Source organism: Ziziphus jujuba, chromosome 3, assembly GCF_031755915.1.
Source record: "Ziziphus jujuba cultivar Dongzao chromosome 3, ASM3175591v1".
NCBI lineage: Eukaryota > Viridiplantae > Streptophyta > Magnoliopsida > Rosales > Rhamnaceae > Ziziphus > Ziziphus jujuba.
Window position 1 is genome coordinate 20,726,211 of NC_083381.1, and position 72,089 is coordinate 20,798,299.

At 33.0% G+C, this 72,089-nt stretch overlaps 5 protein-coding genes and 1 pseudogene across 6 annotated transcripts; all 6 read right to left on the minus strand.

The window, feature by feature from the left end:
- Nucleotides 1–17,113: 17,113 nt before the first annotated feature.
- LOC107435390 (uncharacterized) lies at nt 17,114–18,599 on the minus strand. Its single transcript, XM_016046997.2, has 3 exons — nt 18,225–18,599; nt 17,975–18,067; nt 17,114–17,212 (listed from the first exon to the last, which is right to left on the minus strand). The coding sequence occupies exons 1-3, from the start codon at nt 18,597–18,599 to the stop codon at nt 17,114–17,116; spliced, it is 567 nt and encodes a 188-aa protein (XP_015902483.2).
- A 1,564-nt stretch (nt 18,600–20,163) lies between these two features.
- On the minus strand, nt 20,164–21,336 carry LOC107435389 (uncharacterized). The gene is made up of 3 exons (XM_016046995.2): nt 20,875–21,336; nt 20,604–20,711; nt 20,164–20,262 (listed from the first exon to the last, which is right to left on the minus strand). Exons 1-3 carry the CDS (start codon nt 21,334–21,336, stop codon nt 20,164–20,166), a joined length of 669 nt encoding a protein of 222 aa, XP_015902481.2.
- A 1,959-nt stretch (nt 21,337–23,295) lies between these two features.
- LOC107435394 (uncharacterized) lies at nt 23,296–25,180 on the minus strand. The gene is made up of 3 exons (XM_048478006.2): nt 24,618–25,180; nt 23,950–24,048; nt 23,296–23,507 (listed from the first exon to the last, which is right to left on the minus strand). Exons 1-3 carry the CDS (start codon nt 25,122–25,124, stop codon nt 23,415–23,417), a joined length of 699 nt encoding a protein of 232 aa, XP_048333963.1. The 5' UTR covers nt 25,125–25,180; the 3' UTR covers nt 23,296–23,414.
- Nucleotides 25,181–26,182: 1,002 nt separating this feature from the next.
- LOC107435395 (3-isopropylmalate dehydratase large subunit, chloroplastic-like) lies at nt 26,183–30,181 on the minus strand (annotated as a pseudogene).
- Nucleotides 30,182–51,308: 21,127 nt separating this feature from the next.
- Nucleotides 51,309–52,993, minus strand: LOC107435393 (uncharacterized). 2 transcript variants are annotated; one of them, XM_016047000.4, is made up of 4 exons: nt 52,406–52,992; nt 52,246–52,302; nt 52,089–52,145; nt 51,309–51,695 (listed from the first exon to the last, which is right to left on the minus strand). In XM_016047000.4, exons 1-4 carry the CDS (start codon nt 52,859–52,861, stop codon nt 51,591–51,593), a joined length of 675 nt encoding a protein of 224 aa, XP_015902486.2. In that variant the 5' UTR covers nt 52,862–52,992; the 3' UTR covers nt 51,309–51,590. The 2 variants fall into 2 exon arrangements, with proteins under 2 accessions (XP_015902486.2, XP_024923696.2); XM_025067928.3 differs by lacking the exon at nt 52,089–52,145 and having other exon boundaries at nt 52,406–52,993.
- An 11,728-nt stretch (nt 52,994–64,721) lies between these two features.
- LOC132803221 (uncharacterized) lies at nt 64,722–68,109 on the minus strand. Its single transcript, XM_060815556.1, has one exon. The coding sequence runs from the start codon at nt 67,563–67,565 to the stop codon at nt 64,722–64,724; it is 2,844 nt and encodes a 947-aa protein (XP_060671539.1). The 5' UTR covers nt 67,566–68,109.
- Nucleotides 68,110–72,089: the final 3,980 nt, after the last annotated feature.

A 72,089-nucleotide genomic window follows, 5' to 3' on the forward strand; every position in this document is an offset into this window, starting at 1 on the left:
AATTGAGTTTAAGAGTTGTTTCATGTGCAATTCACATAATTAGTATTAAATTACATTAAATCTCAAACTAGAAATGTTAAAGTATAAAAAATTTGACACTTAAGATTACTAAAATCTATTAAAATTGTTAGTCAAAAGTCAAATACAAATTAAATTGTAATAAAATTTCAAAAATTAAAAATATTAAAATGTAATTATCTTTATATTAAAATGCACCAACTACAACATAATAATGCTGATTGAATATGTTTGTTTTGTACATTGAAAATTACTACATAATGCTACATCCATATCAATTGACAATTGATTCTCCAATGGTATATCCCTTATCAAATGCTTCAACTACTCCCTGAACTGTTTTCTGAAACTCATCAAATATATCACATATAGCCAAAAAATCATGTCATACACTAACAATTTTAGGCAACCTTCTTTAATTTAATATTGACCAAATTATTTAATTTATTGCATGAATATTTTTATCTAAATTAAGTTAAAAACCATGAATATTTTTTGTCTAAATTAAATCAAAAACCATCTTTTTTATCTGAATTTTGTTCGCATTACTAAAGCATTCTTTCACAAAATCATAACTAATCCTCTATATCAACCTGTTATATATACAGGATGCTTGTTGTTTTTTCAAAAATATATATAATATATAAAAAAAGTATAATAGTAAGTGCTATGTGTCATCATAATATTCTTTCAAAATTTTTACAAATCATCGATAAAAAAAAAAAAATCTCTTTTTTTATTGTTATTTAAGATCCTATCAAAATCTTAATAAGGATCAAATTGAGCAATTATTTAAAAATATGATATTTTTTAAACCTATTATTTATAGTATTCAAAAATATATATTTTTATTATTATAATATTATATGATTGACTAAAAGAGTATGAAATTTTTTCACTTTTATGGTTGTATCCAAAAATATATAAAATCTATTACTAAAAAAATAATAACAAATATATATTATTATTTATTAATAATAAATAAATATTTATTTATTATTATAATATTATAAGTATAATTACTACTGTTGCGTTTAAGTTATTAATTTATACCTTTATAAATAAAAATAAATACATGTATATTTATTATTATAATATTATATATAATATTATAATATAATATTACAATATTTTTATAATATTTTATATGTTTTTTTTTTATCTATAATAGATTTGGATGTAAAATAAAAGAATAAAATATATATTTTTATTATTATAATATTATATATGAAATAAGTTGTATTTGCATATATATGTTTTCATTAATCATACGTATTTTAAATATTTTTATATATGCAAATGTGATTATAATTAATAAAGATATTTTTTATTTGGACATAAAAATAATAATCGTTAAATATGATAAAATGAGATTTATATTCAAACAAATTACCAAATAAGTGACCTTTTGATTATTTAAAATTTTGTTGTTTAATATTTTATTGATTTTTATTTTCTTGTATTTCTGTTTTAGTTATTAAAGATTTTTTTTGTTTTTATTGTTTAATTTCAATTTATTCTTTTTGGATGGATCCTATTCATGAGCATGGACATGAATCATGTTATGGATTTTTGGTCGAAGTTGATAATGCTAAATTAAGATATGCTGTGAAACTAATCGAAAAGAAGAAAATATTTCTAACAAAGATTTCTCATTCATTATTAATTCATATTTATGTATCAACTTTTTCAGGATGATAGAGGACAAAAATATCAAAAGGAGAATGTCAGGACCTGTTCAAAATTCGTCACCGGAACCCTAAACAAGCCCTGATTTCAGGGAAACACCACTGAATCTTCCAACAAAAAATCCGGCAACATCTCCCCTAAGGGTAGAACTTACCATAAAATTTCCTGCACAGAAAATACACTTATATATACACCACCTTATTCCTCTCATCTTACTACAAAGTATTACCATAATTTGCATCACTTCAATAATTAACAGGGAACCAATGCATAATTAAATAGATAATCGTCCAAATAATATACAGAGCGTTATCAAATACAATTGAATATGAAATTTAATATAATACAAGGTACAAAGAAATAATATAAGATAGAAAGGAAAGGAAAAGCCTCTTGGACTTTTGGCAATGAACCAAGATGTCGAGCTTGCTCCCGGACGATCAACGTCGACTAATTTGGGCCTAAGGGAACGGAATTTAAAAACGTGAGATGCTAATTATCTAAGTGAATGACCCAATCTACTATACAATAATAATAATAAAAGGGTAAATAACTTAATTAATTGATTAATAAGAAATAAGTAATTAAGTAATAGGTAGTTAAAAAAAATATTTTCCCTGAAAACCCTCACACTCAGTTGGAAAAGTTTTCTTTTTAAAACATTTTCGCAAAACCCAACATTTTATGCCTTAAAAATCCAAAAAAAAAATATTTAATTAATAATTTGCAAATAAAAGACAATAAATTAATAATCCAAAAATTTTAGTGAGAAATAATTATAAAAAATAAGACTAATGACAAATATTAAATTGGGAATAAAGTATTGTAAACAATTAATTTGAAAACACAATAAAATTTACATTAACAAAAATGATCCAAGAAATGTTTAAATAAATAAAATCAAATCAAATAATTAACAATAGAACTCAATTTAAAATACCAAAACAATTTAATTTATAAAATATTATTAAAAACATTTTAATTTAAATAAAATTCTAAAATATTGTATAACTAAAATCATGTCGTGAAAACCATATGATGCATCCACTATATACTAGTGGCGCCAACGGTACCTATCGTCCCAAGTACCGTCAGACAGGAGGTTAAAGAGAAAAACCGGCATACGGTCACGTGATGTCCCACCGCGCCGCTGCAAACAGGAGTCCTAACCATGGAAGGGCGGCCTACCTTTGTCCGATGGCAACCACAGGACAACCGTATAAATCATTTGTGCGCTACTCACACCCACCTGCGCACTAACCACATCTATCTACGCGCTAATCATATCCATGTATACAGAACACCAGTACGTGTATGGTGCATCTAAAAATCATAAAATCAATATATTTTTTTTTAAATCTCAAAATTTTCATAAATATGTTAGGATTCGTCCAAAATCCCTTCCCGGAACCCTAGACAAATCCTGATCCTAGAGAGACCCTACCGAACCGTCCTATGAAAAATCCAGCAATATCTCCCCTAAGAATAAAACATGCCCAAAATTTACCTGTACAAAAATGCACTCTTATATACTACCATCTTATTCCTCCCACTTTACTACAAATAAATTCCACAAATGGTAGCACTTCGATAACAAATTAGATATAAAATATATATATACAACGGAAATAATTTACTAAGTAAGCAACCAAAATATACCATCACAGGTTCATGCCCGCTCACACCATCCACTTAGTGCTGCAAATTTCAAATACATTTTGCATCGTTTTAAAAATATACCAATGTGTAATATAGAAAGAAAGATAAATTAACTGTTATATCAACAATAATAACAATTCCAACCATTTAATGCTAATAATGATATAAATATAACTCATTCGAGGCTATCAACAGTTATCCTACATGCCCAAAGGCTATCATGTAACCATACCTGTCCAAGGGCTGTCATACTCGCCCAATGGCTGTCACTTGCCCAAGGACTATCATACTTGCCTAATGGCCATATTTCTCACCCGTTGGTTGTGATACTTGTTCCACGCTACAATATGAAAATCACAATAATAATAATAAAATAAAAATAAGTAACGACAATAATAATAATAATAATAATAATAATCATGATGATAATGATGATGATAATATTAGTAATCATGAAAATAATTGTAAACATAATTCTGATAAATAATAATTGTACTATTAATAACGAGAATAATATTAATAATAGTAATGACAATAAAAGCAATTAAGTATAATGTTAGAAAATCAGGTTATGAATAAATAGAATAGTACGAGATCAAATAATATTTTAAATTCAAAATATATTATGAAATATGTACTCGTATCAGGGGTACAAACGATACCCTCCAACATGCTGTGCAATCCATGCTTCTGACTGTCGCCGGCACCCTGCTACCAATACAGTCCGGGATGGTTGCCTAGATTGGCCGTCCAATCTCCTGAACTCGTAGACAACATAGTTATGAGGCTAGCTCTTCATAGACCACATCGGATCGCTGTCCCCGTATGGTGTGATCCATAAAAATATAAAATATATATATATATATATATATATACAAAAGACACTTGATGCATATACTATATATCAGTGGTGTCCTACGGTGCCCAGCGTCTCAAGGCACCATTTGACGGGGAGGTTAAAGAGAGAAACCAAGGCACCATTTGACGGGGAGGTTAAAGAGATAAACCAGCATACGGTCACGTAGCGTCCCACCGCACCACTTCTTAAACCGTCATCTCGGAGGGGGGCGGCTATGGCCAATATCAAATTTGCCTGCCCTCGCTCCGATGGTAACTCACGGGAGACATTACAACCTATGCGCTAATCACATCCACATCCACATGCACGCTAATCACATCCACAATTACAAAACACCTGTACGTGTATGATGCATCAAAAACCGATAAAAATATTTTATAATATTATAAAATATAGAATTTTGATAAAATATAATCAAATCGTACACCCTTACCAATTTCATAAAATTTCATGCTCTCTTGTAATCCATCATCAAATACATCATATTAAATATTTCAATTCCTATCACCAGAATACCAAGTCCTAGCATACATAATTATTAAACACATAAATACATTTTAAATATCTTTTAATTAAATATTTCCTTCAAATCCATAAAATTGATTTACACCAAATTAATAATAAAAGATGCATAAAAATTCATATGGAATTTAGATCACATAATGCATTATTTACATATTAAAATCTCAACATTTAAATCAACAATAGGTTTAGTAAATATTAAACCATAATCTCATAAAATTAATTTCTTCCACAACAATTCAATTTCATAAATAATTAAATAATTAAACACATACATATATATATATATATATTATCCCAATAATTTAATATAATTAATTCCTCAACCTACAAATCAATTCATACTAAATATGGTTCAAACCACATTTATTCAATTCAGCACAATTTAACATCTACAATATAAATAATAATTATTTAAATATTAAATAGACATTTTTCAAACTATCCTTTTAAAATAATAATATTTTATTCAAAAATGGCATCTTTCAAAATACTCAACCATAATTTGTAAATGAGATACCAATAGAAAGCTAAAGAGGTGAGAAATACATTATCAACTTCCGTTGGACTCAAATCGATCGGCGGTGATCGGAAAATGGATGGAAAGTTTCGGTCAAAGTTCAACATCTCATATCTCTCAAACAACAAAGAATTAAGCTGAATGGACCTCAAAATGGAGTCAAGAGGGTCCAAAAATATTAGAAAGGAGTATCAATTTGGCCGAATGATGATCGGATTGCCGGAAAAACCAAATTTATCATCGCCGATGACGGAGGCCCGATCTAGGCCCGTCACCAGCTGACTGGCTACCAAATTTGGTGGCCGAGCTCACTAGCGACTGGGATTCACCGATGCCGGCTCGTGTCTCTTAATGGTGGCTGGAAGAATTTAAATAGATAGTGACAGAGAGGTTTGGCGAAGAGGAAGAAAGGAGAGGAAGAAGGAAGAAGAAGAAAGAAGGAGGGCCCCCGTGGTGTTTTTCCCATGTGGGGGAAAAAAAAGAAAATAAAGAAAAAGAAAGAAAAAGAGAATTAAAAATAAATAAGTAAATAATATTAAAATAATAAAATTTTATCATAATAATATAATATATAAAATAATAACAAAAATAATATAATATAACATATACTTGTGGCTGACAGGTCATATTTTCTCATTGTGACACACGGCACCATTAACTAAGTTACACGTGGTATATATTGTTTACATGTTTAAAAATAATATGGTATTTGAAAAAATTTGCAGGTCCATAACTTTAAAATTACATGTCCGAATCGGGCGTGCCGCTAGTCTACAAATTTGTATCGATGAGTACTTCACAACTATGTATGAGTCAGAACTCAATTTCACAAAAATAAAAAGTCAACTCCGGCACCCTCGAACAGTTTGGACATCAACTTGTTTTGCTCATAACTTTCAAACCGTAGCTCCGTTTTCGACGTGCTACTAGTCTACGGACTCGTGTTAATATGTACTTCATAATCGTACCTTGATCAACCTAGAATTTTTACCGAGTCAAAAAGTCAAAGTTTGACCCTTCTCGGTCAATGAGGTCAAACCCAATCAACTTTAGTCAACATGAGAAAATTCCAGTGTATTTCGGGACGGGATGTTACAAATACTACCGGGTTTATTCCATCCAATTAAACCTGTAAATTTTTTCACAATTTCTTTATAAATCATCGTCATAAATCCATCACATAAATTTTATCAATTTCAAATCCATCAATGAAATTAACAATAATTTAAATAAATATTCCTTCAATTCTTCAAAATTCAAAATATAATTAAATCCCACAATTCATCAATAGATAAATACATTTTTATTAAACACAAATAAATTCATAATTAAATTCAACAACAATTCAAATTCACAATTTCTTTAAAATTGAATTTCATAAAAATAAAATCTCCATAATTTGTCAAAATCAAAATATGCTTTGGTGCACATATACATCTCAATTTATTCAAATTGTGCCATCAAAATTTCAAATATAATTTACTAAATATTTAACACATAAATATTAAATCCAAACATTTAATTATCACAAAATAAATATAATTTAACACCCGAAAATTAAGTTTGAAGGTGGGTCACTCACCTTGAGCACGCAATCCAATCAAAATCCTCCATATGATCAATTACATGACTCATATGTGCTCCTAGAACAATAATATTACACAAATAAATTAATATTTTATTTGGAATAATAATACCTGATACCTAGGGGAGCTAACACAAATGGTATCCAAAATTCGTAAATGAGGTGTCTATGGAAAGCTAAGGGGATGAGGATCACATTACCGACCTCCGTTGGACTTAACTCGACCGGAGGTGGCCGGAAAGTGGATGGAAGGTTTCGGCCGAATATCCCCTTCTTCTATCTCACAAACGACTCGGAATTTGGGCAAATGGAGGTTATTTTTGGAACTAGGGGGTTGAAATCTAGGGGGAAGGACCAACCACGAGACCGGTGGTCATCGAAAAACCGACCAACCACCACCTCACCGACCGTCGGCTTTGGGCGCCAATCCCGATGCGTCCACCGGCCGGCGACTTGGCACCCAGACTCATCCATTCCCGGGCCACCACGCCGTCGAGCGCGTGTAGCCGTGCAGCAGCCGGAAGAGATGTAGCAGGGAGAGAGAGAGATTGATGGGAAGGAGAAATGAAGAGAGAAGGAAAAGAAGGAAGAAGAAGAAGCCCGTGGGGGCATTTTCCCATGTGGGGGAAAAGGAAAAATAAAAATAATAATAATAAATAAATAAATATATATATATATATATAAAATAATATAGTATTAAAAAAAATTTTGCAGATCCATAACTTGCAAACCATATATTCGTTTTGGGTGTGCCATTAGTTTATGAACTCATATCGACAAGTACTTCACAATAGTGCATGAGTCAAAGCTCAACTTTGCACAAACAAAATGTCAACTTTAACACCCTTTGGACAGTTTAGACCTTAACTTGTTTTACCCATATCTTTCAAACTGTAGCTCCGTTTTCGATGTGCTACTAATCTATGGACTCAGATTGATGCATACTTTGTAATGGTACCCCGATCAAAAAGAAATTCTATCTGAATCAAAAAGTCAAATTTTTAACCCCTTTCTGTCAATGGTGGTCAAACCTGATCAACCTCGATCAACGTGAATAAAATTATGATATTCTTCGGGACGGGATGTTATAGAGAAGGCGTAAGAGATTATTCAAGCCAAGGGCATATAAGAAAGAACAATATGATCATTTTAGCAATCAGGCGATATCGAAATTCCTAGACTTTGCGACAACTTCATTGAACAAGAAACAACTTAGGGAGATCAAGCGTTTATCCTAAACAATATAGTTGTTTTTTTTTTTTTCTTATTATGTTTCTTTTTTTTCTTATTGGAATATGTTGTGTTTGAAAAATAATATTTAATTTTTATTTGGATTGAAAGATAATATATTATTTTTCAAACACAATAGATTTCAATAAAAAAATAAAACATAATAAGAAAAAAAAAACTATATTGTTTAGGATAAATGGTTAATCTCCGTAAGTTATTTTTTGTTCAATGAAGTTGTAGTAAAGTTCAAGATTTCGGTACTACATGATTGCCAGAATGATTTATTGTTCTTTCTTACATGCTCTCGGCCTGAATAACCTCTTACTTCTTATCCTTTTGATATTTTTGGCCTCCATCATCCTAAAAAAGGTTGATATATATAGATGAATTGATAATTAATGACGAATCTTCATCAGAAATATTTTCTTTTTTTGATCAATTTCATAGCATATCTTAATTCAGCATTGTCAACTTTAACCAAAAATCCATAATATAGTTCACGTCCATAATTAAGATGATCATGATTAGGATCAGAAAAAAAAAAAAAGGAAATTAAACAATAAAAACAGAATCTCTTACTGCTTATCCTTTTGATATTTTTGGCCTCCATCATCCTAAAAAAGGTTGATATATATAGATGAATTAATAATTAATGACGAATCTTCGGCCTGAATAATCTCTTACTTCTTATCCTTTTGATATTTTTGGCCTCCATCATCCTTAAAAAGGTTGATATATATAGATGAATTAAAAATTAATGACGAATCTTCGTCAGAAATAATTTCTTTTTTTCAATCAATTTCATGGCATATCTTGATTCAGCATTGTCAACTTCAACCAAAAATCCATAATATAGTTCACATCCATAATTAAGATGATCATGATTAGGATCATATAAAAAAAAAAAAAGGAAATTAAACAATAGAAATAGAAAAAAAAAATTCTTTAACAACTAAAACAGAAATATGAGAGAATAAAAACCAAGATAATATTAAACAACAAAATTTTAAATAACCAAAAGGTATCACTTATTCATTTATAATCAAATGTATTTGACTTATTTGGTAAATAAAATAAAATAAAATAATTTATTTTGAATATACATCTTATTTTGCCATGTTTAACAATTATTATTTATGATATTATATTTTTTATATCCATATAAAAAAATATCTTTATTAATTTTCATATAATCATAATTGTATATGTAAAAATATTTAAAATAAGTTTGATTAAGGGAACCATATATATATATATATATATATATGCAAAAACAATATGTCATTTATAATATTATAATAATAAAACTTATAGGCTTTCACGTCCAAATCTATTATATATAAAGTTAAAAAAACATATATAATATTAAAAATATTATAATGATAATATCATAAAAATCTAATATTATATAATATTATAATAATAAATATTTATTTATTTATTTTTATTTATAAAGATATAAATTAATAACTTAAACGCAACATATATTTATTTATTATTAATAAATAATAACATATATTTATTTTTATTTTATAATGATATATTTTATATATTTTTAGATACAACCATAAAAGGCAAAAAATTATATGCTTTTAAATAGCTATTTTATTTAGTACTGATTAATAATTTAATAGGATTTTAAATAATAAAAAAAAGAAAGATGATTTTTTTTTATTGATAATTTTGAAAGGAATTTAGAAGAATATTATGATGACACATTGCATTAACTATTCTCATTTTATATATTATATAAATTTGGATTGAAATAAAAAAAATAATTTTATTTTAGTTATTATAAATCACAATATTGTAGTCTAATAAAATGAAATCTTATTAATGCCTAAAAAACCATCCTGTTCCTTGGCGCATCCCCTAATCTTTTGAGTTATAACGCATGTTTGTTATTATGTTAAATATATATATATATATATATATAAAATATAATATAACATATGACATTTTTCTTCTTATTATTAAATTATTATTTATGTTATTATATATATATATATATATACTATCTATATTATATATAAAATTAAACTAGTAAAAAAAATTTCCACATATCATCATTAGATTTGTATGTAATTAATTATTATAGATTATTTTTAAAATTATTTAGTATGATTACACATACCATGCATCGCACGGGAATTAATATTAATAATAAATAAATAACAGTAATGTTATAGGTATCAAAATATTCACTAAATTTTTTTATCATATAATAAGTGTTAAATTATTATTGGTTGACATATTTATATAACATAAATGAATTCTTAAATGGATAAATAAATTGAAAAAATGAATTCATTAAATATTGTCGCATCAACTACCATGTCACTTGATAAATGAATTTAGTAAATATTTTGATAAGTGTAATATTACTGAATAAATAAATAAAAGAGAGAGCACCGTTTTGATTGATAATATATTTACAAATATGGTCTTTTTTGGGAACTTTCTTAAAATTTATATGGAATATATATATATATATATATATGAAACAGATGTAAGAATAGAACAATTATTTCATTGATTTAATTTTTTCTATATTTGATAAGTTTTTAAATTTGGAAAAGTGTTTTATAGGAATAGATATGTCTTTCTTAAAACAAATATTAACTCCTTTTAAAAACCTTAAAATTCATATTTTATATTTTAATCTAAATAAATTTTATTATATCACTACCATCTTTTTGATAAATTTAAATTTAAATTGATTATCACATATTAAAAATATGAAATATAACTTCTAATTAATTTTTATCAAATTTGAATATTTTTGGGAAAAAATGTTAATAAAGTTAAACCTTAATTCTAATTCAATATATTTATCAAATGTATAAATATGAATTTACCTTTTTTTTTTTTCAATTTTCATGAATAACTATTCTTATTTTCTAAGAAATAATTAATTTATATACCAAACAATGCCCGATTTGTTGTCACTTATCCAACTATGCTTTTAGTTTTAAATCATTAATTAAAAAAAAAAACCACTAATAAAGGTCTCATTCATAAAACATATATGTCACATTATATAATTTCAAAAATAATTTCCACTACAACAAGACTACATATATGTCATCTTAATTTGATATTAAATTAGATCTATTCAGATCCTTCACAAAGATTGAAAATTCAAGTTTAGCAAGAGAATATATTACAAAGATTGAAAATTCAAGTTTAGCAATAGAATATATTAACTTACCAGTGTAGAACCATTAGAGCCTCCATGAGTAATAAATGTGCTAGAGCTAATTCCTCTATTAAATTGCTGCCATTCTGACTTAGACCTCGCAAAATTCTATATGGCACGAACCATAAAACATTATCAATTTTCGAATTTGACCGAATAGTGTCGAGTCCATAATAACGCCAACGTAATAAAGCATAATATATAGTTAATAGGTTTCTAACAATCAAATACAACAGCAACTTGTTAACACATTTGAAAAATATATATATATATTGGTATCATATATTATATTTAAAAATATTTTCATAATATATATTATATTTATCAAATATTTATTATTTGTTGATAGTACTAAATATTGTTTATTATATGTAATGTTTTAGTTCATTTATGTAATATTTAATTTTCTAAATATAATAATTTTATTATTATTTTATGTACTAAATTTTAATTACATGAAATTTTGTATTGATTATTTTGATTTTAATATTTTTGATATAATTGTTTTTTCATTTTATTTAAAAATGAATTTTATGATTGAGCTTTACATATTGTTAATTAGTTACACAATAATTTTATAAATAGATTTGAATTTATATAACGCAAAAATTTAATAAGCCATATTTGAATAAAAAAAATTTGATATGAACAAAATACCAATATGACATAACATGAAATATTGACAGTTTTACACTCAATCCCAGCTCGGCATTACCGGATTGCCAAGTGTATAATTTTTTCCCAAACATTATTGACCAAGTCTTGGCGTTAGCAAGTGAATGAGCTTACTATTTCTTATCTTACATTGATGACATAATCAAACACAATATATATGTTTTCTTTTTCTACTTTATCTTTTTCCATTTTATTTTGCTATGTATTCAAAGTGTAACCAACATAGAAAAGTTATAGTATTATATATGCATTATACGATTTTAATTATCATAAAAATATTATTATTAAGTGAACATCATGGAAAACAGTCTAATGGCAAACGTAGAAAATTTAAATCATTCAACCAAAAAAATAATAAATGATAAATTCTAATAGTGGATATATATATATATATATATACACATTCACATAGATCAATCCGGATTGAAAACTCATATTTATTGAGAGAATAAAACTTTAACTTACCAGTTTAGAAACTCTGGAGCCTCCTTGATTTAATTTTCGACTAGACTGCTCCAACTGAGAGTACCAGTTCGGCTTTATCTGCTGTGCATTCCCTCCATTAAAATAACTCCAATATCAATTGATACATTCACATATAAAAAATATGACTAATCAAAACTTAATTGGGATTTACGATTATTATATCGATCTATGATAAAGTATGTCAAAAAGGAGAATGATTTGTACAATTGGACTATTTAGTAAGATTGATTTATATTGCTCTTACTTTGTAGCTCGCCATGCAACGGAGTAATGTAAAATTATCCACAAATATAGCATGGTCATGGCGACAATTGTGCTCGTTGAAGCATGAAGAGCAAAGATCGAAAGTAATTTTTTTGTGACGAAAGTAGGCATGGCAAGTGAAATAGAGACCCTTGAGGAAAACTCCACATCCATGGCCGTCACAAAAGATAAGTCTCTCACTCTTGACAAGATAGTATAAACTCACAAGCTCATCAAAATAGTATAAACTCACAAGCTCATCAAAATCCAATATTCCATCTCCATTTCTGTCAAGCTCCATGAGAAACTTTGTGCTGTTGCATGATTTAAAGCCAACCTTATTCAGGATCTCCATGCATGCACTTATGCTTACATTCCCATCCCCATTCAAATCCACTGATACGAAAAAAATTTTGGCATTGTTTTTTTGCTCTTCTGTCAGATTGTTGTAACAAGCTTTAGCAGCTTGATATATTTCTTCCATGGATATTATCTCTGTTTAATTTCCTCTGTTAGCTTTGGATGGGTATTTAATATTTATAACATGGTGCTCTGTTAGTTTAGGCATGGGCAATATTATTTAATTTTTTATTTTGTTTGTATTTCATAATTTTTATCAATAAAGCCAACTCATGAGTCATAAATAACAGGTTAAAACAATTTTAATTATGTGTATATACACACACATTCATATATGTGATTTTTACTGGAAATTAACGTATAATCAAGTATGACATAATTGTCTTTGTCCTGTATCCCCTCATTGAATTTAACATTTATACATATATTTTAATCCAGCAATCTTCAAAAATACAAGTACTAGAGGACACACACACACACACACACACACATATATATATATATATATATACACACGCATATATGATGAATAAAATGGCATTTATGGACCAACCAACTTCCATTCTGACAATCTCCACCTCTGCATCGTAGTCGTTTCCCACTTTATTCTATTTCTACGACAGTATGTATTTGTCATTACATGGATATTCTAAAGTATATACTATTACACTCACAACAAATTATGCACTTCTTGTTTTTTCCGGCTTTTTTGCCGTTTAACCTTTGGTCATTTTCCTTTTTTTTTTTTTTCTTTTTATAAACACTTTTTATGTTTTATAATTTAATTTGAATAGTATATATAATAATGTATTGTATTGGTTGGACATAAGGCGACAGGATTTCTTAATTATGAGGCCTAATCCAATTAGAATTTAATCAATTGATATAATCTAAGCTATTCCGATGAGACAATTTTAAATATATTTATTGAGTTTTAGTTTTGTATTAAAAATACGATATTCTTCTAAATCAAGAGTATAAATGTTAAGACTACAAATATATTCGTCAATCATCGATCGGTATGAAATCAATTTTTCAATAGCATACATTAGTTATATAAGTAAATAATAATTTGAAAACTTAATTAATCTATGAACTTATTAGGCATATGTGACATAAGATGATATATAAACGGCAAGCGAGCGAAGCCATGGACTACTCAGCCCAATTCCAGTTGCCAAATTCAATGTCGAAATTCTAGGAGGACGGAGAAGAAATAACAATATGAGGGTTTGCAAGATGCCATGAACACAAGGATCGAAGGGTTCAAGTAAAGCAATATATTTTAGACCGGCTTCTTTATCAACTGAGGTAGATATATCTATATACAAGGGCTATATATATATATAATTAATTAATGTTTCTAATTAAATTGTATACGTAGAAATAGAAGGATAACACACGCAGGTTTTCACTTTATGTGGTTTTCCATGCCCAACTTTCAAAATCCGTCCAATATACATCATAAAGGAGGTCTTTGATCAGGTAAGTTTAAATGTGTACTTACATATATGTAGAAATAAGTAGTATCACCAACAGCCTATACTTATAGCAGTTTATTAATTATGGATAAATTAATAATCCCTTACAATCATAGAAGATATAATCCAATAAAATAATTCCATATCATCTGATATAAAAAATTTGGTTAATAAATTTGGTATGTTTATAATTAATTTTCGACTTTGTTTAGATATAAGCGGCTAGGAGATTTTTTTAAGCGTCCTTGTTTCTCTCTCTTTTAATACATATATACTTGCTGCCCAATTACGTGTCTCAAATAGTCCGGTATAACTTTTATTTATTATTATTATTACTTTTTCCTAAGTGAGCATGAGAAGGAAGAGAGCGGAAGGAATTGGTTGATGAAGGTTTACAATTTCCCACCGTTTGCATGTAAGTCAAGTGTTTGCGGCGACTTTTATAGTGAAGAATATGTGATTGAGAAGGGCGCGGTGGAACTTTTTGCCCCGCTGACGGATTAAGTTTTGGGGTCACATATATATATATATATATTTTTCTAACACTTTGCTAAAAGATTATCACTTTCATTGAGACGGAGAAAGTATTGTTGAATTAAAAGAGTATTACTTTCGTTGAGACGGAGAAGCTATTGTTGAATTGGAGTTTTGGTTCTTTTAATCTTTCTGGCCATTGAATTTGACACATTAATTGACATTTTTACTCCTTTATTTCTTCTTTAGTTATCGTGGAAAATTTTTATTTTCTTTCTAATTTCTTTTTCTTTTACTCTTTTATCATGGACTTGTTGAATTGCTTTCATGATATCTTTATTATTATTATTATTATTATTATACAGTTATTTGGTATACGATAACATGCATGCTTTTCACTTGTCCATTAATCGAATGTTTTATGCAAGAACCAAACATATTGAAATAGATTATTATTTTGTTGGAGAAAAAATAGCACAGGATTCATCAGTAAGTTTTATTATGCCATATCTACAGGTCTCCTACCACTTAGTGGGCTACCTCTTTTATCTTAAAAAAGCTGTTCTCTCTAGATATATTGAATGTATATATTCATTTTTCATAATTAAAATGTTGATATATTCATCGGATTTTGAATTTTTATTCAATAAGATTTTTGGGGTTATAAATACAGGTTTTATGTAAAGCATTTTAAAACAGGAAACCTTTCAAAGAGTAAAAATATGATGTTTGAGAGAAAGAATTTCAAAAATTAATTAATAATTTTCTTATATAATTTAGTCCACTTATTGAGATATATCTATATGACATTTCAATATTTTAACTTATTTTCTTAAATCCTGACTGTTAGCTTGCAGCTTCCCTAGCATATTACTTCTCTTATGATTATCCATATTTGTATCATTTATTCTGCTTGTATTGATTTAAATTTTATAAAATCTCTTAGTATATTTTCATATACATTGATCATGAGTGTTGTAACGTTTGGATACTGATAATACTACAATTGTGTTCTGGTTGTGGATTAATGGTGGATGTCAATTGATAAAATGTAGTTTGAAGATTAGGTTGCTGTTCTGGATATATTGAAATGTATTTTTATTTACATAAAAATTTTGGTATAGGCCATATTCTAAGCGAGGTTTTGCCTAATTTTTCTTAAAAAATTGTTCAGTAAGACTTTCTCTATGGACTACGTTCCTACTACAAGTCTTGTCAAAAAGTAAAATTTTGAGATAGAAAAATGATTTTAAGTTATATGATTATTTTCTTATATAAAATATTCACTTACTACCAACTCACCATTTTTGTTTTTAATCTATTCTAGCTGATAGTTGGAGATTCTACAAAGGGAATTGCATTTCCTGCATTGATTTCCATCCTAGCAGCTTATAATAATTTTTTGCTCTTCCTAGTACTTTTTTGTATTATTTTTCCTTCCATTTTACTTCAAAAATTTTATTCTTAGAATTGCTATGGACTGGAGAGTGATATTGTGTTTGATCATGGATATGAGGTCCTTAATATTGATGTTGTTGATGATTCTGCTGCTGCTCTAAAAATATATATTATGTTTTTTCTAGGATCAAATTTTGCGTTTGTCAATATTTTAAAAAGAGGTTGTCCTCAATTTCTATAGAATTTTCAATGAAATTTTCAAAAATATGGCCACTTTTGAGAATTCTAAACGAATTTCAAGGCAAGTCCCGTCAATAGCAACCCATCTCACGCAAAACTTATTTGATAGGAGGGTTAGTACAAGAATATACGTACATGGTTACATTGTTCAAAAGAATTACGATTATACTCTCTACTGCAAGAAAAGAGCTCTCTTCGATTTGTTATAAGTACAATTGTTATGTTAATTAAGAATTCGGATACATGATCTATATATAGATATAGAATCGGAGAAAGCTATAGCTCCCTTTGAGTCAATCAATATTTAAGCTAATCTTGATTGCTTTTCAAATTATACATTGAAGTATATTCTTTTGATAATCCAAAAATATATATATATATATATATATATATTTTAGTTTATTCTTGTGATTGGAAATGAATACAATATTACAGAAGGAAAACAAAATAAAAAAGTCTTTATCCAATACAAGTACTACATCACGCTACATGCATTATTGCTAATCTCGACAATGGATTTTGCAACGCTAACTGCAAACTCAACTGCTAAAATTGCTTCCTCCGTTTGCTTCACCTGAATGTAGCAACAAATCCAAAACTCACATATAATACTATATATATATATATATATATATATAAATGCATCTCAATCATATGTTACCTTGAATTAAAAAAACTCACTAAGTTTTATTTCATTAATATTCATTCTCATTCACCACTACGCGGCTGAATTTTTGCAGGTTCGAATTACAAAAATATCCCATACTAAAATTATCTCATATGTAATTAATTTGATAAGATTTATGTTTTCAGTTTTCTTCTTTTTTGTTTAAAAGCTTATATTTACATATGTGATAAATAACTACTATATCTTAGGGTCATTTATAATGGCAAAATGAAAAAGTTTAGTGTAATTGTTTTTTAAAATCTTATATTCAGTTTAGATTGTATATTGAATTTTCGAATTTAAAATGTTTCATATTGATTTTTAATGTACAATTTCTTTTCCACATCAATCCAATTTACAAATTGACTGATAAAAAGGTTAAATTTTTTTTTTTTAAAAATGACTAATTTTATCAATTTATAAATAAAATGAAGGAAAAATAAATAAATAATTAATTAATTAATGAAAAAACTAATTAATTTTTTTTAATTTTAAAATTTTTGTTAGTTAATTTAGAAATTGAACTAATATGAAATAATTTATTAATTGAAGGTCTAATATGAAACGTTTTAAATTTAAAAATCTAAAATAAAATCTAACTAAGAACAGGATATACTTAAGTACAATTTACCCTTATTATGAAAACATTACCGACAAAAACTTAGTTACCTCATCAAAACTTGTAGAGCCGCTTCCTTGACTGGGTAGTCTAGAAGTACCACTAGATTGCTCCAACTGAGAGTACCCTCTTAGTTTTGCATGCTGCATGTTTAAAATACCTCCAACATGATTAAATCATAAATTCATATACAAGAGAAATAATTAATTACTTAATTTATTAATAATTAAAAATCAATCAGATTGAGACAATTATATTAGTTTTTGCCTGCTAAAGATTTGTGTTATAATATGCTCTTACAGTGCAGCTTACAGCCATGCAACGCAGCAAGGCGAAATTATCCAAAAAAGTTGCATGGTTATGGCGGAAATTCTTGCCATTGAAGCACGACGAGCAGAGATCGAAAGTATGTTTCTTTTCTCGGTAGAAGCAGTGGAGGCAAGTGAAGTAGACTCCTTTGAGAAAAGCTCCACATCCATGGCCGTCGCAGAAGACCAGCCTATCACTCTTGATCAGATAGTATAAGCTCATAAACTCCTCGAAATCCAGGTTTCCATCTCCGTCTCTGTCAAGCTCCATGAAGAAGTTCGGATTGTTGCAGAATTTGAAGCCCATCTTCCCAGACATCTCCACGTACTCGCTGATGCTTATTCTCCCATCTCCATCCAAATCCATTGATAGAAACATTTGATTGGCTTTTTGTTTTCGATTTTCTGTAAGATTGTTGTAATAGGCTTTTGCAGTTTCATGTATTTCTTCCATATATGGATCTCTCTCTTTCTCTTCCACTCCTTGTTTATTTTTAAATCCTCTGTCAAATATATATACATATATATATATATGGATGACAGGATGAGTATATTTATAATATAATTTCTTATTTTGTTTGCATATTCTTATCAATAAAGCCGAACCATGCATGAATCGTTAATACCTATAACTTTAAGCACAATTTTTATATAATATGATCATTTTATAATATGATCTTTGTGAGAGGAAATTAACGCGGTATCATTAAGTATATCATGTAATGGTCTTTTCATCGCCGGCTAGCATTTAATTGACGGAGAATTAAATACTTCCAATACTGATTGGCCAATATGCAAGAGCTTTAGTGATACAAATTGTAGACAACAACTATATTATATATGATGGAGCCAATTAATTTTCACCAATCTATCGTAGTCGTTTCCCTGATCTTTACTGAGTCCGTGAAATCTCTTTTTGATCTTTTCTTTTTCCTTTCATTTAGTGTTTTGAGTTTTTTTTTTTTTTTTTTTTTTTTTTCAAACACACCCTTCTAAGATCGGAAGTCATTAGGATCCCCTCCCCCTTGTTGATGCTTTGAGGTTGAGGACAAAGTTATTGGGGAAATTATGATTCATCTAATGATTAACTTATATCTATATTTAGTTTAAAATTTTTTTTCAATCAACCCTTATTTTTTATATCACCTGCCATATCATTATTAAATAAATATGGTAAAAAATTTGATATTTGCAGTACTGCTGTAACGCCATTGCCAATTATACGTTGTCTATGCTTAATAAGTGAACCCAAGTACCATGTTCTTCATTTGCTTCTCGATTTCATTGTAGTGCTTTGAAAGCTCCATGGTAGCTTCTATCTCACACAAAGGTTATATGACACTTATAACCTTATCCCAGTAGAACTCATGGGCTAGCTGTTTATGACAAGCCCACCATCATTTTCAGCTCACTATCCACTATAGCATTTTTATATGGTAAAAGTCCACTATAGCTGCTTTTGCTGTCATTTTAGTACACCAACAGTACTCCATCGTAAAAGTTGAATAATATTATTTCTAAAAAGCTTAAATTATTAGTGGTGGATCATCATTATATTTAAATTTTATTTAAATCCCATCAATTTTGTTTTAATTACATTTATTCTATATTTTTAAAAAATTATCACTAACTCTTCATTTTTTATTAAAACATATCCATCTATTAGTTTTTTACCATAGAAATTTAATAATTAAACAATTAAATGCTAAAATTATATTTTCATAATATTATTTAATTATAAAATATTGATTTTTAATCTTTTTTGGCGTTAACAGTTAAAGTTAATCAATGAATACTTATATGCACATCCATTTTATATAGAAAGTTAATGATAATTTTTAAAAGCATATAAAATATAAATGTAATTACGAAAAAACTAAAGAAGATATGTATTAGAACGTTAATTTTTCATAATACTACACATACAAGGACTACATAATGCTACACCCATTGTTGCTAATCTCGACAATGGTTTCTGCAATGCTAAATCGCATCTCAAATGCTGCACTTGCTTTCTCCATTTTCTTCATCTGAAGGTGGCCACAAAACCAAAACTCACATATATATCAATCATATGCAACCGTGAATTAATAAAATTCACAATTTTTTTTTCCATTTATTGCATTGTATTCATTCTCATTCACTACTCATGTGAATTTTTTATGCCTATGAATTACTAAAATATCCCATAGTGAAAGATAGCTCATGAATATTTGGTAACATTTATATTTTTGGTTTTCTTTTTATTTTATTATTATTATTTTTGTTTAAAAGCTTAAATGATAAATACAACCATATTAGCATCATTTATAATGGAAAAATGAAAAAAAGTTTATCAATCATCATCCAACGAAACACTTAATTAACTTGCCTGATTAGAACTTGTAGAGCCACTTCCTTGACTAGGTAGCGTAGAAGTACTAGATCTTAATCTTCTACTAGAATGCTCCAACTGAGAATACCCGCTTGGCTTTACATGCTGCACACAAATTTAAAATACCGTAAACATAATTAAATTCACAAATTCATCAAAGAGAAAATAATTAATTAACTAACTAATTAAAAATCAATCAGATAGAGAACTATTATATTAGTTGTTGCACTGATATAATTAAGAAAGATTTGTGTTAATATGCTGTTACGGTGCAGCTTGCAGCCATGCAACGCAGCAAAGCAAAATTATCCAAAAAGTTTGCATGGTTATGGCGAAAATTCTTGCCGTTGAAGCACGACGAGCAAAGATCGAAAGTATTTTTCATTTCGCGATAGAAGCAGTGGAGGCAAGCGAAGTACACTCCTTTAAGAAAAGCTCCACATCCATGGCCGTCGCAGAATACCAGCCTATCACCCTTGATAAGATAGTATAAGGTTAGAAACTCCTCGAAATCAAGGTTTCCATCTCCATTTCTGTCAAGCTCCATGAAGAATTTGGGGTTGTTGCAGGATTTGAAGCCCATCTTCCCCAGTTTCTCAACGTACTCGCTGATGCTTACACTCCCATCTCCATTCAAATCCATTGATAGAAACATTTTATTGGCATTTTGTTTTTGATTTTCAGCCAAATTGTTGTAATAGGCTTTTGCAGTTTCATGTATTTCTTCCATATGGATCTCTCTTTCTCTCTCTCTGTCTTCCACTCTGTTTTTCCTCTGTTAAACATGAACAGAGTATATATATCCATAATATATAATTTCTTATTATGTTTTATATTACTCTTATTGTTGTAACAGGCTTTTGTAGTTTCATGTATTTCTTCCATATGGATCTCTCTCTCTCTCTCTCTCTCTCTCTCTCTCACTGCGTTTTTCCTCTGTTAAATATGGACAGATTATATAAATCCATGATATGATTTCTTATTTTGTTTGTATTACACTTATTTTTATCAATAAGGCCAAATCATGAGTCGTGTTAATTACAAATTTAATCACAATTTTTTTTGTATTATATGATCATATAATATAGGATTATGGCTGGAAATTAACACGGTATAATTAAGTATATATCACATAATTGTCATATCATATAATTGTCTTTGTCATCAGCTCATCATCACCAGCTCGCATTGAATTGACCGAGAATTAATTAATTACTTCCTATATTTATTGACCAGAGCTTCAATAATACAAATAATAGATGACAATTAATTATATATGATGAAGCCAATTAAATTTCACTAATTTATTAGTTCATTGTTTCCCTGATCTTTACCAATTTTTAAGCCAGTATATTATTTTTCAAAAACAAGAAAAAAGAAAAACCCAGTAGTATTTATTTAAAAAAAAAAAAAAAAAACTAGCCACATGAATAATACGGGAAAAAAAAAAAAAGAAAAGAAAAAAAGAAAAGGAAAGGAAAATAATGGGAGACTCAAATTACTTGTTGATTTTTAATTTTTTTTTTCTTTTTTAGCATTTTGACCCCTTGGTTGGTCTCTCAATTTTATTTTTGGCATAACAGTTTTTATATTATAATTATTTTATTGTATGCATATATTTTCCTTCTTTTTTATTTTTTTATTATTTTTATTTGTTTTGGTTTGTGGGGAAAGACATATATAACTGCATTCAAAACCCGACATTGTTATCGTGTCAAAAAAAAAAAATATATTATTGAAACTCTAAGGACGTATTATAAATACAAGATTAGACCACATTTCTGATCTATTTTAAGCTTGGTGCAATTAAGTTAGATTGTATTTGCATTTTGTTTAAAAAATAAGAAAGATTGTATTATGCTTGATTTGATAATAAAATCATTAAAAATACATTTTTAAATTAAATGTAGTATAATCAAATTGGATTATTTTATGCTCCTTTGATTGGATTTGGATTGGACTTGGAAAAAAAAAAATTAATTGGTTTGGATTGAAAATAGTCCAATTATATTTGGGTCAGTCCTTCATTTAAAACGGGCCTATCATTTTGACAACTAAAAGAACTATTTTTGAATCCCACATGCATTATTGGTTTTAGTTTTTTGTTTAAAAAAAAAAAAAATGTATTCTTTTAGATACTATTTTAAGCTGTATCGTTGAACATGTACCAAAAGAAGGGATCGCATTGTGACCAATTTTGTAGAAATTGTGTCGATACATCCTTTTGTCATTTTTCTTTAAATTAATTGTTTTTTCCAAATTAAAAATGCATTGGCCTCTCAAGGAATAGTTTAAAGGCAATGACCACATCTTCAATGATAAGAAATTTCATGTTCAATGAAGCTAAATAAAAAGTGCATTTTATCTTTTTATTAAATATATATTAGTCAATCGAGTAAAGGACAATAATATATACATGAAAAATTTTACTTTCATTTTCTAATTAGTCCTTGCTCAAATGTTCCAAATCTCGATAGTAATTTAATTGGTCCTTGCTTATTAACCGGAGAAGGGAAATGACGAGCAGAAAATTAATTGTCTAGCTTCTTTACAACATCAATTTGCTCATATAGTAATTTTGTAGCTAAAGACATAGCCCGAGAGCTTTTTTCCAACAAGAAATATAAAACGTTACCAAATAAGAAAATAGCAAACAGGCCCTTGATTAATTAGTATTAACGCAAAACAATAACATAAGAACATAACAATAGATTATAGAAATTCTTTCAAGAACCAAAACAATATAAGTCTCTGTCTTTATCCATATTATATATGCAATCTAAATTAATACAAAAAGAAAAAATGGCTTTACATTATGCTGCATATATCAATGATGTTTTGAGCGAAATTTACGAGTTGCTTTATGTCACCCACTACTTCAGTAACTTCCTTGATTGTGCCCTGAAATTATTATAATTACAGACCCAAACTTATCAGCATGCAAAACAGCCTTATATTATTATATATTTCCATTTTAACAAGATTAGAGCAACCTTCACAATTTTTCTAATCTGATTTTTCTTTTTTTTCTTTTTTTACCAATTATCAAATTCCACATCACAAAATTAATTATATTTGCCTTGTCTACAAAATTACTAAAATAATAAAAACCAACTCATGAATATGAAAAAATAAAATGTCATTATTTTATTATTTTATATTTAATTTCGTTTATGCCTTCGAAAATGTAAATTTATAGTTTATATTACTTCTCAACTAATAAAATAATAACAGTCGTTTTTATCACATCTTATAAAACAACTTGGTATATGTAGCACTACTGAAATTTTATTAACTTTTTTTTTTTTTTTTGGGTTCGTAAAAATAAATTTTATTAACTTACAGATGCAGAGCGGCTAGATCCTCCTGGAGCAGAGAGTGCAGAAATACTACCTTGAGTAGTAGAACATTGTCCCATCTGAGACGGTCCAGCTGGCTGCACCTGTTGCATGCCCCAATTTAAAGTAGCCCAAGTAATTAAATCCATATGATGCTTGATAAAATAATTAACTGCTTAGTTACAGATTAAAAATGAAGGGAAAAAAAAAAAAGTACTTAAGCTTATTTTTAAAATGTTGCAATTTTGTTATTTTATTATTATTACTATTATTATTATTATTATTATTATTTTTGAAAGTGAGAGGATTAGGATTTGAATTCATTATCCTAGAAGAATGTGCGACTTTACTGTTATAAAATAGGCTAAATATTGCAATTAATTAAAAGTTCTCAATTTACAATTTGTTAAGGAGAGTGGAGGGTTTGACCGTGTCTAGATCCAAAAAATCTCCCCCTCCTCTAGCTAACTTATCATATATATGACCCCCCCCCCCCCCCCCCCCCCCCCCAAAAAAAAAAAAAAAAAAAGAAAGAAAAAAAGAAAAATTGCCTAACTAAGACTAGAATCTTCATCCAAACCAAATTGGAGTACTCAAAGTGCAATTATCCAAAAGAGGAAACAAAAAAAAAAAAAAAAAAAGTTTGAGTAGTTTTTATCTTCTTAGAAAATACCTGATGATATGTTTGTGTTTGCCATTGCGTTTGTGCTTGTGCTACCCTTGTGCGGTACCCAGCCATACACCGAAACAAAGTAAAATTATCGAAAATGGTGTCATGGTGGTGATAGTAATTCCTAGTATTGAAGCAAGAAGAGCATAGATCGAAAGTATTCTGTGAGATAGAGAAGCAGTCAGAGCAAGTGAAATAAAGTCCTTTAAGAAAAGCTCCACATCCATGGCCGTCACAAAAAACAAACCTCCCACTCCTAATAAGATAGTACAAACTCAGAAATTCTTCAAAATCCAAAATACCATCTCCATTTCTATCAAGCTCCATGAAGAATCTTGGATTGGCATTCAATTTGAGACCCAATTGACTGAAATTCTGCATATATTCATCCATGCTTATCTTATCATCTCCATTCGAATCCATTGCTAAGAACATATTATAGGCTTTGCATTTTAGATCGTGTGATAGATTGTTGTAGTAAGCTATAGCTGCTTCACGAATCTCTTCCATATATTTATGATCTCTCTCTCTCTCTCTCTCTTTTCCTATTCGTGTGATAGATTATGTCAATTTCTATCTTATATTTATATTATTTTAGAACCAAAAATGATAAAATAATTGTACGTTTTTTTCAGTTGACTTGAAGTCAATCGTGTCGATTACTTTTGACGTTTAATAAGTCGTTGGAAGTTGCCGTGTGGTTATAGAACAGTGAGACTATCCAATTACACAATGACATCTGTAATGATGACATGTTTTTGCACCTACAGACCTAAATTTAATATATATATATATATATATTTTTTATTTTTCTTTTCCCGCGGACTCACGTAGGACCAGAGGGGGCACGTCCCCGCAGATTTTGTCTTTTAAATATTTTATTATTTGTATTATCAGATTACCATTTTATCCTTATACAAATAAAGAGTGCCATCTGTGCTTCTTTTATCTCTTCTGCAGTTAGAATTTTTTCTTTTTTCTATTACTTTTTATTTATTTATTTATTTTTTTAATTTTTCGTTTATGTCTTAGTCCCTTTTTCTTAGTCACGTCTATATATAAAATGAGGTCCCTTTAGAAAGGCTCCACATCCATGGCCGTCACAAGAGACCAGTCTCCCCACTCTTCAAAAGAAAGTACAAGCAAAGAAGCTTTTCAAAATCAAGAATTCCATCTCCATTTCTGTCAAGCTCCATGAAGAGGCTTGGCTTGGAATTACATGATAAGAAGCCGAGCAGACCAAAAATCTGAATGTATTCATCTATGCTTACCCTTCCATCTCCATTCGGATCCATTGATAGGAACATTTTATAGGCATTATACTTCTGCTCTTCCGTCAAATTGTTGTAATATGCTATGGCAATTCTACGTATTTCTTCCATATCATATATCTATATATATATATATTTGTAAATCTCTCTTTCTTCCTCTTCCTCTATGTCACCCTTAATTAGTTTCTCTTATAATGAGCGAGTATACATCAGTTGGTGAAGTACTTATAGTAGTGCTGCTGGAGTTTATAACCAATTTCCATGCATAATCCTATCATACATAATGTACGTTGTCTCTGCCTAAATACCCAACTTATTCTTTATTTCCTTCTTGTGCATTATAAAACTCAAAAACTCAACCTTAATCTATCTTACACAGCTTATTTGATACCAACCTCCTAATGGAATTTTTGGGCTATGTATGACAAACGCCACTATCATTTTCAGCTCGATGTTGCAGTACTTTCACTTACAGATAAAAAGTACAAGCCAGATTTACAATATTATGAGGAACTGCGAGTTTTTATTGTCTACTGCAAGAAAACTCTTGGATCAGTGACATAACCAGTCAAAGCACACGCTGCTGCTGTGTATGGGGAAGCCAGATATATTTGGCCTTCCTTGTGTCCCATCCGGCCAGGAAAGTTCGTGTTTGTTGTTGAAACACATACCTGCAAATACTACATAATTTTTAATTCGTTTTTAAAAAAGAAACTAGTCCCCAACTCAAGCTAGTTTACTGCCGTGTTTTCTGAAAATGTTCTGTAAATTAAACAAAAATAAAACGAAATAACATCTTGCCTGAGGTATGTTCATGCGTGCATAATCGTCTTTAGGGCCACCTAGACAACCACCACAACTAGGACTTGCAGGTGTATCACAACCAGCTTCATCAAATATCTGAGAACAAGTCTTGCCACCAGACCCTGAAACTGGAAGGCTATATATGTCCATCCAAACCTGTAAATGGTAGGATGCAAAAAAGCTTATATATGATAAATACATTAACTCCAATCATAATATCCTAATGATTTGTAACTTTAACATCTGACAGTTCAATACTTGATTATACTACATGACAAACCTTTTTTGTGGCAGGTACAAGGAAGGTGGGAACTTTAACCTTTTTACCCTGCATTTAACAAAAACACATCTTTCAATCTAATAAGACGAAAGATATGCAAACTAGTTCAAAGAGCTCGCACACAGAATACAAATTATCCTATTGTGCAAAGTGCACCAGCAGATGTATACCACACTCTTTCTCTTTCTATAATAAAGTTAAAATATAGGTACATCAAGGGGGGGAAATGGCTAATAAGAGACTGATACAAATATCCACTAAAGCGATGTGTATGTGGAAGAGCATGAATTGCCTCAGTCAGATTCTTTATGGAAGGGACAATCTATATCAGGCAGTGGCAATCACAAATCAGAAAAGTAGTGTATGTGTAAATATATATATATATATATATATAGAGAGAGAGAGAGATAACCTTCATATGTACAGCTAACTCACAATATAAATATTAACCAAAATTACATTAACTTTACATTCTTCCCAATTTTATAGAAGTTAACTTGGCTAAGCATAGCTTTACATCAACTCATCATCAACTTCCATATCATCAAGCTTGAACTCTCCATCTATTATTTAAGCATAGCATAGATATTGGATCTATTCCAACCTCCATAAGAATTGGAGGATCTACAGGATTGGCGAGAGCTAGCCTCCCTTTATAGTTCATAGGTTCAAAGGACCTCAATGAGACCAGAAAGAAGAAATTAATAAATAAATAAATATTCACTTACATGATCATGTTGAAACAGTATTCCATTACCTATATAAAAAAACTTAATAGAGATAAAAACCACTTACTGAAGCTAGAAAAACTTTGGCTGCAGAAAGAAATCCTCTGTTTTACTACCGGTACAGGATCCAATATCTACTCTGTCAATTTTTATATCTTTGCACTCCCTAGCTAAAGCACGATTATCAGGAGAATGAGGCTACAAAAATGAATTAGCCAAATTAGTCCTTTAAAAACAATAATAATAATAAGAAACAAAAGAATAGCAATCTGTTGAAATATAAAGATAGACTAAGGGCAGTCCATATGAAAACACTCTCTGTAACATGCAGCAGATAAACAAATATATCCCTTAGATTAAATTGATGATTACATGTGTATGTTGTTATGTTAGTACCCAGTTTTCCAGTTCAAAGAGGATGATACAACGTATCACCTTTGCCACCAAAGGCTCAAGTTTTGAGATGTCAAATCTATACGTGGTCAGAAATCTATGTGCAAGCAAAATAGGTTAGTCAATACAATTGATTCTAAAACCTAACAGCTAAAAGGAAAACATATGAAATAGGTAATAGAAGCATGTCAAACAGAGTAGCATATTAATACTTCACAAGGGACCTTTTGTATGACTCCTGCAAGTATAAAACAATCACTAAAAGCCATAAAAAACTTAACTGCAATTTTACAAACCTTGAGCAGAAGCTTCCCATTACCCAATGCAAAACATGCATCAGTGTGACCAATTCCAGAGGCAAATTGTCCAACTGCTCCAGCAGTACAGGTGTGAGAATCTGTACCTAAAAAAAAACCATAAAAGGGCTCAACAGCTCTTCTGAAACATAAGATATGAACTGCAAGGAAAAATTGGAAATCAATGACTATAAGAAGAAAATGCACCTCTCCAGGTGCAGTGACCTTCTCGAGCAAGCGCAACATGGCAAACACCTTCGTAGTCTGGGTTAGCCTGCCAATATAGTGAACCACCAAACTTATATTTAGCATCAGTAGCCAGGAAATATAGCTTGACTAGAATTAGATTATATAACCGACAGCACACCTTAAAATTCCCCAGGTTTTTAATATCATAAAAGTAGTTGATGTTTTGTTTTATGCAGAAACTCCTCAAGATATCCACAGTGCGATTTGCACGGTTATCAGTTGTGAATATATAATGGTCAGGTATGATTACAATCTTTTCCTGGTCCCAAACCTTGGGGTAAAATCAATTAAGCATTCATTAAATATCAGAGCTACTAAATTGACATTCTTAAACAATAACACAGGCATGGACACATAGAGCACCTGAAAATAGAGCATTTCATTAACTAAAAAGTCCACAATAAGAAAAAGTGGATGAACAAAACAAAAGCATATTATGAAGACTTTTTGTACAGTCAATAAAGACTCCATCTTATTAAGATGTGGCATACATGAAAATGCATATAAATCGACTAAATTCTTGGGGTTTTTGGGCAAAACCATCCACAACTGTCAAAGCCACACCAATCATGAAAATAAACCAAAATTTCTCATAATCCATTTCAGGGTACAAAGTTTCTTTTTGTGGGTTCCTATAATACTGTTAGTCTAGTCTAATACTTCTAAAACGCTTAGAAGATTGCAAGAATTTACTATCAATACAACAGTTCGGCTTCATAATCAGGAAATCAGTACAAGCATCATTCAACAGTTAAATCTACATAAACATTTCCCACAATGTAAAATAAAAAGTACTATAAAAAATTAAGGACCTTGGCCTGATCTCCAAACTCTTTCTTGAAGATTCCTATGGAGCTGGGGCCACCAACATCATGAGTCATCAAAAGATCAACATTAACCCAAACGTTCTCACCTGGGCTCAACTGCGTTTTCTCAGAGGCCCTTGCCAAAATCTTCTCAGTCATCGTCATCCCCCCCATCTTGACCTTAAACCAATCAAAAACTGATCACCAAAACCACAAAACAAAGACACCCAATTAACACTCAAAGTCAAATCAGTAAACAACAAACAAGTTTGTTCAAACCGAGCCAGTGGTGGCAGGCTTGCATTCTGACCGTTGCAGGGCCATAATGGAATGAATTTCCTTGGAGATTGTCTTCCTGTAGAATGGAGAGAGACCCAACTCGTTCTGAGGTTCAATATAATAGTCTCAGTGAGTATCAGAAACCAAAAAGACTTTGTTCAGAGAAAATCGTAGCAGACAATTAAAAGGGTTGTGAGGTGAACAAGAATGACAACAAGTATTTGGAGGTTGGACCAATAGCAATAAAAGCCATGACCCTGTCTCTGTGTCTTTGACTGTCTTGTCGGAAGGAAATAGTTGATCTCTTGAGTGAGTGGAAATCTGCAGTTATAAACATTTTTATTTTTTCTATTTATTAATTTGGACTTTCAAACTCTCACATAGGGGAATTTCAAATCCAACCAAGAGCTGATGCCTTTGTCTATAGCCAAAACCTATTTTTGTTAAAAGGGGAAAACAGGTTGCTTCAATCCAGAAGATTAATAATTAAAAAAAAAAAAAGGATAATTGCACTTTGATTGCATCTAAAATCATTTAATTTCTATCATAAAATCAATTTTGTTCATTTAATTTCTATCATAAAATCAATTTTGTCTCATTAATATTCTTTTTTTTTTTTTAACAAGTCTCATTAATATTCTTGTTTTCAAAATTCTTATAAATTGGTCCAATTGAATTAAAATGGATTGAAACAGTTAAATATGAGTTATGTGCCACATATATAATGTCCAAATCTGATTTTTTATTTTACTTTTCAAGTTGTTTTATTTAAAAATTTAAAAAATTAAACATCCAAAAAAAATAATTAAATGTTCAAAAAACTCGAGAGCTCAAAAAAAAAAAAAAAAAAAAAAGAAACAAATGGTAAAAAAAACTTTAAAGGCACAATAAAAAATATCAAATGTTTAAAAAAATTTCCAGATCATAAAAAATATAATAATAATTAAAAAGTATTTTGAATGCCTAAAAAATATTAAATGTTTAAAAAAATTCTAAAAACTTCAAAAAAATACTAGATGTTAAAAAATTTAAGAGTAAAAAACAAATCAAACGCTAAAAAAAATTCTGAGAGCGCAATAAAAATATCATATTGTAAAAAAATTCTCAGTGTCCAAAAAAAAAATCAGATATTTAAAAAAAAATGAAGAACCCAATAAAAATGCTAGATGTTTGAATAATTCAAAGACCATGAAAAAATACCAAATGATTAAAAAAAAAATTTTAGATGCCCAAAAAATATTAAAAAAGTTCAAGAGGCCAAAAAAATTTTCATATACTCAAAAAAATATTTGAAGGTAAAATAAAATTGAGAGGACAATAAAAATACTATATGGTAAAAAAAATTTGAAAGCTTAAAAAAAAATAGGAGATGGGTAAGATAATTTCAACTACCAAAAACAATAACAGATAATAAAAAAAATTCCCATAGCACAATGAAAATACCAAATGATTTTTTGAGCTCTTAAAATTTTTTTTGAACATTTGATTTTTTTTTTTAACCATTTGGTATTTTTTTAGGCTCTCAGAACCTTTTTTTGAATATTTGGTATTTATATCCAGTTTTAGAATTTTTTTCAAGTTTTTAGAATTTTTTTTAACCATATGGTAATTTTTTTGGCGTCTCAGAATTTTTTTTTTTTTAACATCTTGTATTTTTTTCAAGGCTAAGAATTTTTTTTATCATCTGATATTTTTTTTAGGGCACTTAGAATATTTTTTATCATTTGGTATTTTTTTTAAGCTCTCAATTTTTTTGAACATCTGATATTTTTTAGGCTTTTAGAATTTTTTTTGAATATCTGATATTTTTTTGGGTTCTCAAAATTTTTTTTTAATTATTTGGTTTTTTTCAAGTTCTAACAATTTTTTTTAACATCTGATATTTTTTTATTTGCAAACAATTTTTTTTACCATCTGATATTTTCTAGGCTTCTAATTTTTTTTTTGAACATCTAGTATGTTTTTCAGGCTCTCAATTTTTTTTTTGAATTTTTTAAGTGAGAAAATCTAACAAATAAATTAAAAATCATATTTGGGAATCATATATGCTACACATGATTCTTATTTGACAAATTCCACCAATTTAAACCGAATTGGCTAATTTGTAAGAATTTTGAAAATAGGAGTATCAATATAACAAAATTAATTTTAAAACTTCAAAATGAAATTTGGTGGTTTTAAAAGATATCAAAATGCAATCATCCTTAAAAAAAAATTTGCTTTTCAAAAATAATTTGAATTTTTAAAAATCTTTACAACTTGTAAGATTTAAAATTTATATTTTTATAAATTATATTTTTCATACAGAACCAAGTTTGAAAAAGGAAATTGATTATTAAAGCTTTGAAAATTTTTACTAAGAGAACAAAAATTAAACGATCAATTTAAAATTTTAAAAATGTTATATCTATATATATATAGATATATATATCTTTTTTGTTTATGAAGGAAGGAAAAATAAAATTTAGTAAGCCACAAATGGTTTTAAGAATAAAGTTCTTTTTAAATAATTTATATAGATTTTTTAGAATTTTTATATCTTCTTAAAAAAATATTAAAAAACTTGTACTTGTTCAATTTCTTATATATAATTTTCTAGCAAATATATATAATTTATTATATTTTCAATAGAAAAAATTCCTTAAAAAATTCTATAAATATTTTTTTAAATTTTTTTTTAGTGTTTATTATATAGTAAATGCTAAAGGTTAATACATTCTATTTTAGCATTTTAAATTAAAATTAAAATTACTTGATAATATAACCAATCAATAAACATTTGTTCTATAACTGTTCTAAATAAATTAAATTGGAAATTCTCTAATAGAAATAGTCTATATTATTATATGTATAAAAACTAAGTGGTTAGAATACGCCAAATATGAGAGACCAATGATGAAAATAACCAACAAATTTTATTTAAACGACTTTATCTTGGATTTATTTAGGGAAGGATCATATCATCATATCAAAGCAATCTATTTGGATCATATCATTTTATATTAAGTTTTGCTACTTATTGCTATTGGTGATAAAAATTGATGAGATCTATCATTAAGATAACAATCAATAATTAAATACATTTTATTATGTTTTGACATTTAAAAGTAAAACTTAAGTATGAGAACATCAACTCTTTTAGCTAACCAATTAAATTACTACATTGCATATAAATCCTACGTTTTAGTGATCACCCAGAAGCAAAGAAATAATGATATGATAACAAAAAATTAAATAATATTGTACGCATAATAATAATTTTTTATCATTTATTGAAAGGTCGTGGATTCTAAATATCAGAGTGGAATGAAAGCAACTACTACATAATGTTATTCATCAAAAGATAGAAGAGAAAAAAAAAAAAAAAAAAATAAATAAAAAAGAAAACAAACAAATAAACAAACAACTACTACTACTACATAATGGTACATGCGGCTGCAATAGTTACAAGATTACCTCCGATGGCATATCCCGTTTGGGCGGCGTTAAAAGCTGCAAATGCTTTCCTGACTCTCTCCTGGAATCATAGTTAAGCAGAACCCAAAATTATGATCAGCATGCATACATATAGACCTTATAACACGAAGTGGTCCAATTTTTTATTTGTTTTATTTATTTAGTTATTGCTGTCAGCAATTAAAAAAAAAAAGGTCAATTTTTAAATTTAAGCAAATGATATAATTTCTTTCTACTTTCACGGTTCAAAAGACTCCTTTGTTGTGTATATGTTTTTGGTTTTCTATATTTATTATTATTATTATTATGGGTTTAAAAGATTAAGCATATGAGAACGATAAATGACTACTATGATAACCATTTATAACGATAAAAAAAAATATTTATCAAATTTATGAGCCTGATTTTATTACAAATTATTTTGATTTAGTGCATGTGTTTTTTTAAAAAAGAAAAAAATTGAAACATGTAGTTAAGCGTTGAAGCCTAACTATATCATTTAAAACATAAACCATAAATAACTTTTTTAAAAAAAATAAAAAGAAAAAACACACACATTAGCAAATGAGGGATTAATTACCATTCCAGCACGTCTACGGCCTCCTCGATCAGTACTGACTATAGGAGTACTATAATACTGCTGCTGCGTCTCCATTAAGTTGAAGTTTGGTTGCACCTGTTGGATTGTCTCCATTTAAAATAGCTCAATTAATTGAGTTGCAAATTCATACAATACATGATAAAATAATTAACTAACTATTTTAATTCAATAGTTTGAGGAGGGGGAAAGAAAACATTTTGCTACCTTGCAACGTTGCACTCTAAATCCAAACCAACCTATTTAGATAAAAACCAAACTAATCTAATCGAAATCGGGTTTGAAAAATTTTAACACATCCAAACCAATCTCAAAATCTGATCCATCTGCTACAGATGATCAGCTTGGGTTAGTTTGATTGGTCAGTTTGAATTCTTGTTGAATTGAATTGTATTGGTTAGTTTGATTTGGCTTTTAAATTTTTTGGACTTTTTCTTTTTCAATTAAATGGCTTATTGGCTTAAATTATTTGTTTTATAACGTTTGGATCAAATTTAGTTCGCTTATATCAGTTTTCGTGAAACCCCAAAACCAAAAAACCATTATGACGTCGTTTGTGTTTTTTTTTTTTTTTTTTAAAATAATTTTGACATAAATTCAATCCAAACAGGAATCGAATAACCAAATTAATTATCTTGGATTGGTAATTTTTTGTGCTCCCCTACTTTAGGCTCTACTCGCATGCATGCATAAAAATCTTTAGTTTCCTTGTTAGAATATTTAACAGTTTGAATCAATATGTAACTAAATGTAGAGTCATGTAAAAAATAAAAAATAAAAATTGAGAATAAATGTTTGCTTGCTGAAAAAAAAACCTGACCTGATGCATTTGTGCTGCTTTGCTACAGGCCGCCATGGAACGAAGCAAAGTAAAATTATCCAAAATGGCCTCATGGTGGTGATGATAATTTCTTTTATTGAAGCACGAGGAGCAAAGATCATAAGTAGTATTCTGATCATTAGAGAAGCAATGGGAGCAAGTGAAGTAGAATCCATTAGGAAAAGATCCATGGCCATCGCAAAAGATGAGCCGCCCACTACTTAAATGTGATGATTTAATCCTTAAATTCACCTTGTAATGCTGCTATGATGATTTGCAGAACTGGTGCAGAATTGCAGAACTGGTGCAGAACCTGTTTTGTGTGTTTTTCAAGCTTCTGGAGGTCAAAACGGTGCACTTCATTATTTTGGAAGTAAAGAATGGCAAAATGGTCATTTTGCCTCACAGCTTAAGTAGAGTGATGTCGTTTTGAGACAACACTAATTATATATATGCCTTCCTCCTTCACAACGATATTAAGAGAGATGAAAATCAAATTTCCAAAAAGTTGCAGAAGCGGGAGAAAACTCCAAGAAATCTGTTTTCATTCTCTCGTGTTCTTCTTTGTGTGTGTAATTGATTCTTGGTGAGGTTCTTTGTGAGCTTGGTAAAGAACACTGAGTGAAAAGGGTGTAACAGGGGCTTTGGGTGAATATCTAAGTGATTTCATAGTTTAAGTTCTATAGTTATTTTCTGTGACAGCAGCTACTCAATAAAATACCAAAAGCTCTCACCGGAGCGACGAGGACGTAGGCTATCTTGGCCGAACCTCGATAACTCTTGTTGTTGTTTGTGTTACTTAGTTTTCCAGTTTTGCTCTCTAATTTTCCAACAGTGGTATAAGAGCTATTGGGTATTTCCAATTCTCGATGAGTTGGATATTCTTCTTTTTTTTAATTCTTGGTGAATTGGGTTAGTTCAATTCTTGGTGAGTTGGGCATTTTCAATTCTTGGTGAGTTGGGTAATTTCGGTTCTTGGTGAATTTGGATATTTTCAATTCTGGGTGAGTTTTTTGATTAACAATCTTGGAAGAGAGATTTGGTTCTGGCCAATTGAAAGGATGTCTACGAAATTGGAGATTGAAGTCGTCAATGGAAAGGGAGACTTCTTGCTCTGGCGCAAGAAGATGAGGGCTGTGCTGGTCCAGATGAAGGTGGCAAGGGCGATCGATGGGTCATATGCAGTAGATGTCACCGAAGAAAAGAAGGTTGAAATTGATGAAATCGCAATGAGTACTATCATCCTTCATCTTTCTGACAATGTGTTGAGGCAAATAGATGATGTGAGTACTATTTCACAGATGTGGCAGAAACTTGAATAGCTTTACTTGGTGAGATCTTTACCTGACAGAATTCTTTTATTAGAACAATTTTTTGGTTTCAAAATGGATACCACTAAGGACTTAGATGCTAACCTTGATTCTTTTAATCGCTTAATACTGAATCTTGCAAACTTTAATGTTGTTTTTGATGATGAACATCATGCTGTGATATTATTAAACTCCTTGCCTGAGACTTATAGAGAAGTGAAGAATGCCATTAAGTATGGCAAGAGACTTTTTGTCCTTAGAAACAGTAGTGAGTGCCCTCAGGTCCCGAGATTTGGAATTGAAATCTGAGTCTAAAGGGGAAGGACTTACAGTTAGAGGTAGGACCACCACTCGAAGCTGGGGTCACAATGACCATAGGAGTAAATCTAGAGAACATCCTAGATCTAAATCTAGGACAAGAGGCAGGAAGTGTTATTACTGCAAGAGAGAGGGCCATTTTAGTAAAAATTGTTTTAAGAAAAGAAAAGATGAAAAAGAGAAAGGCCAAGAAACAGGTGACTTGGTAGTGGCTTATACTGGTTTGGAGCCTCAGAGGTCTTGGTTGTGTCTTCCAGTCAAAACAAATCTAAATGGATGTTAGATTTAGGTTGTTCCTTTCATATGTGTCTTGATTTAAGTTGTTTTCACTCTTACTCTAAGTGTGATGGTGGTCAAGTCATTCTAGGAAACAACCAGTCATGTCAAGTAGTTGGCATTGGAAATGTGCAACTACAACTATTAGATGGTACCATTAAGACTCTTACTTCAGTTAGACATGTCCTTGATTTGAAAAGAAATTTAATTTCTCTTCGCATGTTAGATGAATCTGGTTTTTCTTGTAAAACTGAAAATGGTACTATAAAAGTGACTAAGGGTTCTCTTGTTATTATGAAAGGTGTGAAAAAGAATGGTTTGTATGTTTTGCTCGATAAAATAGTGACTAATTCTAGTAATGCTTCTGTTAGTTCATCAATTGATAAAACTATTTTATGGCATAATAGATTGGGTCACATTAGTGAAAAAGGTTTGTACTACTTGAATAAACAGAATGTGTTTGGAAAGGACATAATCAACAAGCTAGAATTTTGTGAAAATGTATTTTGGGAAAACAACATAGGCTTAGCTTTAATTTGAGTACAAGTAAAGCTAAATCTATGTTAGAATATGTGCATGCTGATTTGTGGGGCCCTACCAAGGTACAAACACAAAGTGGTAATAGATAATTTTTATCAATAATTGATGATTTTTCTTGAAAAGTTTTAGTTTACTTGCTGAAAACCAAAGATGAAGCATTTACTAGGTTTAAAGAATGGAAATTGCTTATTGAAAATCAAACCAATAAACCTGTAAAAGCCTTGAGAACCGATAATGGTCTAGAATTTTGTAATAGAGAATTTGATAATTTCTGTAAGTCTCATGGTATACTAAGACATAGAACTGTTAAGTACACACCACAACAAAATGGTGTGGCTGAAAGGACGAATAGGACTTTGCTTGAGAAGGTGAGATGTATGCTTGTTTCATCTGGTTTACCTAAATTGTTTTAAGGTGAGGCTATTATGACAGCTATGCATTTGGTAAATTTATCACCATCTACTGTTTTAAATTTTAAATCCCCTGAACATGTGTGGCTTGATAAGAAGCCTGATTATAGCAAGCTTAGAATTTTTGGCTGTGCTGCATATGTACATCAAAAGGGAAAACTTGAACCTAGGAGTATAAAATGTGTTTTCTTAAGTTATCCTTCAGGTGTTAAGGGCTATAAACTTTGGGATAAAGAAAGTTATGGTTATAAAGTCATTATAAGTAGAGATGTGATATTTGATGAAACTTCTATGCCTTGTAAAGTTACTAACAGTGCAAGAAATGAGATCAGTAACAAGCTGGAAACAAGGAGTCTTGATTTACTTCCTGAGATGGAGAGTCAAGAGAATGAAAATCTAAGTGATAAGTCATATGATGAAGCTGTCCTTGAACCTCCAAGTGTTGATGAACCATAAAAGCATACACCTGCCCAATCAGATGAAGAGTCAGAAGATGAACAACCAAAGCAGAAATCCTCAAGTCCAAGAGAGAAAAATATAACTTCACCAGGATACTTGCTGACCCGAGATAGAGCAAAAAGCCAAATGAAGCCTAATAGAAAGTACAGCTATACAGATTTCATAGCTTTTGCCTTGGTGGCATTTCAAGATATTACAGATAATGAGCCAAGAAGTTATTTGGAAGTTGTGAAATCAAAGGAAGCTGCAAAATGGAAAGAAGCTATGGTTGAAAAAATGGAATCTTTACATAAAAATGAGACTTGGGAGTTGGTACCAGACGTGCAAACCAGAAAATTGTAGATTGCAAATGGATCTACAAAGTCAAGGAAGGAGTGACAGAGCCTGAACCAATGAGATTTAAAGCCATATTAGTGGCTAAAGGGTATACTCAAGTTGAAGGCATAGACTACAATGAAATTTTCTCACCGATTGTCAAGTATACAACCATAAGGGTCATGTTGGCTTTGGTAACTCAGTTTGATTGGGAGTTAGAACAGATAGATGTTAAGATTGCGTTTCTTCATGGAGAATTAGAAGAAACTATATACATGAGACAGCCTGAAGGTTTTGAAATTAAGGAAAAAGGTGGAGATCTTGTGTGTTTGCTTAAGAAATCATTGTATAGACTTAAGCAATCACCAAGACAATGGTATAAAAGGTTTGATTATTTTGTGGTAAAAGATGGTTTTATGAGAAATAATTTTGATAGCTGTTTATATTTTAAGGAAACTATGACAGACAAGGCAGTGTATCTTTTATTATATATGGATGATATGCTACTGGCAGGTCCAAATGGTAAACTTATACGTTTTGTGAAGAATTTACTCAATTCTAAGTTTGAAATGAAGGACCTTGGACAAGCCAAGAAGATTTTAGGAATAGAAATTGTGAGAAATAGATCGAGATATCAGATGAAGCTACTGCAATCTTCCTACATTCAGAAAGTGGTGGCCAGATTTTCTATGGAAGGTGCAAAAGCAGTAAATGTTCCATTTGATGGACATTTCAAGTTGTCTAGTGAGCAATGTCCAGCTACAGAGCAAGAGAAGGAAGATATGGTGGCTGTACCATATTCAAATGCTGTGGGATCTGTGATGTATATGATGATCTGTACTAGGCCAGATTTAGCTCATGCCATTAGTGTCTTGAGTAGATACATGGCTAATCTTGGCCGAGATCATTGGGAGGCAATGAAATGGCTTCTACGATATTTGAAGCACACAGTGAGTTAAGGTTTGATTTATAAAGGAAATTCAAGTGAAGTTGAGTTAATTGGGCATTTGGATTCTGACTCTGTTGGTGATAGGGACAAAAGGAGATCTATGTCTTCTTATATGTTAACTTTGGGTGGAAATTGTATAAGTTGGAAATCTCAGCTACAACCTATAGAGGCTTTATCGACAACTGAATCTGAGTGTATGGCAGCAATAGAGGCTGCAAAAGAAGCTATTTGGCTTAAGGGTCTGTTGACAGAACTTAAAGCACTTAATCAAGAGGTTGTTTTATACTCAGATAGTCAAAGTGCAATCCACTTGTGTAAAAATCTAGTGTTTCATGAAAGATCTAAACATATTCAGGTCAGGTATCACTTTATCCGAGATATGACAGCTCAACAGGTGATTAAGTTGAAGAAAATTCCTACTGAGCTCAATCCTTCTGATATAGGTACAAAGGTGCTTTCTGTTGGCAAGTTTAATACTTGTAAAAATCTACTCTGAGTTGGAGCAGGTTGATTTGGTGATGGTTATTTTTGTTGGGATGGTGATGAGCTTCTGTTGAATTAAATTTGAGGATTAGGTGGAGATATGTGATGATTTAATCCTCAAATTCACCTTGTAATTTTGCTGTGATGATTTGCAGAACTGGTGCAGAATTGTAGAACTGGTGCAAAACCTGTTTTGTGTGTTTTTCAAGCTTCTGGAGGTCAAAATGGTGCACTTCATTATTTTGGAAGTAAAGAATGGCAAAATGGTCATTTTGCCTCACAGCTTAAGTAGAGTGATGTCATTTTGAGACAACACTAATTATATATATGTCTTCCTCCTTCACAACGAGATTAAGAGAGATGAAAATCAAATTTCCAGAAAGTTGCAGAAGCGGGAGAAAACTCCAAAAAATATGTTTTCATTCGCTCGTGTTCTTCTTTGTGTGTGTAATTGATTCTTGGTGAGGTTCTTCGTGAGCCTGGTAAAGAACACTGAGTGAAAAGGGTGTAACAAGGGCTTTGGGTTGTGAATATCTGAGTGATTTCATAGTTTAAGTTATGTAGTTATTTTCTGTGAAAGCAGCTACTCAATAAAATATTAGAAGCTTTCACCGGAGCAACGAGGACGTAGGCTATCTTGGCCGAACCTCGATAACTCTTGTTGTTGTTTGTGTTACTTAGTTTTTCAGTTTTGCTTTCTAATTTTCCAACATTAAAAGATAGAACAAGCTCACAAACTCCTCGAAATCCAGGATTCCATCTCCATTTTTGTCAAGTTCCCTAATGAATCTCGGATTCGATATCGTGAAGCTGAGCTCATCGAAGATCTCAACATATTCATCGATGGTTACCCTCCCATCTCCATTCAAATCCATTGCTAAGAACATGTTGTAGGCATTGTGTTTTTGCTCTTGCGGCATAGTCCTGTAGTAATCTAAGACAATTTCACGTATTTCTTCCATTTGTCTATTAGTTTTTCTTTCTCTAAACCTTCAATTTAAATAGCTTTCCTCTAATTAAGAAAAATTCAACGTTTATACAAACTACGGTACGTATATCGTCTTGTGTTAATAATCATATTAGGGGTGAGCTCGGTGCGGATTGGTTCGGTTTTATGGGTTTTTTTAAACCTAATCGACCAATTCGGTTTGTGTTGGATACATAACCGAACCGAACCGAACCGAACTCCATATGCAATCCAAAACCGACCGAACCGACCATACTTGATCTGTTTGGGTTGGGTTCGCGGTTTGGGCCGGTTTGGGCTTCGTGTTGGTCCTCGGTCCAAATTGTATATATATATTTCAAATTTGGTATTTTTTGGACCAAAATTGTATAAAAAAATTTTTAGGCCTTTTTAATCACCAATCTATATTTTAAATTAGGTATTCTTTTCAAATTATTGTTTAAATTAAATAATTTTAACATACATCCATCCACCTAAACAAAAATACCAAATAAGTTAATTATTAAGCATCAAACATATTAAATAATACAACACAAAATCATACAACTATAATACAAATCTACAACTACCACCACCTAATTATACACCATACATCAACAAATAAATTATATAACAAGTCTACAACTATTATTAGCTACAAAATAAAATACAACCCATATTTGAAATCTTAAATTTTAAAATGAACTTATAATTAAATAAACTAATAATCCATAAAAATGAAAATTATTTTAAATATTGTTTTCTTCCACATTCTCCATTGCATGAAAAGCCACCAGCAACAACCACAAGCTCAATCTCACAATATGCCATGCAAAGCTCACTACCTCAATAAACCAAATTCCATTCATCCTTCAACAAACATTAAAATTATAAATAAACATTAAACATTAAGCATTAAATGTAAAGAATTAGCAATCAATAAACATTAAGTGGATTACTAAAATATTATCTAACTTAAAAGATAATTGATGATTTGGAATTAACAACAAACTTACCAAGTAATTATAGATCAATTAGGTGGAGGTAAACTTTGTTTTGTAACCCAAGATGCTCCTAAACAAATTAAAATATGATATTAAATTAATTAGTAAGCTAAAAGAAGTTGTAAATTTTACTAAAAATTTTTAAAAGCTCTAAATAGATAATAAAAATAAAATTACAAATAATAATAATAAAAAAATTCTTACCCGATTCAATAGAATCATAATATGCGACATCTTCCATTGGTATTTCAACTCTATAATCATACGTCATAGGCTTTGATTGCAACCAATTTTGAGAACAAATCAAAGCCTCCACCATTTTTGGACCCAATGAACTTCGAAATGCATCAATAATACACCCTCCGGTACTAAAAGCATATTCGGATGCTACTGTAGAAACTGGAATGACGTATACATCTCTTGCAATTTGAGATAAAATTAGATATTTTGTCCAATTATTTTTTTCCACCAAGCCAAAATATCAAATTTCTCACTCTCCACATCCTCACATGGATCAAACAAAAATTTATCAACCTCATTCTTTATTTCCAATACATTTTTCTCCATTTTTCTTTTTTTAAATTGTGATTCTTTCAAACACCGACGATCATCTATGCTTCCATCATCCAATGAACCCATCATCATCCCACTTTGTTGTGCTTGCATTGATTGACTATCATTTGAATTTGATACTTTAGAACTCTCATTCATAGAATCAATTTCCTTATAGAAGTTGTAAAGGTTAACTAAAGTATCTTTTACATCCCTAGTTAAAGATTCAACCATACCACTTTCATAAACATCCTCAAAAAGATATGATACATATTCTAGCTTATATCGTGGATCAAGCACAACGGCAATAAGCAACAACTTGTTGACATTTCCAAGTGAATCCCAATATTTGTCAAACTTTATCAACATTTTCTTTGCCATATCGGCCATCAAATGATTTTGACTATTACTCCATTCAACAAGTGTATTATACATCAAACTCAATTCATGAAAACATATATTAGAAGTAACAGTCAAAGAGGCACTAAATTTTAAGGTAACTTCATAAAAAAGTAGCAAGAAATTTCACAAAAACCCTTGCACTATCCCAATCTTTAATTAGAGGTGGTCCGGCTCTCTTCCTTCCTACTTCATCCTCCTCAAAATATCCAAGATAATGTCCATCAGCATCTATCATCCTATCAAAACCTTTTTGATACTTCAAAGCCGAGTTCAACATCAAATAGGTGGAATTTAACCTAGTAGACACATCCAAAACCACGGTTTCTTAAAATTCAATTTTCTCCTTCTCTACACATTCTTTAAATTTGTTTAACCTTGAAGGAGATGATCAAACATATCTAATAGCATTATGAATTCCAGCAATACTATCATGGATTTTCCTTAATCCAATTGTCACAATTAAATTTACAATATGTGCAGCATAACGAACATGCAAAAACTCACCATCCAAGACATTTCCTTTCCAATAATTTAATTTTCCTTTCAAAAAATTAATAGCCACATCATTTGAAGAAGCATTATCAACCATTATTGTGAAAACCCTTTCAATACCTCATTCAATCAAATAATTTTCTATAACCTTACCAATTGTCTCACCCTTATGATTTTGCACAATACAAAAATTTATAATTCTCTTATGCAACTTCCAATCATCATCAATGAAATGAGCGGTAAGAGTCATGTAATTGTTATTTTGAATGGAAGTCCTTGTGTCCGTCATAAGACAAACCCTTTGCTTCCTCAATGAAAACACACTTTTCAAAAAAAATTTCTCATCTAAGTACAACTGAAACACATCTCTAGAAATTGTTCTACGAGATGGCGGTTCAAACTTAGGGTTCAAAGCATTACAACACTTTCTAAACCCTTCCCCTTCAACGTGGCTAAACGGTAACTCGTCTATGATGATCATTTCTGCACATGCAAGCCTACATGCCTCTTTACTAAATGTTGTACTCATAGAGACCAAATTGCTACTACCACTTTCAAATGAAAGAACTTGTTGCTTTTTATCCTCCATCCTACTAGGGTATTTTTTGCATTGGTTCATCAAATGGTTTCATAATGTACTAGTTCCACACCTCTTGGTATTACATACATAATCTACCCCACAATGTTTACATTTGCACCTAGGATTATTTGGATCATTATCTATAATTTTTTCAAAATGTTCTCAAACCCAAGATGGAGCCCTAGAAGGTTTTCTCTTTTGCGTTTTATAAGGTTTATCCAACTGTGAAGGTTGAGATTCAGCTTTATCTGATTCATTTAAATACTCTTCCAATTCATTAATATCATACAAATCATTGTGGCCCTCATCCATCTAGAACCTATTAAAAACAAAATAAACATACTGAAAAACATATATACAAAAAAAACAGCAGCATAATCAAATTCCATGCACAACTCCACATAAATTATGAAAATGTCACAAATAGATTTTCATAACAACTTCACAGCAATCAAGTCACACATCACTTCACAATCTCCAAACTTCACAGCAAACAATTTCACAGCCTAGGCTTCACTACACTTTCCAAAAGCAATTTTTGACCTTCCCACATGCAAAAATAATGAGAAAATGGCTAAGTAACTTACCTCCAAATAATAGACAATCACACAATTGTTTGTGATTTTGGAATTAAACGAAGAAAAGGAATGCTATTCGATTTATGCAAGTCACGGTAGGCTGTTTGATTTTATTTACAAAACAGGGGAAAAAAATATATTAGACCACAAAGCAAAATAAAAAATAAAAATTGCAATACTAATTAGAAAAAACAGAAAAAAAAAAAAGTTTGCTATACACTTCTTCCATCCAAACTCCTGGTGTTAAGACTGATTAGAAAAAATAGAATTCCATAGTTTCCATGTATGATATTTTATGTCTTTAAAATAGCATAGATTCTTTAAGTAATGGGAAACAACCACCAAAGGAAATTGAAAGAGAATAAATTCCAAAGAATTAGAAGCTTATCAAACCTGCCACATCTGTTCTACCATTTGGAGAGGAATTAGATTCACTGCCCAAATTAGTGCTGAGAGTTTGAGAAGCCTGTCCAACAGGTGATTCAGGCAAGATGTTTGGTCCTTGTTTTACTTTTGTGAATGAGTTGTCAAAAACATGTTCGATCTCCACTACATCTGCAATTACTCCTGGAAGCTTCTCTAATAATCGTGATTGCTTTGAAGGTGACTGAAGAAGTAGCTTTCTTCCAATATATTCAGCGATTGTGAACAAAATTTGCAGGTTAAGGTTCATATTCATATTTATCAAGACAAAAAGTTTTAGTTATGCATAAATAATTTTGAGTGACTTGAGGAAAAGAACCTCATATCTATAAATATATAAATATATATATATATATATATATATGCAACTTGTACTTTAAGTTTGACTTTGCAGATATAAGCACATAAAAAATTTTATGAGATTAGATAATTTGGACTATTTGCAGCATCGCACATTGAGAAAAGAGTATGCCCCAGATAAAGAAATAGCATACGATCACATAAATATCATATTACTCTTAACAAAAAAGAGAAAAGGATATTCTCTCCGCCATCCTTTTTCATTTGCTCGTTCAATTTGTTTCTATAGAAGTGTAATTTCTTTTGCAATCCACTAAGGACATATTTGTCCAAACAATGGAAGAAGGATCAGACAACCAAATTCAAATGCTAACGAAAAATGAATATTCTAAAAATCTGAACATGGATTATAATGTAGAGTTCATAACAGTGTGGCAGATGCCATATGAATGCAAACTCACTTTTATAAATCACCAGCAACACTCAAAATTATGAAGGTAAATTGGAAAAGAAACTTATAAAATTATGCATAACATGATGTGTCCATGAGAAACATATTAAAGCATGTTTTGACATGATGTAACAATATCTCTGTATGAACCACAAAGCAATACTATGAAGTACTTTAGTCACTCCATAGTAATACTTCGTGGTAAACAACTTCGTGATGCCACTTATCTATAGAAAAAAAAAATTATATATATATATATATATATATGGTATAATTTCTTATATTCATCTTTAGAATCTTGATATACCATCTAAAATCAAAAAATTTAAGTCAATAGAATTTTGCTTTCACAGAAAAATTATGAATTTACCATCCAAAAGCAATTTAAGAAATTATCCAATAAAAGTCTTCCTTGCTTAGAAGGCAGCCAAAGTCTTATAATCAAAGTGTTCAAACATTGATTCTTTACAGATATAGACAAGATCAAAGTGTTCAAAAATTGATTCTTTATAGATAAAGACAAGACATATCACAACATTATTTTAAGAGGTTAAGAAAGCTCATACATGCTTTGTTATATCCTCGTGTAGACTTCTGGCCTTCTCTTCACGCTCCACCTATAACAAACAAGGTATTCTCTGGTTATAAAATTAAAATATATTTTTTGTTTTATTTTAATTGCAAATTTAACGCATAAAATCTTTAAAATTATCATCACATGAATTGTGCCTTAAGTTGATCAACCTATCAAATTCCATGGTTAGTCACCTCAGAATTCAACCAAAAAGGAAATAGATTAAAATTAACCGTCCCACAGTTTTCTTATTTTTGGAGATACTTTTGTTAAATCATCATCCCCTGAAGTAGTTAAGCATTTTTAACTGAAAATAGTCAATAAAAATAAAAAAAAGACTAGTATAAATTGCAGAAGAAACAATGAGATGCAAACGAGTAAACTAATGTTGTTGATAAGAAATGTTGTTGATAATCTCCTAGTCCACCCTAAATCCTAATAAATGTTGTATAACTCGGATTAATCAGTAAGACATACTCTTTAAACAGAACTGCTGAACATATAACCATACTGCATACATATGAAAGCCCACCCCTATGTAAAATGCCATAAAACACTCCTAATTCACGGAAAGCTAAAATCATGAAAGAAAAACAATATCAAGAAGACATATATGGTTAGCTTTCTTTTTTCACAACATAGATATGTAAGTGCTCTGTTCAATAAGTAAATATATATTAAGCTACATGGGATGGTGGTTTGAACCGAGGTCAGTACAAGCTTGGAATCAAGCTAGAAAACATATATCCTTCCAGATAACATACACATATAAAAAATGAAGACTTTTAGTTGTTATGTATGTATATACCGTACATATCTAATAATTTGGAATTCTGTACAGAGTTGAAACAAACCGAACTAGGTTTTCCTATTCAAATTCCCAAACTTTACTCTCTCTCTCTCTCTCTCTCTCTCTCTCTCTCTCTCTCTCTCTCTCGATCTCTCTTTGTGGCTGTACACGGATTGGACTTTATATATTTATTTATTTATTTTTGGAGAACTCTAACCCCCTTTATAACATATATCATCATGAACTGCTAGGCACGAACCTTTCACTGATATCCGAACCATCGGAATCAAACCCCGGTTGCCGGAACCGAAAATGTAAGTATGACAAATGCATCCAGGGAGGAAAAAAATTAAAAATCAATTCAAATTGAATAGATGCAAAGCTTGAGTTTCCTGCAGGTGGTGGCGAATGGCCATCGGCAAGGGAGCGACGAGTGGACTGAGTCCGGTGCAGGCGGTTGTTCAAGTGGTGGCGTTGCTTGGGAGTTCAATCGTGTGGTGGCTGACCGGTGGCTGCTGCCTGCTAGGGTTTCAATTTTGTTTTATGAGATTGTGCTGTCACTGTTGTGTATTGTGTTTTATGAGATGAGGAATCCAACGGTGGTAATTAGATTGTGAGAGATCAAGGGCTTATAAAATTTTATAGAAATAATTTAATAAAAATAATTTTTGCAAAATTGCTAAGTGGGTATGAATCGGTTCAGTTTGGGTTGGGTGGGTTAAAATTCCTTCCAACCCGTAATCCGAACCGAAAATGTAAAATTTTTCTATGTATAATCCGATCCAAACCGATTAAACAATAAAAACCAATTCAAACTGAACTAAATATTTCGATTTGATCAGTTTGATCGGTTCAGATCGATTTTTGCCCACTCCTAAATCATATTGTAGACCACAAATAATTAATTATTTGACTTGGTATTTTTTTATTTTTGTGGGAAGGCTGCAAGTCAAGCACGCCATTGAATTTTATCATTCAATTTCATAACTTTTCCACACTGTCACGTGGCAATGCCTGTACGGTCAATTTTTAAGAGTATATGGACAATATGATATAGCGGCGTCCGGATAAGTGTTGTGGTCGCTGGGCAGGGAGATATGAATTCACTCTGACTCTGTCAATGTTGTTCACGTGCATGGAAATTAAAGAATTTCTTTTGTTTTTCTATGCAAGTGTTGGATTCGATTTGATGGACCTATCCAAAAAATTATAATATAACGAAACTTAAAATAATCTGGGGAAAAATGAAACTTAAAATAATGTAATTCAGTTTAATTTTTTTTAGGACAATCCCGTTTTAATTAATTTGTCTAATACAGACAAGGTGTTTTAGATGATTGGGAGAAGAATTATTTTGACTAACTTCAAACCAACTTCGTAGACACTTAATTCATATATATATGTATATATATATAATGCTAATCTATCTTCAAAGATCAAAATTAAAATCGTAATAAAATTAAGTACACGAATAGAATATGTGGTTTGACATCTAGAACTAGTTAATTAATTGGATAGATTAGCATATTTTAGGGGAGAAAAAAACAAAAGAGTAACCTAAAAAGTAAATGAAGTCGATAGTGACGACCATAATGATATATATTTTGGAAAAAAGTATTTTTAATCGTGTGTTTGCTATGTTGACCAATATTTGGCCCATTAAAAGTTTTATTTGTTTGTGGTCCATTAAAAGGGTTGAATATTTCTTCTTAATTTAATATTGAAACAGTAAAGGCAATTTTCAATCACGCACTTTTGTTATGCGGAACATTATTATTGTAATAAGCTACAGCAATTCCACGTATTTTTTCCATCTGTGGATCTTAAATTTCTTTCTCTTGCCTCCAACTTAATATCTTAAAATCTAATGTACTTTTCTTCTTCTTAATTAATGAAATATCCTTTTGGTTGCCCAAAAAAAAAAAAAAAATCCTCTTATTGAGAAAATTCAACGTATATCAATTATGGTATATAATCTTGTTTTAATAATAATATTCCAGACCACCAAACAGTTAATTATTTGAGACTTTTTTTTTTTTTTTCGTTTGTTTGTGTGTGTGTATGTGTAGTAAGGCTCAACTCAACCGCTGGACTTGAGTTTAGTAATTTTTTTTTCTTTCTTTTTTTTGTTTTTGGCTAAAGAGTTTGGTATTTGATTCATAAAGTCAATCAAATTTCAGTCCATTTCATAACTTTTCCACGCCGTGATTTGGACTTGGCAATACCTGTAGGGTCAAATTTAGGAGCATGCACAATTTAGCAGTGTAGGAATAAGTCTTCGGGTAATTGCTCTGGCTGTCAGTGTAGGATTGAATTTGGTTGAATGAACTAATTAAACACTTTCATATGCTTAATCAATTTAAATTATCGTGTAAATAAATCTAAAACAGTACAGTTTAATCTAATTTTTTTTAGATCAATCTGGATTTAATGGTTTAATACACATAAAAGTGTTTTAACTGATTGGGAGAAGCTAAATATTTTAACTATAACTTGTTGGTTGTATATAATGCTAAGCTATGGAATATATAGTTTGACTTCTAAAATTAGATCTCGTGGGGATATATTGTATTGAGAAATTATCAATAAAGGACGAACTATAAGTGAGCCAAGGTGGTGGATGTGAATCCCTAGAAGAGTAAGTTTGAACTTTGAATAATTTAAAAAATTTAAAAAAAAAAGGAAATTTCAGTGAGACTCCTAAATTTTCTTTGAATTACATTTAAACTTTATATTTTTTGGAAAATCAAATCGCCCCTATTGATAGCTTATCCGGATTTATCGTTAACTGGGTTTTGCTCCACCCATCTAGGTTTCCCGTCCATTCTGACCAAAATGCAAAATTTATTACATTTTGCCTTAAAAAACATTCAGGTATATGTCAAGTAAATCAAATCCGACCCAAATGCGAATCTGAAACGGATAGGAAAATTATAAACCTGACAGAGTCTGAAACCATGTTATAGTTTTCCATACGCGCTGGATCGGATTGGATCTTTCGAAAACCTGACTCGACCCGATTGTCATTCCTAATTTACCCCTTGTTGTCTTGATATTTGGCCAAGGTATTGTTGACTCGACCGATTGCCATTCCTAATTGACCCCTTGTTGTGTTGATTTTTGGCCAAGCTATTTTTATGACTAATGTTTGTGTCTAGAAAATTTTCCTCAACTGAGTTAAAATAAATAAATAATAAAAATGTAGATATTATAATAAAATCAGGCTTATTGCAGCACGAGTTTTTCAAATGTTGTTGATGCACATTTGACCTCTGAAGCAAATATGACATCAAATTATACTTGGAGTAGTTCTTCTCAGCCCCTTGATTTTGGCCCACCAGCTCCACCATTTCCAGATGGTATCATAGAAGATGGTACTCCAATTCTCTATCCATCAGTTGATTCCAGTCCTATTGATTTGTCATCCCCAACAACTATTGGGATTGGGAGTATACCGGCTAGAGCCGGTGAAAAGAAAGAAGATGATGGTTGTTCATCATCCTGCATAATTTGTTTGGATGCTCCAGTAGAGAGTGCTTGGGTCCCCTGTGGCCACATGGTTGGGTGCATGTCTTGTCTAAATGAGATTAATGATGCAAAAGGGACATGTCCTGTTTGCCGTGCTAAGATTCATCAAGTTTTAAGGGTGTATACTTTTTTACCACTGAATCTAAACATGGGGAAGCTCTACATGGTAAGTGAAACTTAGGGAGACAAGTTGAAGCGAGTAGTATTTCATAATTATCATTATTACATTTTACATATAAGTAGTCCCCTTTTTCTGGAGGACGAAGCCCAAGATCCTGTATACATTATATACACATTTTGCACAGAAGAGAGTAGATTGGTTTTATTTATATATATATATATATATATATACACGCACAAACAATAGTGGTTGATTACTAATAGAAGTGTTTGTTTTTTTTTTTTAAACAAATAAATAAATGTAAGTTTCATTAAGAAAGGTATATGGGAGTTTTGTCATATACTCCAACAAGTTCTGATTCAGCATGCCAATTGTTAATAAACGACGGGTTTGGTACGCAAGATTGCACTGTACTAATTTTGTTGCTGTAGATTGAACTTTCCTGTAATCTATTGTGCTATACTATATTAATATTAATATTATACAAAACTTTGTATAGGAACATTACTTCATTATACACTTTTTATAAAAAATAATAATAATAATAATAATTTTAACTAATAAAAAATAAATTATGCATATGATTTTCTTAAATAAATACATTGGTCAAAATAGATAAAAAAATATTTTTTTATTAATGTTCATGTAATATTTTTAAATCGTCATATCACTCATAATATATTAAATTGAGTTAATTATTAATTATTATAGTAATTGCATTAAAAATAATTAAGAAGTTCACCGATAAAAAGTATTAATTTTTTAAACATGAAAAAATTAGTTATACTTGTGAACTGGCATATGGATCAATAGTTAAAAAAATGATTTTCTATTTTCAAATATGATTTTATTTTGCAAATCAATAAAAACTTAAAAACAAATGAAAAAGTAACACAAAAAGACAAAAAAAAGAGAGAGTGAAAGAAAGAAAGTAAGAAATATAGGTGTAAATACAGAAAAAATGACCACAAGAGAAGAAAAAAAAGAAACAACAGCGGCATCAGGAGGTGATATATTCAAATACAAAGCATTCGTTTTAAAAAAACTAATAATAAAAAGGGCAACGATTACAACCAATTAACATAACTAACATTCTGAAAAACCAAGTAATTTAGTTCCCTATTAGTAAAACTCCCCCATGTCCCCACCTCCATCAGCGTCCTCATCTTCTTCATCATCTTGAGAATGAATCATATCAGCCACATCTGCTGTTGCTTACTAAATCTGCTATTGCACCTACTAAACCTGCTATTGCACCTACTGTCTCAACTCCTTGCTGCCATTTACCGATGGTATCCCCCTGCATACATTAATAATACATTTATCATTCGTTTCAACAAAACTTTTTAATGTCAAAATTAAAGAAAACAAAACTCCGATGAGAACTTTAACTAAAAAATTATAAATATATGACCACGAATCACTATATATATATATATATATATATACATATATGCAGTCCGTCTATGGTGCGGACGGTCCTCATGCGGACCACAGTATTGGTGATGGTTTTTCATAGTATTAGTGACGATTTTTTAAAAATCGTCGTTAATACTATGAAAAACCGTTACTAATACTGCGGTTCTCATGCGGAGCGTCCTCACCATAGAATTTCCGCACATATATGTATATATATACACACATATATACATTGGTGGTTGATCTGTTATTTAGCGTTTTAAGTTCAACTCACTTGTCCAGAACTAGGGGGTCCATTAGGAGCACAAGGTGGTGGAGCCGGAGTCGCATACTGCATCGATAGTAACATATGTAACATTAACAACTTTTAAATAAATATTATATATATGTTGGTGATTGATCTGCTATTTAGCGTTTTAAGTTCAACTCACTTGTCCAGAACCAGGGGTTCTATTAGGAGCACTAGGTTGTGGAGCCGGAGTCGTATGCTGCATCGATAGGAACATATGTAACATTAACAATTTTTACTTAAATATTATATATATATATATATATAACTATTTATACAGTAAATATTTCTAAGCTGCTAACCTCATGTATCTGCTCAACATTCCAGTCCAAGCTATCCCTATCTGTATCCTCTTGAGGTGGATAATGGCTGACTGAGTACAACCGAAACCGTCCACTGCCCCTGAGGAAGCTATCAACGGAGTGGTGGCGGCTCTTGAGCCTGATGTGTTGCCCAACCCTGATCAGCTCCCACTCGATCGTAGAGTCAACGGGTGACGGCCGGGTCTGTGCAACTTTCATACTGCTACCCAAACCTTCCAGAATTAATGGCTGATCTGAGGCGGTGAGATACTTGCCGTAGCAGCTCTTAAGGCGGATAACAGAGTTGAAGCCGGTTACAAACTCGACGGTCCATCGAGTTCCGTTGGATGATCGATCTTTGTCCTGTCCGACGGTCTCTTGATCGTCTTTGGCAAATAGGTATCTTTGATGGTGGCTCCGGAGTCGAACAGCATTGCCATTGTGGAAGAATTCCATTCCGGTAGATCTGCTTTTCTTTTTTCTTTTTTTCTCTTTTTTTTTTTTTTTAACCAAATTAACAAGCTGAGAAGAAGTAGCTAAAATTATTATTTTTCCTATCAGACAGAGAAATTGAACTATGTATTAGCCTAGAGTCCTGGTTAGTCTATTTATAACAGAAGAATTAACAACTTGTGACTTGTCGCGTTTGAATATTCGATATAATGGACAAAGTCAACAAACGCGGTTGCCAAATGATCAATAGCTTGCTCAAGTACTGATAGCAATAGAAGATTTTCCTTAGTTTTTATTTTCTTTTCTTTTTTTTTTCCTTTTTTTTAACATATTTATTACTTATACTATGGGAAAAGAACATAAAAACTTATGACTTTTTCAAATAAATTAATTCAGGAATAGTACTGAATAGTGAACACACAAAAAATTTCGATAGACTCATGTTGGTTTCCTCACGCAATTTCCCCATAACTGTAAATCCATCAAAACACACAAGCAGACGGATATAAAAAATTTAAAAAAAAAAAATGAAATTTATTTTCCTCCTAGCTGTGCATATTGCACGTAAGCCATATTACGTACCCTGCATATTGTAATGTATCACTGATACATTATCATCAATTTTCAGCAAAGTTTCCTGATGTGTGTGTGTGTATATATATATATATACTCAAAATTAAAGAACAAAATTTTGATGAATTCAATTAAAAATATATTAATAATATGTGCATGAATGGCAGTTTTATATTGATGTTGGTGATTCTGCGTTAGCTTTTTAAGTTCAACTTACTTGTCCAGAAGCGGCACGATGAACCCTAGTTGGAGTTTTGCCTTTCACAAGCACCCTAAAGGCCTGAGGAGGAGGTTGTTTATGAGTCGTTGTATCGGCCTGGATATGATAACATATATATATATTAACAATTTTAATTAAATATATATATTGGATAAGTTGGGAAGCCCTTGAACCTGCATTTATGGGCGGGTTTATCATTATGGTGATTACCATCTAAAGCCACCTTCCATTACACTAGCTAGCACTATTAGAAAACGTTTGTTAAGATAAATTTAATATGTTCCAATTACTTATATAAATAACAACTATATAAATTTAGTAAAGATCAATTATAAAATAACAAATTTTTAGATTCTTTTCGTAAAAAATAAAAATTGTAAGAAATTTCTACATTAATTAACGAAATTAATATTGCACACTTTTTATCCAGTATATATTAAAAAATCTTAATCTATTTAAGATGAATTTGGTTCTCTTTCCTCAATAATATTTCCATATCCCAAAACATATGTCAAACCAAATTAATGGGTCAAGACTTTCCATCCCAGTTGGTATATATAAAAAATAAAAATAAAAATAAATAAGGAAAAAAAAAATTGGTGAACAAGTTGTTAACTTTGTTAATGTTTTAGTTTTTAATGATATTAATTAAGGAGGCCCACAAGTTCTGAAAAACTAGCTAAGCAATTAATGTAAAAATTGAATCTTGTATAATCCACATCCATGGCACCTTATAAACCTATTTACATCTACAATTAACATTGCCAACGCAACTTGGTTGCATGTCGTTCTCTTTCATTTTCTCTCTATTTTATTTTGTCTCATGATAGCATACAAAAACTAAAATATTTGTTTAAAAAATATGATAATCAAATAAAAAATAATTTAATAGATAAAACGTCAACAATAAACTACAAAACAAAATAATGAACGATGAAAATTTTACAAAGTACTACCTCAAATAAATATTAATTATAAAAGGAAATAATATTAATACTTCCATTAAACCATAAGTATACCATAACAAAAAAAAATAATATCAAAATTATCATTACTTTAACTTAATTTGCCAATCATAATATAAAAAAACTAAAATTTCTAATTAATAAGCAAAAAAAAAGTAAATATTGTAATTTGGGATAAAAAAAAAATTATATAGATGTTGTACTTCAATTTAAGGGGCCAAATATATTATTTAAGACAATTATACAACTATTATGTTAAAAAAATTTAACAAGCCACATATCATTAAAACAAAAATTAAAAACCTTATGGGGGCCATGTCGCCCCCTCCCCACCCCCACCCCAGGCCATGTGGTAGCTTTGCCCCTATCAAATAAGAAGAAACAACCTCAGGTAGTAAAAATAATCTCAAGTTGTGAAAATAACCTGAGGAAAGACGAGATGGCCTGATCATCCAATACAATCTCGGGGAGTTCAATGACCCCATGAGGTTGTCCCCAAGAAAGATTTACAACCTCAAAACAGTATGAGGCTAATCCCACTAAAAGGAGCTCGTAAAGCAGCTCACGTCAGAAGCGCATCACCAAGGTGACCACTATTGCACTACATTCAACTTGGAGCCCAAGAAAAGACAAACAATGAATGCATGCGTTGAATACACGGAGGCATATGCTGCTTTAACTGAGCTCAACCAATCCGAAGACAACACTTATGACACGATCATTAGAGACCCTTAGATGAGTATGATTGGATGATTCAGCCACAGATAGCAATGTGAAAGCTCCTGGTGGGTAGAGTGAGAGGACCGCACCCAGAGCCCTTTCCGGACGCTCGGGATGGAACCCGCCTAAGGAAATCTTATTGGACCGATATTAAAAGTTCAATACAATCTCTCTGTAAATAGAATAAATAGAATATAACTTAATAGAGAAATAGAAAAACATAAATACTTTTGATAGGATTCCTGTAAAATTATAATTATATCATTAAAGGGTTCCAACTCAAAATCCAACAGAAAAAGAAAAAAAAGAAAAAAGAAATTAAGCTGATATATTAAATTAATCCACTACAATATCCTAAAAGAATAAATAAATATAAAAATAAATAGTAATAGTCTCACAATAGTAAAAAAAAAAAAAAAAGAAATAGTACATCAAGAACAAAAATTTAAGGATGATGAAGATGTACTCTCTTTTTTTTTTTTTGTTTTTTTGGGTACTCTTGTGATACTATTGTTGACCTGATAGTTGACTATTTATTTATTTATTTTTGTGGGAAGACTTCAAGTCAAGCACGCCATTGAATTTGATATATATTTAATTCATAAAAGTCAATAAAACTTCATTCCATTTCTTGGCTTTTCCACACTGTGACGTGGCAATGCCTGTACGGTCACATTTTAGGAGTATATGGACAATATAATATAGCGGTGTCCGAAGAAGTGTTGTGGTTGCTGGGCTGAGAGACATGAATTCGCTCTGACTCTGTCAATGTTGTTCACGTGCATGGAGATTAAAGAAATTTTTTTTTTTTGTTTTTGTGTTTTTTTATACAATTGTTTGATTGGATTCGATGGACCTATCCAAAAAATTATAATATAATTGGGGGGGAAAAAAAAAAAAAACTTAAAATAATCCAGTTCAATCTAATATTTTTAGGATTGTCTAATATGGATAAGGTGTTTTAGATGATTGGGAGACGAATAGTTTTGACTAATTTTGACTAACTTCAAACCAACTTCTTAGACAATTCATATATATATATATATATATATATATAATGCTAATCTATCTACAAAGATCAAAATTAAAATCATAAACTTAAGTACACGTATGGAATATGAACTAGTTAATTAGTTGGATAGGTTAGCGTATTTTATGGGGGAAAAAAATAAAGAGTAACTTGAAAAGTAAATGAGAACGATGGTGACGACCATAATAATATAAATTTTGGAAAAAGGTATTTAAATCATGTGTTTGTTATGTTGACCAATATTTGGCCCATTAAATTTTTTTTTTTTTTTTGGGGTCCAGTAAAAGGGTTGACTATTTCTTCTTAATTTAATATTGAAACAGTAAAGGTTATATTCAATCACGTATTTTTATTATGCGGACCATTATTATTGTAATAACCTATAGTAATTCCACGTATTTCTTCCATTTGTGGATCTTAAATTTCTTTCTCTTACTTCCAACTTAACTAGATGCATACCTATACGTATAATATATTATTTTGATTATAGATTATGAAAAAGAATTATAATCAAATCAAATATAAAATATCATAAAATAATATTAAATTAAAATTTTAAATCTAATATAACTAATCTAATTTTTAAAAAAATTTTTGAAAACCACATTAGTAGTTGAATCGGTAGGTTCTCCATCTTCATCACAAATTAATATCTTCAATCATTTTCTATTTATAATTCTGGAGACTGCAATATATAGTTGTCCATAACTACAACATATAAATATTTGTAAAAAATTTTAAACCTTAAACAAAAGAATTGATATATAATATTTACTGCTTAATTTATTCATTTCCTTACTTTAATTTCTGAATCTTTATTTCTTCAATTTACTCTTGCTATATTACTTCTTTTATTCCTTGCTGAACTATAAATCCGAGTTTTAACTATAAATCCCAGGAAAAATCTGAGAGGATGTCGATCTGAGAGGTTTAGGAAGAAGAAGAAAGGATATGTGCAATAGTAGATTTAAGTTTTGTTTTTGATCTTCTAGAATTTTTAATTGTTTGATTGTTTGCTTAACTTTACATTCATTAGCAACGTGACCAAATTTATTACATTTAAAATATTTGATTTTTGTTTTATCTTTTGACTCTTTTTTATGTTTATTTGATTTGTAGAATTTTTTAGAATTGGGTTTATTGAATTTATTGGTTTTGTAATAAGTTTTATGGTTGGAATACTTATTGTTTCGAAAAGTTTTCTTATTTGGTTTTTCTTTGATTTTATTTCTTCTAGAGGGTGCTATCGTGGATAGACCGTATTGTTGACAAAAGTTTCCTAATTCGTATTTAGTTTTTCTTTTATCATTGTTTAGTTGATTTGCTATTTTCATATTAGTACACATTTTTAATCTTTCTTTTTTAATTACTGAAACTATATCTCCATAAATTAATGAATCGTAATCTATGTGACCACTATCATTACTTAAGATATTTCTGATTTTTTTAGCAAATAATTGGGGTAAACCATTAATGAATTTTTCTTTCCAAAAAGGTTGATTACCGTCGTCTCTCATCATAATTCCGGTGATAAATGTTTTTACATACCATTTGAAATCACTAAGGGTTGGACAATGTAAATTTGTTAATTAACTATGGATTCTTTCTGTGACAGCTGTAGGGGTTCCTATAAAATGTCTGATTATTGTGGCTAACAAGGTATTGACACCATCTGGGATACCTTGACCTATTAATTCATTAAATATTGGGAATCCTTCTTCATCTAATTTATTAGCATAAATGATTTTTGATTTGGATTGTTCGGTTAAATGTTTTTCCCACCAGTAGTGTAACGTACCGGTAAAACCTGTGACTAATAATTCAACAATTTCAGGTTGGGGAAGGTTTTGACTAGTAAAATAACTATTAGCAACCATGGACATATCATGTAATTTGTTTAATATTTCTTGTTTTTTTAATCCATCTATATTCCATTCTTATAGTTTGTCGGAACTGACAGAGAATTGATTTCTTTGGGTTGATTCTTGGAATTCTGGAGGTAAAGGTTTATTGTTCCATTGTTTAAAGGTATTAAATCTTGGTTTTTGATTTTTAAGCCTATTAAGATGATTATCTAATGAAGATTGATTTGATTCTGTATCAGATGAATTTTGATTTTTAATGGTAACAAGATTGGAAAAGGAGGCTTCATTTTTGGGTGTTGAAGCTTTTAATTGTAATTCTTTCAAGAGTTAACTAAGTTGATGTGTTTTATTTGGAAGGGTTGGAATTTTTTTAATATCAGAAAATTTTATAAGTGGTTGTGGTTTAATTTCTTCTTTAGATGAATTATCAATTTTGGTTTCGATTTTATTTAGTTGTTTGCCTACTGTAATAATACTTTGATTTGTGTAATTATTTTGTTCAATAACTTTTCTAATTTCATTAATTAAATCTTTACTTTTGTGAGTGAAAGTTTTAAAAGGTGAGGTTATGACTTGATTATTTAAGTGGGGAATGGTTATTTTCTCAACTGGAGGGTGACTAAACAGAACAGTTGATTGATCGGATTTAATCCATTTTTCTTTGGTTAAAGTTTTTAAATCTTTTAATTGATAATAATATTTTTCAAGATAATCGAAAAATTGTATATCAAATTTGAGTTGTAATATTAATTGTTTCCAACTTTGCCAAATATGTTATTTTTGTTCTCTAGTGTGTGATTGTCTGTATTTTATTAATTTTTCATGATTTTTATCGGACATCATTTCTTGATTTAATTGTTTCCAATTAGGTTTGAATGATGTAGATAATGTGTTTAATTGGTGATCTATAAAATCTGAGGCTGTGGGTGATTGAATTGATTGAATTTCTTCATCACTGTAATGAGGTTGACTAACCTGGCCAGTGTTGTGAATTGATTTTAATTTGAGGTTTTTAATTTCATTTTCTAATCTTAATTTGTGTAAATGCTGTTCTAATTCTTGGATTTTAATTCTTTGTAAATCTTTTTCAATTTCTTGATCTCTTCTAGATATATTATCAGAAGATATTGATTCTATGATTGATTTATTAAAAGATCTCTTGAGGAGGTTTCTCCTAAGTGTTGATTAGATCTAAGTTGTCTATCAAAGGTGATTCTTTGTAACACCCCGTCCCGAACTATGTCGGAATTTTTGCACGTTGACCGAGGTTGACTGTTGACCGTTGACCGTTGACTGAAGGGGTCAAAAGTTGACTTTTTGATCCGGTTGGAATTCTAGGTTGACTGAGGTACCGTTATAGAGTACACGTTGGCACGAGTTCGTAGACTGGTAGCACATTGAAAACGGAGCTACGATTTGAAAGTTATGGGCAAAACAAGTTGAGGTCCAAACTGTCCAAGGGGTGCCGGAGTTGACTTTTTATTCATTCAAGGTTGAGCTTTGACTCATGCATGGTTGTGAAGTGCTCGTCGATACGAGTCCGTAGACTAGCGGCACGTCCGATTTGGACATGTGGTTTGAAAGTTATGGACCTGTAGAGTTTTTCAAATACTGTATTATTTTAATATTATTTTTTTAAACGCGTAACGAGGTGCCACGTGTGACTTAATGAAGGTGACCATGTGTCACCATGTTGGGAATGCCACATGTCAGGACCCGTCCAAAGTTCCCCACCGGAACCCTAGACAAGCCCTGATCCCAGGGAAACCCTACCGGACCCTTCTGTGGAAGATCCGGCAGAACCTCCCCTAAGGGATGGACTTACAACAAAATTTCCTGCACTGAAAACACACTTCTATAATTGTTCCCTTATTCCTCCCACAGTACGACGAACTGGTTCCACAAATTTCAGCACTCCAAAATAAAAATACAGTAATCCAGTGCAATACAAATACATAAGTGTCCCATACAGTATACAGAGCTTTATGAAGTACTACAAAATACAGAATACAGCAAAAGTGAACGAAATATTACAACTGCAGTAAAAGAAGAACAAGGTACTGCGCGAACAAATACAGCGAGGAAGATCAAGTCCGCTCCGAGTGAACACCGACAACCTGGTACCTAGAGGAACGGAATTTAAGAGTGTGAGATGCTAATCATCTCAGTGAGCGACCCTACTACTCTACACTATCATACCACGGTAATAGGTATATAAATAATAATTATTTGGAAATAATATTTTCTCTCAAAACCCTTACAATTCTCTCAGTTGGAAAGGTTCCCCTTTTAAAACAATTTCACAAAACCCTTTATCCATATTCCCCGAAAACCAAGACATCAATTAAATACCAGAAGCGGTAACAATTATATTTTTCATTAACATTTTATTTTTAAAACACAGTTCTGAAAATAATTTGATGCACCCACTATATACCAGTGGCGCCAACAGTACCCAGCGTCCCAAGGTACCGCCAGACAGGAGGTTATAGAAAGAAACCGGCATACGGTCGCGTGGCGTCCCACAGCGCCGCTGCTAACCTGGTGTCCCGGCCAATGGGGGGTGGCCGCCCTCTCCGATGGCATCCACAGGACACCCTCATAATATCAACCGCGCGCTACTCACACCCACCTGCGCGCTAATCACAACCGTGTGCACACTAACCATATCACATATACCATATCACATAATCAGAACACCAGTACGTGCACGGTGCATCTAAAAATCATAAAATCCATAATTTAAATCATAAAACAAATTTCATATTTTTCGTAAGCATAGCGGGCATAATCCATCCGCTTGAACCGGGAAATTCTCCACAATTTCCTTATAATCCATACCATAAATTCTATGATTTTCAAATCCACCAACTCCCAAATCCATCAATTCAAATATCCACATTTTTTTTTCCAAGCATAAATAATTCTCGAATATAATAATCAAATCTCAAAATATTCCATGGGCATATTTTATAAAAATTGAAATCACCAACATAACCAAATATTTTCCTTGAAATATTTGAAATTCAAATCGTGCCCAATTTAATATTAAAACCACACCAATTTCAAAATCCTCAAAACCATAAATTAATTTCACATGGCATAAATTTGTAGAATTCGCATTTTCTTAAATCCAATAAATTCATAAATAATTCTACAATAAATTCAATAAATATTTGGCACATAGATATTAAATTCCAAATATTTAATTCACACATAATATATTCATCAATTAAATTCCCCAAAATTAATTTGAAGGTGGGTCACTCACCTTGTGCACGTATCTCAATCAAGATCCTCCGCAGGATCGACTCCGCTACTTGCACGTGCACCTAAAACATCCACAGTACCAAAACCACAAATATTAATATTTTATTCGGGTAATCCCCAAATGGGTACCCGGGGAGCGAACACCAAACGATAACTAAAATTTACGAATTATATACCGAATCAAAGCTCGAGTGATGCTAATCACAGATCCGGTCTTAATTTCCGATGATCGTACCCGACGGGGTCGGAATTTTATCGGGAAGCTTTTCGGGTTTCGGCTCCGCAATTCTCCCAAACCGTCGCGAATTGGTGGAAACGGAAGTCGGATTTGGGTTCAGGAGGTCGAACACTGCGGACTGGAGCTGGCCGGAATTTTCGGGGTACTCGCCGGAACAGTACTTTCCGGCGGCCGCCACGTCACCGGCAACCGTCGCCGGAACAGTAATTTCCGATGGTGGCCGTTTGCTGTGAAATTTTGCAGATTTGTAGATCGTGAGGAGAGCAATCCAACGGGACCGACGGTGAGCAAAACGGAGGTCGGACGGCGGAGAAATCACCGTTTGAAGATTTTCGACCCCTCGCCGGAAAACGCTCCGATCCCGGCGCGTCGGTGGTCCGATGGCCGTGATTTTTGGTGGGTAGGCCGGACTTGAGGAGAGGATCAAGGCTGTCAGGCGCGTGTACTGTTTATCGGCCGGAATAGTGCCGATTCGCGGTGGCCGGCGGTGGAGGGGAAAAATCGCCGCCAAACTTCGGACGTCCGATCCGGGCGCGTCCGGCGGCCGTTCGCCGTGAAATTTGGAGGTTTTGCCGGAAATGAGGTGGGCAATCTGGCTGGCCGGCGCGTGTACAGTAACTAGGCCAGAAAAACGTGAAAATGGCCGGCGGCCGGCGGGTCCTCTTTCTCTCTTTCTCTCTCCTCTCTCTCTTTCTCTCTCTTCTCTCTCTTTCTCTCTCTTCCCCGAGAGTTTTTCAAAATTAAAACCCTGTGTGACACTGTTCATGCCACGTGGACCACTCAGAAGCTGACACGTGGCATTTCACTGTTCACGACCCAAAAACATTAAAATAATACGGTATCCGGTAAACTTCAAACGTCCATAACTTTTTAACCGGATGTCCGATTTAAGCGTGCCGCTAGTCTATGAACTCGTATCGACGAGTACTTTACAACCATACAAGAGTCAACTCACAATTACATCACAAGAAAAAGTCAACTCCCGGCACCTTTTAGACAGTTTACACTTCAACTTGTTTTGCCCATAACTTTCAAACCGTAGCTCCGTTTTCGACGTGCTACTAGTCTACGAACTCAGGGCGTCATGCACTTCGCCACGGTACCCTGGTCAACTCGAAAGTCCCACCGAGTCAAAAAGTCAACTTTGACCCCTTCGGTCAACGGTCAACGGTCAACCTCGGTCAACGTGCACGGATTCCGGTGCGATTCGGGACGGGGTGTTACAGCCTTCCCCCCTTACAAAAATTTCGTCCTCGAAATTTCCGCACGTCACTGGAACAGATACGGGTACTGCTCACGCATCTGTGCTTCGGGTTCCCACGTTGCTTCCTCGACCAAGTGGTTCCGCCATAAGACCTTAACTAGAGGAATAGTCTTGTTGCGTAGCGTGCGTTCCTCGCGATCCAAAATCTGTACTGGCTGCTCCACATACGAAAGATCTTCCCTTATCTCTATATCCGGACTCTCGAGTACGTGCGAAGGGTCTGCAATATACTTCCGTAGCATCGACACATGAAACACGTTGTGTACTCGAGCTAGCTCTTCCGGTAACGCCAACCTATACGCCACCGGGCCAATCCTCTCCGTAACCTCGTAAGGCCCAATATAACGAGGACCCAACTTACCTCGTCGTCCAAAACGTACTACTCCTTTCCATGGAGATAGTTTTAGGAATACCCAATCTCCTACCTCGAATTCCAAATCCTTTCTACGCACATCGGCGTAACTCTTCTGTCTATCTTGGGCAACCTTCAATCGATCCCTAATGATCTTCACCTTGTCCAAGGTCATCCTTAAATACTCAGATCCGACCGCATTAGTTGTTGCAAGGAGCCTCTCTTCTCCTACCTCACTCCAACACAAAGGTGTCCGACACTGCCTCCCATATAAAGCTTCATACGGGGACATTCCAGTACTCGCTTGATAACTGTTGTTGTAGACAAACTCTATCAGTGGCAGTTGTTCAACCCAGCTACCGCTAAATTGCATAATGCAAGACCTTAGCATGTCTTCTAATGTCTGGATTGTGCGCTCTGCTTGTCCATCAGATTGTGGGTGAAAAGCGGTGCTGTAGTTAAGTCTTGCTCCTAGTGCATCAGCCAACTTCCGCCATAGTCGTGAAGTAAAGCGCGGATCTCGATCGGAGACGATGGCTAACGGTACTCCATGAAGACTTACAATGCGTTGCACGAACAACTGGGCTAACTTCTCGGGCGAAAAACGTTCTCGTACCGGTAGGAAGTGTGCCGACTTGGTGAGACGATCAATGATTACCCAAATGCCGTCGTACCTTCTAGGTGTGGAAGGAAGCTTGAATACGAAGTCCATGTTGAGTTCTTCCCACTTCCACACGGGAATCGGTAAAGGTTGGAGTAGTCCCGAAGGCTTCTGTCTTTCTGCTTTCACTTGTTGACAAATCAAACACTTTGATACAAAGTCTGCCATCCACCAATAATACTTAACAAGCGTCCGATACATCTTGGTACTCCCAGGATGCATCGCATACATCGAGCTATGCGCCTCCTCCAAAATCTCCTTCTTGAGTCCTGGGATATCCGGAACGCAAAGTCGTCCTTTATACACGAGGGCTCCATCCCTCCTTATGGAAAATTCCGGATCAAGACCTTCTTGTACCTTGCCCTTAATTGTCCTCAACTTAGGATCTTCCATTTGGGTCTCTACTATACGATCCACCAACACCGGTCGTACCTGGAAGCTAGCCATGAGAACTCCTGAAGGATGCATATGCATTAACACCCCCATCTTCTTCAACTCCACCATGAGAGGTAGTTGGATGACTTGGATGTGAGCAAGGGATCCAGTAGCCTTCCTACTCAAAGCATCTGCCACTACATTCGCCTTACCCGGGTGATAGTCAATCACACAGTCATAATCCTTTAACAACTCCATCCATCGCCTTTGCCTCATATTTAACTCCTTCTGAGTGAAAATATACTTGAGGCTCTTGTGGTCGGTATAGATTTAGCACGTGGCCCCATACAAGTAGTGCCTCCACTTCTTTAGAGCAAAGACTACCGCCGCCAATTCTAAGTCGTGCGTAGGGTAATTCTGTTCGTGCTGCTTCAATTTCCGAGATGCATACGCTACCACCCTTTGATTCTGCATTAGCACGCAACCCAACCCTTGATGGGATGCATCACAATAAACTTCAAAACCTTCATTCCCATCAGGTAAAGTTAAAACAGGTGCGGATGTCAACTTTTGCTTCAACTCCTGAAAACTCTGTTCACACCTGTCCGTCCAACTAAATTCAACATTCTTTCGGGTCAATCTATGAAGCGGCCCGGCAATCCTTGAAAACCCTTCAATAAAACGACGGTAGTAACCCGCTAATCCAAGAAAACTTCGTACCTCCCTCACAGTGGTAGGGCGCTCCCAACTCAACACTGCCTTTACCTTATCAGGGTCCACATAGATACCTTCTGCCGACACGATATGTCCGAGAAAACCCACTTGATTCAACCAGAATTCACACTTGTCGAATTTAGCATATAGCTGATGCTGCCTTAGAGTTTGGAGCACTCTCTTCAAATGCCTCACGTGCTCTTCTTGGCTCCTTGAATAGATCAGAATGTCATCGATAAATACAATGACAAAATGATCCAAGTACGGACGAAACACCCTATTCATCAAGTCCATGAAAGCTGCTGGGGCATTGGTGAGTCCGAACGACATCACTAGGAATTCATAATGTCCGTACCTCGTCCTAAAGGCAGTCTTAGGAATGTCCGACTCTCGGATCCTTAACTGATGGTATCCCGACCTCAAGTCGATCTTGGAGAACACCTTGGCACCTTGGAGTTGGTCGAATAGATCATCTATCCTTGGCAACGGATAGCGATTAGGAATGGTGACCTTATTAAGTTGTCGGTAGTCTATACACAGCCTTAGACTACCATCCTTTTTCTTTACAAACAAAACTGGGGCTCCCCACGGCGATATACTTGGTCTAATAAACCCCTTATCTACCAAATCTTGCAACTGGACCTTTAGCTCCCTTAACTCCGCTGGAGCCATCCGATACGGTGGTAGAGAAATAGGCACGGTGCCTGGAATCAATTCAATGGGAAAGTCAACTTCCCTTTCCGGAGGCAATCCTGGTAACTCCTTAGGAAACACGTCCGGGAAATCCCTCACAACGGGCATGTCTTCCAACCTGACCCCACTTACTCGGGTATCTATCACATGAGCCAAATACCCCTGGCAACCTTTATTCAGTAGCTTCTTGGCGGTAAAGGTAGATATCAACCTCGGTAAGGGCCTTCCAACTCCTCCACGGAATACTACTTCTGGCAACCCTGGCCTCCTGAATGTAACTTCCTTGCTGAAACAGTCTACAGATGCATGGTTCCTTGCCAACCAATCCATGCCCAAAATTACATCAAGTCCGGACAGATCCAACAGGATCAAGTCCGCCTCCATCACTTGATCTTCGATGCAGAAGAAACATTCCTTGATTAACTGGCTAGGCCACAAGGATTCTCCTGCAGGAGTGGCTATCTCTACTAGACATTCTAAAGAAGTAGGGGTCATACCGACCCGAGTGACGAATTCCTTGGAGATAAATGAATGTGTTGCTCCCGGGTCTATAAGTACTAATGCATCATTACCAAGTATATTCAACGTACCTGCCACGACGTCCGGTGTAGCTAGGGCCTCCTGCTGCGTCATCGCAAACACTCGACCCTGCCCTGTCTGCTGGGACCTCCGTCCTCTACCCCTGCTCGGTCCAACAGGCTGTGGGACTGATCCCGATGAACCTCCTACTGCATAACTCCCTCGGGAACTCTGACCCCGCGATCCACTGGCCTGATGTGATGGTGGGCTCACCCCTAACACTCCCGCCTCTCCATAAGGGCAATTTCTCTTAATATGTCCCGCCTGTCCACACTGAAAGCACACACCCTCAAACTGGCAAATCCCATGGTGTGCTCTATTGCAACGTCTGCAGAATGGCTTGGGGCTAAACCCAGAGTGCTGATATGAGCTCGTGCCGCCGCTGATGGAATGGCGCGCTGGTTGGGGCATACGATAGCCGCCTCTCCTCTGAAATCTGCCTCGAGGGCTGAACCCACCACTGTCTGAGCCTGAACTATGACTCTTCTTAGATGCCCCCTGTCGAGGTACCCCGCTATACGAACCTTCGAACGGTCTGCGCCTCGAGGGTCTGTGTATCTCCGCCTGTCTCTCTAGCTCGAGCGCTGCATCCCTGGCGGACTGATAGGTGGGGTGTACTGACCCAGAAAGGGTGTAGCCGATGCTCTCGTTCAACCCGTCTATGAACCTCACCTTCTTCGCGTGATCGTCGGGAATCAAGTGCATGCAGAACTCTGACAGCTCCCGGAACCTCCTCTCGTACTCTGTCACCGTCATGTTTCCCTGGCGCAGTCCCTCGAACTCTCTCCTTCTCGCCTCACGGTAGGCAGGAGGACAGAACTCAGTAGAGAAGGCAATCTTGAACTGGTCCCACGTATGCCTTCTGCGGGTCTTCTCCATTTGCCACCACTTCCGGGCGTCTCCCTCTAACATGAACCCAGAAATCCTCACCATATCCTCATCGGGGCACTGCATCCCCTCTTCCAAGATTTTCTCCATGCTGGATAGCCACTTCAAGGCTGCAGCTGGACCTTGGCTTCCGTCGAACTCCACGGCTCCTAAACGTCGAGCCTGATCCACGGATCGGTTACTAGAGCTTGAACCTCCTAAGGCTCTAGTTAGCTGAGAGACCAGATCTCTAAGGCTTGATCGACTCCCGGAACTCTCAGCCGAGCGTTCCCGAGTTCTACGTGTGTCCCGCCGACTCATCGTAGTCGATTACTGAAGAAACAAACAAGAGTTTAGAAACAGGGACACTTAAGCACGATTACAAAAGGAAGGAATTTACGGATGGGCTGTACAGCAATGCACAGTCCCTAAGGATTACAAGAACCTATGCTCTGATACCAACTGTCAGGACCCGTCCAAAGTTCCCCACCGGAACCCTAGACAAGCCCTGATCCCAGGGAAACCCTACCGGACCCTTCTGTGGAAGATCCGGCAGAACCTCCCCTAAGGGATGGACTTACCACAAAATTTCCTGCACTGAAAACACACTTCTATAATTGTTCCCTTATTCCTCCCACAGTACGACGAACTGGTTCCACAAATTTCAGCACTCCAAAATAAAAATACAGTAATCCAGTGCAATACAAATACATAAGTGTCCCATACAGTATACAGAGCTTTATGAAGTACTACAAAATACAGAATACAGCAAAAGTGAACGAAATATTACAACTGCAGTAAAAGAAGAACAAGGTACTGCGCGAACAAATACAGCGAGGAAGATCAAGTCCGCTCCGAGTGAACACCGACAACCTGGTACCTAGAGGAACGGAATTTAAGAGTGTGAGATGCTAATCATCTCAGTGAGCGACCCTACTACTCTACACTATCATACCACGGTAATAGGTATATAAATAATAATTATTTGGAAATAATATTTTCTCTCAAAACCCTTACAATTCTCTCAGTTGGAAAGGTTCCCCTTTTAAAACAATTTCACAAAACCCTTTATCCATATTCCCCGAAAACCAAGACATCAATTAAATACCAGAAGCGGTAACAATTATATTTTTCATTAACATTTTATTTTTAAAACACAGTTCTGAAAATAATTTGATGCACCCACTATATACCAGTGGCGCCAACAGTACCCAGCGTCCCAAGGTACCGCCAGACAGGAGGTTATAGAAAGAAACCGGCATACGGTCGCGTGGCGTCCCACAGCGCCGCTGCTAACCTGGTGTCCCGGCCAATGGGGGGTGGCCGCCCTCTCCGATGGCATCCACAGGACACCCTCATAATATCAACCGCGCGCTACTCACACCCACCTGCGCGCTAATCACAACCGTGTGCACACTAACCATATCACATATACCATATCACATAATCAGAACACCAGTACGTGCACGGTGCATCTAAAAATCATAAAATCCATAATTTAAATCATAAAACAAATTTCATATTTTTCGTAAGCATAGCGGGCATAATCCATCCGCTTGAACCGGGAAATTCTCCACAATTTCCTTATAATCCATACCATAAATTCTATGATTTTCAAATCCACCAACTCCCAAATCCATCAATTCAAATATCCACATTTTTTTTTCCAAGCATAAATAATTCTCGAATATAATAATCAAATCTCAAAATATTCCATGGGCATATTTTATAAAAATTGAAATCACCAACATAACCAAATATTTTCCTTGAAATATTTGAAATTCAAATCGTGCCCAATTTAATATTAAAACCACACCAATTTCAAAATCCTCAAAACCATAAATTAATTTCACATGGCATAAATTTGTAGAATTCGCATTTTCTTAAATCCAATAAATTCATAAATAATTCTACAATAAATTCAATAAATATTTGGCACATAGATATTAAATTCCAAATATTTAATTCACACATAATATATTCATCAATTAAATTCCCCAAAATTAATTTGAAGGTGGGTCACTCACCTTGTGCACGTATCTCAATCAAGATCCTCCGCAGGATCGACTCCGCTACTTGCACGTGCACCTAAAACATCCACAGTACCAAAACCACAAATATTAATATTTTATTCGGGTAATCCCCAAATGGGTACCCGGGGAGCGAACACCAAACGATAACTAAAATTTACGAATTATATACCGAATCAAAGCTCGAGTGATGCTAATCACAGATCCGGTCTTAATTTCCGATGATCGTACCCGACGGGGTCGGAATTTTATCGGGAAGCTTTTCGGGTTTCGGCTCCGCAATTCTCCCAAACCGTCGCGAATTGGTGGAAACGGAAGTCGGATTTGGGTTCAGGAGGTCGAACACTGCGGACTGGAGCTGGCCGGAATTTTCGGGGTACTCGCCGGAACAGTACTTTCCGGCGGCCGCCACGTCACCGGCAACCGTCGCCGGAACAGTAATTTCCGATGGTGGCCGTTTGCTGTGAAATTTTGCAGATTTGTAGATCGTGAGGAGAGCAATCCAACGGGACCGACGGTGAGCAAAACGGAGGTCGGACGGCGGAGAAATCACCGTTTGAAGATTTTCGACCCCTCGCCGGAAAACGCTCCGATCCCGGCGCGTCGGTGGTCCGATGGCCGTGATTTTTGGTGGGTAGGCCGGACTTGAGGAGAGGATCAAGGCTGTCAGGCGCGTGTACTGTTTATCGGCCGGAATAGTGCCGATTCGCGGTGGCCGGCGGTGGAGGGGAAAAATCGCCGCCAAACTTCGGACGTCCGATCCGGGCGCGTCCGGCGGCCGTTCGCCGTGAAATTTGGAGGTTTTGCCGGAAATGAGGTGGGCAATCTGGCTGGCCGGCGCGTGTACAGTAACTAGGCCGGAAAAACGTGAAAATGGCCGGCGGCCGGCGGGTCCTCTTTCTCTCTTTCTCTCTCCTCTCTCTCTTTCTCTCTCTTCTCTCTCTTTCTCTCTCTTCCCCGAGAGTTTTTCAAAATTAAAACCCTGTGTGACACTGTTCATGCCACGTGGACCACTCAGAAGCTGACACGTGGCATTTCACTGTTCACGACCCAAAAACATTAAAATAATACGGTATCCGGTAAACTTCAAACGTCCATAACTTTTTAACCGGATGTCCGATTTAAGCGTGCCGCTAGTCTATGAACTCGTATCGACGAGTACTTTACAACCATACAAGAGTCAACTCACAATTACATCACAAGAAAAAGTCAACTCCCGGCACCTTTTAGACAGTTTACACTTCAACTTGTTTTGCCCATAACTTTCAAACCGTAGCTCCGTTTTCGACGTGCTACTAGTCTACGAACTCAGGGCGTCATGCACTTCGCCACGGTACCCTGGTCAACTCGAAAGTCCCACCGAGTCAAAAAGTCAACTTTGACCCCTTCGGTCAACGGTCAACGGTCAACCTCGGTCAACGTGCACGGATTCCGGTGCGATTCGGGACGGGGTGTTACAGCCTTCCCCCCTTACAAAAATTTCGTCCTCGAAATTTCCGCACGTCACTGGAACAGATACGGGTACTGCTCACGCATCTGTGCTTCGGGTTCCCACGTTGCTTCCTCGACCAAGTGGTTCCGCCATAAGACCTTAACTAGAGGAATAGTCTTGTTGCGTAGCGTGCGTTCCTCGCGATCCAAAATCTGTACTGGCTGCTCCACATACGAAAGATCTTCCCTTATCTCTATATCCGGACTCTCGAGTACGTGCGAAGGGTCTGCAATATACTTCCGTAGCATCGACACATGAAACACGTTGTGTACTCGAGCTAGCTCTTCCGGTAACGCCAACCTATACGCCACCGGGCCAATCCTCTCCGTAACCTCGTAAGGCCCAATATAACGAGGACCCAACTTACCTCGTCGTCCAAAACGTACTACTCCTTTCCATGGAGATAGTTTTAGGAATACCCAATCTCCTACCTCGAATTCCAAATCCTTTCTACGCACATCGGCGTAACTCTTCTGTCTATCTTGGGCAACCTTCAATCGATCCCTAATGATCTTCACCTTGTCCAAGGTCATCCTTAAATAATAATATTTTTATTTAATTAATTTGAATTTATTTGTTTTATTTTCCCTTTTCTTTTTCTTTTTCTTTTCTTTTCCCCACATGGGAAAACACCATTTCTTTTTTTTCTTTTTCTTTTCTTTTTTCCTTTTTTTTTTCCTTCTTCTTCCCCGAGCACCAAAACACAAAAAAAACACAGTTTTTTTCTCCCACCGGCCGTCCCTCTCTCTCTCCTTGCTGCACTTTTTCCGGCCACCCATACAGTACACGCGCCGGCCACCAAGGAAGCCCAGCCTGCCGCGACCTCAGCCACCAAATTTCCCGACCAGCCGCCGCCGGACGCGCCCAGATCGGGCCGGCGAAGTCGCGGCGGAGAGGTGAAATTTTTCCGGCGATTCTCGCCGTTTCCGACCAACCCAGCCCGTCCCATACCTCTATCCCACTATTTTCGACCCCTCTGAGTCCATTTCCGGGGTTAGATTGCCCAAAATCCCCACCGTTTGAAAGATCCCTCAAGATCAAAACCGGCCGAAGCTTCCCGACCCAATTCCGGCCACCTCCGGCGGAATTGGGGTCGATGGAGACCGGATTTGTGATCCTCGTCCCACGAGCTTCGATTCGGTATATTATTCGACCATTTTGGTTAAAGTTTGTGTTTGATCCCCCGGGTACCGGGTATTATTTACCCGAATAAAATATTAATTTATTTGACTGTCTGTGAATTTTGTTCTAGGAGCACCGGTGAGTCGTGAAATTGATCCCGTGGTGGATCATAGGTTAATTGCGTGCTCCAGGTGAGTGACC

Excerpts from the sequence above, each read along its gene's own strand:
- LOC107435390 (XM_016046997.2), bottom strand. The coding sequence starts at position 18,599 with ATGGATTTGGATGGAGATGGGAGAATAAGCATCAGCGAGTACGTGGAG. Across the intron at positions 18,068-18,224 it reads GCATGGCTGTAAGCTGCACT|CATGCAAAACTAAGAGGGTA; the intron begins GTAAGAGCATAT and ends TTAAACATGCAG. Across the intron at positions 17,213-17,974 it reads GCTCTACAAGTTTTGATGAG|GTGAAGCAAACGGAGGAAGC; the intron begins GTAACTAAGTTT and ends TGCTACATTCAG.
- LOC107435389 (XM_016046995.2), bottom strand. The coding sequence starts at position 21,336 with ATGGAAGAAATACATGAAACTGCAAAAGCCTATTACAACAATTTGGCT. Across the intron at positions 20,712-20,874 it reads GCATGGCTGCAAGCTGCACC|CATGTAAAGCCAAGCGGGTA; the intron begins GTAACAGCATAT and ends ATTTGTGTGCAG. Across the intron at positions 20,263-20,603 it reads GCTCTACAAGTTCTAATCAG|ATGAAGAAAATGGAGAAAGC; the intron begins GCAAGTTAATTA and ends GGCCACCTTCAG.
- LOC107435394 (XM_048478006.2), bottom strand. The coding sequence starts at position 25,124 with ATGGAAGAGATTCGTGAAGCAGCTATAGCTTACTACAACAATCTATCA. Across the intron at positions 24,049-24,617 it reads AAACACAAACATATCATCAG|GTGCAGCCAGCTGGACCGTC; the intron begins GTATTTTCTAAG and ends GGCATGCAACAG. Across the intron at positions 23,508-23,949 it reads GATCTAGCCGCTCTGCATCT|GGCACAATCAAGGAAGTTAC; the intron begins GTAAGTTAATAA and ends TAATAATTTCAG.
- LOC107435393 (XM_016047000.4), bottom strand. The coding sequence starts at position 52,861 with ATGGAATTCTTCCACAATGGCAATGCTGTTCGACTCCGGAGCCACCAT. Across the intron at positions 52,146-52,245 it reads GAACCCCTGGTTCTGGACAA|TATGCGACTCCGGCTCCACC; the intron begins GTGAGTTGAACT and ends CTATCGATGCAG. Across the intron at positions 51,696-52,088 it reads GACCCCCTAGTTCTGGACAA|GGGGATACCATCGGTAAATG; the intron begins GTGAGTTGAACT and ends TAATGTATGCAG.
- LOC132803221 (XM_060815556.1), bottom strand. The coding sequence starts at position 67,565 with ATGAGTCGGCGGGACACACGTAGAACTCGGGAACGCTCGGCTGAGAGT.